A 59893-nucleotide genomic window follows, 5' to 3' on the forward strand; every position below is an offset into this window, starting at 1 on the left:
TGTAAAGAACAATTAAATGAACAGATAAAATAAATAAATAAATAAGTAAATAAATAAATAAATATGAAAATATAGCCATGTGGAGTTGCATAATACCAAATTCTGAAACATATCGGGTAGAACTGACTCAATATTAAGATATGGAAAATAGAAAAGAGAATATATATATATATATATATATATATATATATATATATATATATATATATATATATATATATATATATATATATATATAAAAGTTAAATGAATAATATATATAGTTGAAATCGATTTTTCTTCACAAGATTGCGTGTTGATAACTAACCCACTTCAGCGGACCCTGACTGACTGGGCGTTTCGGGAGTTCAAGTCCCTTTCGCCTTTGTTTGTGAATGATGCGAGGGAAAAAGTCACCACTTCTGATGATAAAATCTATAGCCTGCATGCAACTGTATCAGTCTGCAGACTTTTTTGAGAGGCTGTATGCACAAGTAATCCCAGTTGTGCATCATTAGACAAAGCTGCCACAAGAAGACACAGTATATGTACACACACCTCGTCGTGATATGTGATATGACTGAAAAATTTTAAAGTACGATGTTAAACCCCAAGCATGCATACATAAGTTAGACTAAGTAACCCATATAAAGGGAGATCACCCAATCTATCAACAATGGGGCTCTCAACACACGATTCCATATGTTCAAGTGTGCCGAGTACTTACCAATCTGCACGTGTAACCCAGCTGTTGACAGGAAACTCATTGAATCGAGGATTTGTTAATCTATATTTTGTTTTACTTTAAAATCAAGGAAATATAGGTATACAAAGTCAAAATAGTCGTACAGTATATAGGCTATAGGCCTACGCAGTTTTACAGCTGGTCATCGTTAAGATCTATAAGGAGAATTCCATGCAAAGTGCAGGGGAGTACACAGCTTGATAAAAGATAACACACATGCAAAAATACACATAATTAAAGATACTTAATGAATATGTGCTGTAATTAGACGTAATTGTGAATTGATAAACATTGCAAATTGCTAAATTCGTTTACAAAACGCTCATGATTTTAAGCATTAGATAATGAGGCGTGACATAGAGCGACTACAAATCATTGTGCACAAGAAAATATACTCCCGATAATTTAAGCTTATAAAATGATAAAGTAAGTACTAAAAATACTGTATGAATATGCAAACAAATGCGTCTAAGTTATCTCGTTTCAATTCATTTATAATCGGCAGCTTATGTATTATACAATGGGAACATATTTGTTGGATAAAAAGAGAAGAGGCATAATTTTATTTATTTATTTATTTATTTATTTGTTTATTTACTTCATTGGTGTTTTGCGCCATACTCAAGAAATTTCATTTGCACGACGGAGGTCAGAACTGTAGTGGGAGAAAACCTAAAAAGCAAGAAAAACCCTGAGAAAACCGACAACTATCAGCAGGTTGCCGGACGAAATATTATTTTAAGTACCAGTATAGATGTCAGTATATGCTATATCCACACTTGTGAATGATATATATTACAAACATCCTTGCTTTCATCAAGTATACCACGCGTATGGGCCGGTCCATATGTAACTATGGCAACATGTCTGAACCACATCTACTGAAGTGCAATGACTGGCTGATACGTGAATGCTATGAGGTGATGTAGGGCCTTTCATAAATGAGTAAATAAAGGAAAAATAAACCGAAAAAATCTGTTTTAACCATTTCTTACTTTAGTCCAAAATTATTTATTTGTCTTTTTAATAAGAAAAAAAACCCCAAAATCTGCTTTGGAACCAATGACCTGGAGAATGCAACGCTACAATGCACTCATCAAACCAGATAACGGATATAGCCGAATCAATACTTTCGTTAAGTTACTTACCTATAGTAAGAAACTTTTTCGATCTGCTCGCCGTATATACATATATATATATGTGACATTAGACTGTTCATGGATTTCTTTACAGAAAAAATAACTGGCCCGCCATGATGAGAAAACACAACTATCATTTAATTAATCAGGAAAAAAAAAGGTCACATGTGCGTGGGATACTTGATGAAAGCGAGGATGTTTGTAGCGTATATTCTTCACATATGTGGATATAGCATATATTTGCATCTATACTTGTACTTAAAATTATATTTCCGTTGGCAACCTGCGGATAGTCGTCGGTTTCCTGAGGGTTTTTTTTTTCGGTTTCTCCCGAGTATAATTCTTACCTCCATCGAATTATTTCAGATTAATATGCGATTCGCAATATCAATTTTTCATTTCTGTGTGAACTAAAACATTTATATAAGGCTTTGGGTTACCTCAGTGCAAGCGATGCTCATGAAGGATCGATTCGGTGGTAAGAGAAGCGAACTCGCGTGCCAGGCATATGTCACTGAGATGTGTAACCAGACCCCGCAACAAAGCGCAAAGAATAAAGCGAGTGTTTAGAATATACATCACCCACAGTGTCACGACCTTTAAATGGGCCGTAATTAAACATCAAGGCAGGCATAAATTAAAACTCTTTCTTGTTGCTTGGTTTATAAGCCACGTGCAAAAAGGAACTTGAATTTATTGAAACATTAAACTGCTTTTAATTGTACCGAATATCGCTGTGCGTTTCCCTCCAACAATGCAGCGCGCTATTATAATTGTATTAATTTTTCCCTTTAATGATCTTAGCGAGATACAGATCTTATCCTGGCCGCCATCTCTGTCCACAGCTCCCACCCGGGGCTCGGGCAAGCGGCCTGTCACACCGCCCCACCCTCACATAACCTGGGCTAATGAATCTAGACAAGCGTACACGACTTCGTTTCCTTGAAGAATCTCAGCCGCCTGCCTCGCCAATTCTTGGCTCTTTACGTGGCATTGTCTCGTTAACACATCTAGTTCTGTGATTGTAATGTACTAGAACATCATCCCAAGGGCATGGTCCGTGTACATTAGGCGCTACAGCAGACCTCCTCCCCCCCCCACCCCCCACCCCCCCACACACACCACCTCCCATCAATTCTCATGCACCCTTTAAGCAACAGAATCTTCCACCCACAAAATAGAATCCACCGAGGATACAAAACCAAAACTTTAGACAAAGGCATTAGCAGGGAAGTCAAGTTCAATTTTGTAAGCTCAACATGTTCCTTAATTAAGCATATTTCGTCAGCAATTTGATTTTTATTATTTCCGAAAATCTTCACCAAAAATCATTTCCAGGTTAACAAAGTGAGAAAAGGGTCCATTAGGGCCGATTCCTCTCATCAGTGATGTTTCGTAGTTTTGACTCAATTCTGTGATAGGCGTTTGGAACTTGACACAGTCACATTACAGAGTTTTATACATATAACAATTTCGGACTTGTGTTTGCAACGTTTCGACGTGCATTCTGTTACATCTTGACAACAATGTTATAATGCATAGTTACAGCGTAGACACTTTGAAAATCAATAAATTAGATGTTGTTATCCAGAACAAAAAATGTCTGTCATGATAACGCAGGTATCATTTTATGATTTTCTTCCTTTTATGCAAGTAGGACAGCTATCGATGCAAATAAAAGCAAACATCATTGACAAAGTTCAACAAAAACACCGACGTCAATGTGATAATTGGTATATGTGGTTTACATATGTTCACAAAGCTGTCCGGCCACTTATAGTATATTTGCAAACTTCAAGGTTTGATTGTAGATGAACGGCGGCCAGCATTATGGTGGGAGGAAATTGCTGTTAATTTACGTTTGGTGGCAATTTTTACTATACTAGATACAGAGCCCAAACATAAGCGTATCAAATCACGTTTCAAAACTTGATTTAACTGAGTCAAAGGTGCTAAACTTCGTTTATTTGATTGGTGTTTTACATCGTACTAAATAATATCTCACTTATACTACGGCGGCAAAAGTGATTCCGTGTAAACGGGCTCATGTACATCTGAATCATCAGTAGGCCCCTACTATAATACTTTTAAAATAATGCAAAAGTTTTCTTTCGGTATGATGTAAACCGCTAAGATACGTTTTGTCAAAGAATATTAATTTCTGTCCATAATGTAATGAAAGCAGAACAATTTTAAATTACTTATGATATTATTGCATATCCTATGACAAATGATGAGAAGTTTTGGTTAAAGTAAAATGCAATTAGCACAGCCAAGAAAGAGAACTATAACATCAATAACTGTAGATCTAGGATTATTGAGTATAAGGGCTGTCTGCCTTTTAGTGCCATACATACAATGCAGGTGATAATAAAACAGACCACAATCGTACGTGGGAATGTCTGCCAGAAACCTGAGGATCGTCGTGGGTTTCCCCCTGGCTTTGCCCGGTTTTCCCCCACCACAATGCTGGCCGCCGTCGTATAAGGGAAATATTCATGAATACGGCGTAAAACACCAATCAAATAAATAAATAAATAAAACAGACCAGCATTTATCACAATAAAAATTGTCAATTTTCTTCGAATGACTGGTGAGTACGGCGTAAAACACCAATCAAATAAATAAATCGAATGACTGAAAATTACGAAGTTCATTTTATAGGTTACATTAATGTTTCAAGTATAAATCGTGCAAAATGTTTTTTCGTGTCGGTGAATATACACAATGCAGACATGGCAATCTTCAACAGTAACGTAATACCCGTGTACAATTGACAGCGCGACATTCCAAATTTATTTATTTATTCTTTCATTGTAACCTAACGCCATAGGCCTACTCAAGAATCTTTCACTTTACACAATGACGGTCAGTTTTATCGGTTATTTGGCTTTTATAACACATATGAATAACATAGCGATCAGTTTTCGTCAAGGATTTAGGTTACTCTTTGTTGTTATTCTAACTATTGGTGAAATCTAATCTATTGTATACATTTAATTTTTATCTTCGTCGTACCTGTTATGCGTGCTCAAGGGCCTGCGAAAGGAAATAAATAAACAACAACAAATTTCCTTTCACACCCGTGACTATATGCTATGAAGAAGTTTATATCCCAGTCAGTCGCTTTTGGGAAGTCCAGTTATCCTTTGGCAAGGATATTTTTCTAAAGCGTGAAAAAACATCGAGTTTCTTTCTTTTTTTTTTCTTTTGGTGGTATGGTTCTTATCTGAAGTCGTGTCATTCCCAGCTAACAACAAAACCTAGACGTATCAATCCAAGGTTAATGTCTTCTCAGCAAAGCTTAACTAGATCCCCGTCGTGTAGACCGGTGTCATATAGTTTGCTTTTAGTTACCAAATACTAAGCCGAAATGCCAATGTCAAGCTTTACCATTACAGAAAATAAATCTATAGGTACAGTGGCCTTGGCTGACGCGGTCTTGACGACAAGAGAATCGTGAATCCCTTACGTGCACGGTGATGTTAATTCCAGGCTCAGTCAAACTGTTAAACCATAGAGTCATTAAAACTGATATATTGTTCGAGCGCTTTCTCGCCTTTAACTCAGGAGAACTATTAAACGGCTGAGCAGTCCTATAAACTGCATGCAACGATCACCAGGCGCGTTTGCATCGGTGTATTTAAAAGGTTTCCTCGCAGTCTGCGTCTTGTTCTGGGCCGTTTCCATTCTAGGTAACTTCTGTCTCCAGCTTAAGTTCAATGTCCCTAACCAGCCATCGGTAGAATATGACTCATTCATGGATTAACGGCTACCCGTTGTGATAATTACTTACTAAGTCTCCAACTGCGAAACTTAGCCTCGTGATCACGATTGCTCCTCCTTTGTGTTGGCTCCGTGGCTGCCAGCAGCTTTTCCAAGCGCTCGTTTATTCGGAGAAGCCAGCGCGTGGCGGGGTTGTTCTTTGACGAATTACAGATTGAATCCCTAAAAAGTATTAGAGCGAGAATTTATCGGTCAAATAAAACAAAAGTTTAGGAATAGACTTAGTTCACAAGAGAATCCTTTCATGATGAGTTGATACCAAGCAAGGACTAACTGTTCCTCTTCAAGACTCCACCGGACAAACCGTTGGTTTTATGACCGTCTGGGGACGAAGCGTCAGAGTGAAAACTAACAAGGCATCATAAAACTATGCGTATTTATTTAAGAATTAATCAGTCTTTTGTCTCCGAGTGATAAACGATTGCCTGAACTAATCAGCAGGCTGGATGGTTGATTTCCTGTTACCGGTACGAAGGAAGGACGGGGATTTGGTCGTAATAAAGCAAATGAATGATACGTCTAATGCTTTCTGACAGCAGGGGATCTCAGAGAAGCTACATCAATTCCATGCTTAAATGGTACATTGTCGCCAAAGCTTTTCTCGCTGCTGGTCGTGCCTGTGGACTATAACGATGTAGACAAGAGAAAATATATCTCTGACAGCTTGTAACAAGAGAGAGCTAAGATAGAGAAGCTGTCCAACCATTTTAAGTGAAAAGGTTCACTTTGGAAAGCAGTGCGGGAGACCGGAAGACGTTGTCCGGCGCGAGAGGCACTCTACCCGTCTCGAATAGATCACAGGCGAGCCCCAAAAGGTAAAAGAGAATATCAAAAACGCGATCCTGTCCACAGGGGGGAAATATCTCATTGACCGGCAAAATACAACACACTCCCTGCATGTCTCACATAGAGCCCAAGCACGAAAACTGATACAATAGCCACAGGCTGATAGGACGCTGGAAGAACGCAGCGGTCTCGACGGAATTAGGACTAGAAGGATGTAGTTGTAGGACGAAGCATACAACAACTCAGGTAAAGGTCTGCTTTCCACAGACAAATTATTTGCCCAAGGACGCTTTACATAGACGTTTCGAGCATCAGTTTCTAATCAAACTACAGAACTGGTTGACTTTCATGAAAACTTTCACGAAATGGGAGAGAAGCGTCTCGATAATCGCGGTGTTTTAGTGATTGCGTGTCGCCCCCTTGGGAACCCCGCCAATGTTTGATGACAGGTAATGATGGAGACGCGAAGACATCCTTCCTCTGCTAATGGGCGGATGTTCATCCGTGTATCGATGCTGTAGTTACCGCAGCTTAATTTAATGATATCTTGAGCGATTTACAATGATTCGACTCTCGCTAATAGCTTTTCTCGTCTTTTTTCTTCCGAGGGGTTCAATTGTGCCGACAAAAGGTGGTCGTGAGTTCTCTGTCAATGGAGATTGTTGCTGGGTATAGATGGTCTAGCAAAACGGCCATTACCACTGAACGCACGCCACACGACTCCGCTCAGTTTTCTCCCACTTAACTCTTGCTCAACTTACTTCACGCATTTACCAGATCCGACGTTTGTTCTTTTGTCTGCATATGACGACAAGAAACTAAGCCAAACTTTGTACTCGTGCATGTAGATCTGAGAATATAGGAAAGACAAGCGAACTTTGTAGATCCATTACAGTTAACCTGTACTTTATCCTTTATGTGACGTGTACATCCGGGCTCTGGACAGATGGTAATCTTCCACATAATCCTCATCGCCATCAGCGTACGTGATTCGACATCATCTTAACTCCTATTCTCATCCCATAGGCTGACGTCTGTAAAATGAGGGTAATCATGAAGAGGCAAATATTAAAGACAAAAAGATATAAACGTTGCCACTAAGAAATACCCAAATAATTCTCGGCGACAAAATGCTGATATTGCCGCCGGTGTGACCAAACGTGTACCTGCCTTCTTCTCCGCTATTAAGTAATTACACCTTGCGAACGAGTCAACCGCCCAATCTTGTACAAACTAATTTCTTTTCTGCTCGAGCAAAATGGCCATTTTCAGCTGTTTTTATCCGGTGTAATTGATTTCTGCCCTCGCGTGTGCAATTCTATTACAGCAATAACAGGATCGGAATTACCCGAAATGGCTATAAATTTGAGAGATCGCTACTTAGACAAATTTTCCTCCATTACGTTTTATAAGCTGGAGTCTATTTACCGTAATGCCAAATCGGACCCATGACCCTTACACGCCAAGCAAAGACCAGACGAGGCCAATTTTGATACATTTTGCTAAAAGCTACTCTCAAACTATCTGATGATTCTTTTCCTTTGTCGGCAAAGGCTGGAAGGTGCCCGGATGTAAGGATGTCCCTTTCCACCGGCCACTCCCGCCTAATCGGATGCATGCCGGGGGATAAATACCGGGGGAGAGATTGCCAGATATGACTATAATCAATGGCCTGGTTTGTTGTCGGGCTAAACACGGTGATTTTTCCGGTGTTAAACTACTCTCATTTCGCCCGTTTACATGTGTTTTGTCTGAGGAAAAATCCAGATAGGGTCAACACATTACCCCATCGTTTTGTACGGTCTCTTGTTTCTGTGGACGTCTTGGCTGAAAACAGGGAAAGTTGATGTTTAAATTACACCTGGTTTAAAGGTAAAATAACCATTGCAACTTCATTGGGAGAGTTTAGAAGTTTGACCTGTGATAGAGTCGCTATATCCAAGTATCCAAGTATAGGCCTAGAACTGAACGTAACCGTTTTGAGCTGCATATATTCTGCATGGGTTATCATCCCATAACCTACATAACATAACCTTACATTCTACATATCGTTTATTCTGGTGTTAAAAGTTTCTTAGAATGCACAAGATACACGAACTTGGACTCAATTTCTACTTCCCAATTTCTACACCTGAGCAATGAACCAACTTTCATTATTTTATGTAACCTTTTTCTACCGCCCATCCTGACTGTAACTTTTTCCTCATTAGAACTCTGTTCTTCGTCCATCTTTTCTTTTTATGTCATAAACACTTGCACTCACGTTTATACGTCTTATCCTAAAGTAACACTTTAATAAATGCCAGAGTTTTATATAACATCTGTTTATTTATTTATTTATTTATTTATTTATTTATTTATTTTGTATTTAATCACCCAATCACGGTAACTAGCAGTATATATCTTAAAGGGGCTCGGACAAGATATGCATACAGCAAGAAGAGTTTATTATATACGTCTTTCTTTAAGGAGAGATTTGGTTGGATTCGATCTCCCATGCAGCCAAATGTTAAATAGCTAACAGCTTAGAATGTGAATACCACGCATATTACGCAGGCATGGAGGCTTAAGATTCCTGTGTCCATCACACTAATTCTCCACGAACTCGCGGGATACTATGTAGGATCTCCAGACTCCCGCTACTTTAAGTAAACGGCCATATAATTATAGCGATTCCAGAGCTGATAACAGCTCGCTCAATGGATACAATAATGGGAGGCCATAAGAAAACCATTTGTGAGCACTATACTAGGGTTATTTACGTTCGCTTCTTTGAGGGACTAAGGAGCCATTTCCGTGTTGGACAGAGACTCTTAACCGAGCCGAACACATTTAAATGAGACCCGCCGTTAAAGTTTGAAAAACGACACAGGACACGGACGTACGGACGCGAGGTTAGAGTACATAATTTTTCGGCGTCACAAAAGCTCAGCCATCGATGCATCAAGTTTTATCTGCTCTTGACAAACTGGTCTAATTAATTCTAATGAACACTCTCATTTTATAAAATTACTTTGAAATATGTTTTGTTTCTGCCTCGACGCCTGATCGATTTACAGAGACGTCAAACACTGGATATTCAAGGAAATGTAATTTACACGGCACATGACCCTGTGCTGAGCGAGAATGTGATAGCTGTTAGGGATAGGAAAAAAAAACAGCCCAAGATACTTGTATTTCTGTTAATATAATACTTGAACGCATGCCGAAAAATATCCTAATTTACCATTCTGCAGAAGGTGTAACAGGGTGCAAACAAGATTTGTAGAATCCTAGGAAAACATATGCCATTACAGGAGAAGTAAATGGCCTGAGCATCATTTCAAGAATAAAAGTCGACAGTTTCCGCGAAAATCAAAAGTAGTTGTCGAATTATTGTTCATATTATCGCGGAAGATTTTCATGAATCTTCTATGGACATTTTTATTATAGAGTGCCTTTGATTTAATGTAATCATGCACGTGTCCACCGCGGATAAACGTGATGTTCTCCTAGAATCAGCTTAGGTTTGACTGCAAGTAATATTTCCTGGATTTCAATCGGGGTAAATCGGTCGGGGTTGATCACGATCAAATTATGTCGTGATGAATTGCAGAGGTCGCGGGTCGTCGTAGCTCAGGTACATGTACATAACTGGACTTTATGACAAACATTCCTACACTTGTAAATCACATATTTTCACCTGCAGAACGAGCTCAAAATATAAACACATCATATTGATGTCCCAGGAATTTCATGAAGAACCACGCAAACTGTCCCGGGAACAAGGTTCCGAAAATCACTGGCCACTGAAGGCGGGGAGAGGCGATATATCAAGGATTCCCTGTCCCAGTCTTGAATATACGAGTAACTGGTTTCGCGTTTGGAACGTAAATAAAGCCACGCGGTGGAGCTTTACCATCGGTCAAGCCGGATTTCGTTGCATGGACGGTGGCTTAGCATGTTTTTGGTTTGAAAATAGTTACTTGACCATATATGACGATATTGTAAACTCGAGTATCCGCCCAAATTTCCGTGCCATTATACTATTGTTACCATAGTTTTTATGATAGTCTAACGCAAGGATCTTGTTAGCTAAGGAGGAAGTATATATGCTTATATAACTCGACCATCGAAATACATGCTTAACACGCCGATAGAAGTACACGGTTTTCTAACCAATAAATGTGCATACTTGCCTATTACTCCTCCATGGAAGTGCATTCTTGACTTGCCCATTGTGTAGTATAGATGATTAACTCTCTCGTGGAAAAGCAAATGTTCAGTTCGCCAATAGATATGTTTATATCACTCACAGGAGTATTTGCTTATAACTGGCTCGTGGAAGTTCATGCTTAATTGTCCTATATGGAAGTACGTGGTCAACTTGCCCTGGTACTATATGTCTAATTTTCCCATGGAATAAAAAAGATATATAGGCCTAAATGGTCCACGAAAGCTTAGATCATCCGTATCGAATTACATGGTAAGCTGGCCCACGGAGTGGTTGAGAAAACCAATATGTTTAGGTTGGTCGTCGGTTTCCCCAGTTGTCTGCCGGGTTTCCTCCCACAACAATGCTGGTCGTCGTCGTATTCTTGAGTACGGCGTAAAATACCAATAAAATAAAAACGCCAGTGAATAGAGCAATCAATCAATCGGTGTTCCAGTTTATTGCATAGTACGGTAAACCGGACGGGACCTATAAGCCATCCAAACCCAAGCAAACTGCAATCAGTGGTAAACGAGATTTGAACATGTGGCTCCATTTATATGCTTTTCAGCGATAAATGATCTCGAGTCCCTCTCCTTGCTCACTCCGTCTAATAATGAAAAATAAATATTTGAATCTATGTGATTATACATTTTATTCACCTATACCGAAACATTTCGGCCTAATTTTTGGAGACGCTTATAGCTGCTGCATGTAGCTGCTTATTGTGACCCAGTTATGTTTGAAACGTATGATCAGTAAATTTTTAACCAACTTCTCATTAACGGTGTCAATTAATGTCAGACCTGGGCGGGTGTAATTGAATTACCTCTCCTGTCGATTTAGTAGTACGACGTTCCTATGTGACGCGTGACCAATCGTGAGCTGTCGGTGCCATGTGCCAAGTGTTACATAAAGGGGGCCGTTATTGGAATTGCTGGACTAGCAGGCTAAATGAGTGTTACAGGCTATGTGGGTGACACCACCATGTAACTACGTGGAGGAAATGTACGCTATGCATGACACCACATGTGAACTTGATATGAGCTTTATTCTCTTAATTAAGATGACCGAAACTCAAATATCGATCGGTGTTTAGAAAAGCATTTGTTTGTATTGATTTATCAGTCACACGTGTATAGCTTTTGTCTCATGTGTATAGCTCTTGTCTTCCACACATATACGGTCTCACTATATAAATAACAGGCTTCTCATATAGCTGTTCCGGTGTATATCGCATGGATATACCTAGGTCATCCAGGCTATAACTTTTTGTCTTTCATTCAAAGTAAACCTGCAACAACTGGCAAGGTAACACCAGCCATGATATACGATTTCCACGTATCTTCAAACTACACTAAAAAGATAATCTGTTAATTTTAACCGAAACTCTGTTGTCTGAGTGCATGATGCTAGAATGTATTCTGTTCTGGCAGCAGATTGTTCTACTAAATACAACACACATATTCTATTAATTCAACATAAAGATTCTGTTGGACTAACAGGATATTATGTTGAATATGGCAGAATACTTTGTTGTAATAACATAATACAATCTAGCATCACTCAGCCAACAGACTCTCTGTTAAAATTAACGGATTAACTTTGACCTCTGTACATAGCGGCCGAGTTGACAGTCAGATGGAGTTGACGCTATAGGCTTTGGGAGTTTTGGTGGCCGTTTGGTCACATTTTCCTACTTTGCGGTGCAGTAACTTTCATATAGCCGTTAAACCTATATGTATATATACATGTATATTTACATGTATATATATTCTTATGTGTGCGGCTTTCACGTACACATCCATATCTTCCAGCGTCAAGCAGTTCAACCCAGTTATAGTCTGACTAACTTGTTCAAAACCAGAAGCTCATTTCAACAACCATAAATTCTGCGAATGTCCATGACGTATTTATAAAAAGCTTATAAAATAGGATGGCTATATGTTACTGTATTTGTATGTTTAAAATAATAGCTTTGAAAGTATAGTTATGCACGCATATTTGAAGTCAAGATATGATTGATGCATGCATGAATGACGAGTAACGGTTAGGTTATATGAGCCTAGAAATGTAGCTTAGCGACAACCGTACATAAAACGGTTCGAATTTTTAGGCGTTGAAATAAACAAATGTATACTCAGTAGCGCATGATACTGTCAAACTTAAGATGTAAACGGTGACACATCCTTCAAAATGTAAAGTTACACTTTATCTCTCTAATTGATACCCCAAGGCTATGGTCTAAAGAATGGCGGAGGATATGCTGTGAAGAATTCCGGATCCTGATTCCGCCGTGGGTGATCCGATTCATCCAAATAATCCCCTTCAAAGCCCAGTCGCCAAGTTTTGATGACACTCTGTGTTTCGATAGAAATTCTAGATCCGAACAAAGGCTTTTAATTCAGACAAATGAGTGTGAAATCGAGTGTATTGTTCTGAGAAGTTGTCAACATTGCCAGAACAATGGCGTCGATGGGCGTAACCAAGGCGGCACGTGCGGAGCAGGAAACTTCTTGGACTTAAATTGGGCGCACTGTAGATAGAGACGTATGCCCCAAATCCGTGGATGCCTAGCTCGCTTGTTCTACCCCACGGGGTATGTACCCATTCCCCGTCCCCATCCACATGGTCCAGACCTAAATCTGCCCACACGTTTGTTCAACATGTGCGGCAATTAGTAAGATTTGGTTCATCGGAATTATGACCGGCATAATTAGCGATAATAATAGTGGTTTTGAAGTCGTGTTTGGCGGAAGAACTATACCTGTGCTGGACGAAATCCGTCCAGGGCACGCCCACATCCCCCCGGATGACACCGCGTAGTGATCAACCATCGATCTCATCACGTGTGCATGCTGCCCATGATCCACGACCAAAACTGGGGAGATTCCATGCCTCGTTAAATGACAAAAGTCTTAAAAGCGCAATACCTTAGTAAAGTAAAAGCAAATCGGCAATGTGGTTGATGATGAGAATTAATGAAGCTGTTAGCGGAACATTTCATCTGGTTTTTAGGCCACGTGACACCCTCTGGCGAGAGAAGACGATGATCCTCAGTTCTCACGACCAGCCATTGTCCGTAACCCGTCTAATCATCAAGTGTTTTTAATTTCATTGCCTTCCACAAAGAGGGGAGTTATTTGGAGATGATGTTGCCACGAGAAAATAAATAGTCTGAAAGTACAGAATTGGATGACTAAACTATGCCCGTAAGAATTTTTTTTCTCATCTGAACCCTGTATTTATGACAGCGTCTTCGTTTTTTCCGTCTACTGAAGAACCGTCTGTGGGTTATTCTAATATCTGATATCTAACCACAATAAACACATCAATTAAATCTGTCTCGATTTTTTCCCTGTGTCACAGTAGTAAGCTGGAATTAACGTAATAACATTTATACTCTCAAATTTATTATGTACATGTGTATGTGAATTGCTGTGTATGAAATCTGTTAATCTGGTAAACTAATTCACGCGCAGAACAAGGCGTAATATAAATTTATTTAAGATGTTGGTCTTCATAAAGATTATAGTAAGCACAGGGCTTTCTATAGAGCATATGTACTGGGCAGTGGATGACTGCGTCACGTGTATGTCCATTAATCGCTGCGATGTGCGGGTTCAAACCCGGCCTTGCATAGGGAATTTGTACATTTGCCCGTCCTCACTTTTTCATCCCTTGATGACAATAAACGGTCGACGACATTTCTGTTACCGGAGTAACTTTACGATTTCTTCCATCCATAAAAATGATTCCAACCGTGAAGACAACAATCAAAGACAAACATGTAATTAAAAGACGAAGTTTGTAGAAAGACATCCGGTCAGCTTACATAGCATTCTACATTTGTACATTAGATTGTTCAATTCACCGTGTATTCTTGATACACATATACCTTCTATATCGGATAGTTTTGTAATGTATTTAATTTTGTAAAAACAAACTTTCATGATAATGGTATTCTAATGTAATGCATGTACATGTATTGTTGAGAATCTTAAACCGTACGCCGTATGCAATGTAGCATGTCAATAGGGTTTCATTTCAAGCAATACCTTGTTACTGATTTGAGTCAAAATCTTACAATTTAAGACATAAACCATGTATTTACAATTACCCTTTGAATTAAACTTTCAACTTATAACAAGAAAGAACAAATATCTTCAAAATATGTATCCAATGCGGGATTCGTTATAGGTTTTGCAAATTAATTGCCTCGATGTTTCAAAAGGCAAGCATTTGCTTTGAATATGCCCGGCAATGAGATGTACGCTTTAGTTATCATTATGCTGAGAACATTGGTCCAGTTAAAAAACGTGTATGAATAACGTCTGAAGCAAGCTCCATCAGTGTATGTTCGTATGATTAGATTTATTCATGTTAAACATAAGGTATTAGTTCATTAGAAATTCTGAGAGTAAATTTTAAGTTGTTGATTACATATTTACATTTGCAGTTTCAGTGATTGAAAATTGAATACTTCATGTTCAAATTTATGGAAGGTAGGCTACAGGTCCCCTTGAAAAATGGCCGCCATTTTGAATTTTCAAGTGGCTGATGAATCTTTTCAAAACATAACTGCACAATTAGCATCCGTGTGTGACTGCTTGTATCATCACCTGAATGATTCTGGGAAATTGTGGACTTCATCTGCTGCACAAGATTTGTTCATTATGTGAAAAGCTTTGACGCATTTTTGAATCCACAAGACATCAAGTTAGACTCCTTTCGCTGGTATCTCGTATAACACTAAAGTCTGCTTGGCTGGTGAAATCATGGTTCACTGTTCTCACTAAGTTTGAACGCATAATTGACACTACTTATATAGAAGTTACATGTGTTGAAATTATTTTCCTGTGGTTTTACATGCAAATGTTGTTCGAGGTGACGAATACCTCAAAATGGTATTGATTTGGAAATAGATAGGCCCCTATTTGACTTGATAAGTTGATAAGTTATCTATTTGAAGACACAGATATGAAGAACGCGGTGGTAAGAGCAGATGTGTCGGTGTACACCGCCCCAGTGTTGGGTACACTAAGGGAGACAACTGTATCATTTACCTATTAAACTGTGATCGAGAAGGACGTTTTGCACCACATATGCAAAGTTGGATTTTCTGTTCATCTCTCACACCTACAATCATTAACCTCGGATTACAACAAATCGGTCATGATTTATTTTAGGGATGGTGTTAAAAATTGCAGCTTAGAGGCCATGCAATTACCCTGCTAATTAGGGGATCTTGTATAACATAACGCGCATCTACAGCGGACATATCCAGACAATGGCCGTGGGCGACAGGCGCCCAGGTGTGCAAGATGCTCAGTTTACAGATGTCCATCTATTTACGTACATGACAGCAGCGTTTGCTGTCGATATAACCGCCTATGCTCGTTTAACAAGTGCGCCATTAAGATAATGAGTTGACGTAAGTTGACACGAACTGTATATATCATTATAGGCCGATACGATGGTTTGAGGATGCGTAAATAACGAATGTAACTATATATCTCCGAAAGACACATAACCTGCGCGCATGTTAAGCAAACTTTTTGGATCATATATCTAATTCAGCTCAAAACAGTTGTCGCTTTGGTGGTTTGCATGGCAACGGTTGGATCAAGCATATACTAATTAAACTGTCTTATTTAATCCATAATTCTTCTCACGATCCACGTTTCACTTATAAATATATTAGACCCCTATACACACGATGTCACGTCATTAATTACATATGTAGTTGCAATGAAATCTGAACCTGGGTAGAGATTTTCTCTTCGTCTTTATGGCTTTTCCTTGCTTTTCAAAATTTTTTTCTCCTGGACGTTATCAATTAACCAAAGGGCTAAAAACTGAAAATGAAGGTGATATTTTTTCTTTGTTTTGTTTTTCTTTCACTTATACTGGTTCGTCAGGAATGGCATTCACTTAGCTCTATGAGACTATTCATATTTTACATAAAAATAGCCCCACAGAGCTAGTACTTACTATATATGGTTGCAGAACAACTATAATGCTTTCATTCTAGGATTACCTTGTTCGACTCTTTATCAGCCGATGCATCATTGGCTGTTTTAGCATATCCCTGTCAAGACATGTTAATCACTGTATACGGTTGACTTTTGCACACTATGCCTGTGGTCTTTGAAGGCCAGAGTTAACCGTAGCGTTTGAAAGAATTCTATTTTCACCGAAATATCACAGCCAAAATGACAAAAAGAAATGAACAGAATTAATTTCCCCAAAGCGTAAAATATATTATCTTGTACCAAAGCCAAGACATAGCCAGTTGTTTTCTTTGTACCAAGCTTTGTTGCCTATTCTTCAATCCATTTAGTGTTTTACACTTTGTCTGTCCTATGACAATCACATCGGCAGTCACCAGATTGTAGAGTCACGCCTAGCAGCTATGAATCAACAAGCTTGGACATCAAGCCTGTTGTTAGCATGTGAAAGTGGCTACGGAACTACATATCACACAATAACGAGTGTGTCCAACATTTGTCTAAGAATAGCTTCCTAATCCTGTCTTACGATTCGCGGCCCCCTCGCCCCTCCCCCCTCTCTCTCTCTCTCTTTTTGTCTCGACATCCCACAGGTAGTTAAGTCAGCCAACATACAAGAGTATGGCAATACTCATATTTGGTTTGGCACTTTGTTGTTTATTGTTTGCTAGGGGTCTTAACGTCGCTTTCAGTTTTAAACTCTAATCTCGTCACGGCACTTTAGTCATCTATATGTTGCTTACATTTTAGTAAATGCCAAAATGTCTATACGCGCAATATTTTTTATTGGATTGGTGTTTTACGCCATACTCGAGACTTTTTCACTTATATGAGGGCAGCCAGTATTACGGCGGGAGGAACCCGGGGAGAACCATGTTGCCAGCAGATCTTTCCACGGATGTATACGAAGCCATGCAGCTTGCGTTAACTTGGGATGAACTCATAGCGACCATATTGTTGAGAGGTTGGAAGGTTCCAAATATCTGTATTAGATGCTTCCCCTTACAAACTACAACATGCATACACGACAATGGAATTGTCCAAAATCTGCTTACTTTAAAATCTATGATAGGGTGATCCACCTCCGGACTGAGCTTGCAGGAGTGTCCCGCCCATATAGAAGTCGGCCCTCGTAGTTCCCATGTAAATATGTTATCAATAGCTTATTTACTTTGTACTTATTATTAGAAGTACTCGTAGAAATATTTCGCTACTGAGAAGGAATTAGCATCCATGCACAGAATATATGTACTGTACTCTTCAACAAGTTTCTCTTACTTTGTCTACCAATTAGAGTATCCTACATACCAGTATATGTAATGTTCTATTATCGTAACAAACAGTTCATGTCACTGCTAATATGAACTTCAACAAACGTACGTCTGAATAAGTCGTATATTTGAACAAGCCATTTAAAGCATGCTGTGAATACTGATAATGAAACATGTCCATAATCAACCATTTTAAGAAAATTTTAAAAAGAGTAAAATACATGTACAGCCAAAACCTGAAATGTACAAATCCAAGGAAAAATACCAAACTAAAAAAAATGACAAGTCGCTATCCATCTGGAGGACATAAGAGTGCATGTATTGTATAATAGATATTTTATAATATTTAATCTGATAATAAAACGATAATTCAGTTACAATTTTATATATTACAACAGAAGAACAAATATTCTATTTGCTCCAACATTTAAGCTACTCGACATTTTGTTTTAATGTAGGGTAGATCCGTATATAAATCGAAAATAAATGTTTCTTTAATACATAAATCAACGTTCACACCTTCATAAGCCTTAAATATGCTATTTGTAACATATTTTCTCAGTATTTATATGCATTGCGCCGCAGAATAATTTCGAGATGCATGATTTGGTGCAGCCCATGCATCTTGCAAACCTGTTACAAATGAAACGGGAATTCCTGCAAAACACTGGGTTTAAGATTATTCAGGATCCCCTGTGGATGTATAGAACAACTGCCCGCACTGTACTGTCAAACATTATGCTTACCTTTTTTCCATTACAGATGTACGAAATAAACAATAAAATCTCAAACTTTATTAATTAACTGTCTGAATGATCAACTGGTTGGTTGGTGTTTAATGCGGTACTCACGAGTATTTCATTCAAACGACGGCGGTTGGTTTCACTCGTGGTGGGAAACGCAGTACCAGCAATAAACCACCAAAACGACAAGTAACCGAGGAACTCTCCCACATCCAACGCCCTGAGCTTTACCCGCAAGGAGAGCTTAATAACGGTTGGCCACCGACGTGCAATCAAGGATGACCACCTAAGCGACCACTAGAATGCTTTTGACACTGGCTTCTTACCACCCAGGCTCGGAGAACTATAAAAGCCAGGAATCTCGAAGAATCCCTTCACAGACTGGCACTGAATGAACACTTCGTCCGTACAGGTAATTTTAAGACAAGCATCAGGTTGAACAGACACATGCATCAGTTATATGTTGCGGCATGAGTGGATGCTCAATTCATGTCCCTTGTCCTTAACAAAGTCCCCAAAGCTATTTCAATGATTTATTTATTTTATTTCATTGGTGTTTTGCACCGTGCTCAAGAATGTTTCACTTACACGACGTCAGCCAGCATTATGGTAGGAAGAAACCAGACAGAGCCCGGAAAACCCAAGACCATCCACAGGTTGCCGGCAGACCATCCATAAGCTGCCGACAGACCTTCCCACTTTCAGGAAGCCATCATGAGCTGGACTTCAACTCACAGCGACCCCATTGCGGAGAGGCTCCTGGGTCACTGTGCCGCGCTGTCACACTAACCACCCTCAGTCAGGCCCAAGCAATTTCAATGAATATTTATCTATAAATGTAAAACTGAGTATCAGGGACAAAATATACTACTCAGCAGTATACTCCAAAATGGCTCCAAGCATTCATGGGTATACATATATACAATTATACCTAACACCTATAAAATTACAATTAATTATTGTCCTGTTGTACCATGATTAACTCACAATGCCTCCACAAAAGTGCATTCTAAAACATAATTTTTCTACACTACTATTCAAATGTAGTGTTATGAGTTTTAGCATTAATAAAAAAAACATATCAACGATTAAACAATATGCAATGCCAACAAACCTACAAAATCTTCCAGATCCAAGGCATGACAAGTTTAAGCAAATGTATTTATTATGAAATAAGGAACATTACTCTAGATCTGAGCTACCGAGATTTCATCAGAACTCGATCGAAACAAACGCCACCAAATGGTTATCCACACAGATATAAAACCACAGGGTTTGATACACAGTTACAATAGCCTTTGTTCTCAATCGGTTGAAAATTATAGTTCATGTCCTCTAAATGCAGAAATTTCTTATATAAACCATATGAATTTGTTTTCACTTGTGTGAAAATAAATGCCCAGCCTTCCCAATTCCTCTTCATTTTTCACAGATCCACAGACTGTTTATTTGGGTATTTTCCGGAGCTCATGAGTGAGCCAGACTGCACAAGTAAGCAGGATGAGGGAGCCAGACTGATGGGTGGCGGCCAAGGAGGTGGGGACAAATGTCAGCAGGGTTGTGATACCCAGCAGAACCTGATGTCAAGACAGAAATATACATGTCATCTACTCCAGGGTTAGGCTTTTCTTTGGGTGGAAAACAATATACGTTAAGATTTTCCTTTCCTTTGGGTGGAAATATATTTTATTATTTATTTAATTGGAGTTTTAGGCTGTACTCAAGAATATTTCACTTGTACGATGGCTACCAGTAATATGGCGAGAGGAAACCGGGGAGAGCCCGGGCGAAACCCACAAGTCAAAAATTGGGGTGGGGAGATGGTGATGGGTGGGGGCACTTGACTTTGTGACATATGTGACTCAAGGGCCAGAAAATTTCCACCTAAATGCATTAGTATCCAGCTAGAGCCTGGCCAATGAATAAATGACTGATTAATATGAATGGGTTACCTGGATATATGCCATGCCACACAGACAGTTCACGGCAAGACGGGCACGAGGCGGGAGGTGGACTTTCCTAGAGGACACCCACAGAGCTGTGATCAGACCCACTGTGGCATGAGCCTGAAGTAAAGTCACAGGAAAACTTACATAACATGTACATAAGATGAAAATACTGTCAACCTAACTTTGTATAAAGCAACTGTTCACAAGTATCTGTTATTGTTTTGGGTCTTGTCCTGGTCACTGATCCTCTGATGGTAAGCTGCTGATCCACCGATGGTGAGCCACTGGTGTACGAAAGTAATATGTCTACATTCTCGGCTGATGAGTATAAATGAATAATGGCAGAAAGCTAGAAATCTGTTACAAAATACTCTGTATGGATTGATAAAGTAAACTTCACTTTTCTCAACTGACTCATGTTTTACCAAATGATACAATTCTCAGTTGACTCCGGTTTTAGTAAATGGTACACTTCTCTACGGACTCAACACTTTAACAAATAGCGTATTTCTTTGCTGACTCAGATTTTGTAAGTGGTTAAATTTTCTCACCAGCCATCTGTGATCGAACTGAACAGCTGTGCTATTTTCAAAAAAGTTCTTCCATTTTGGTGATAAAGCCAGCAAATCATCTGGGATCCACTTGTCGGACATTTTGGGGTATGTGTTGTAAACAAGTCCAGCATCCAGGCCTGCCACAAATGCACCTATATAACACGCAGTGAGATATCTTTATTGATAGAGATGATTATCTTCAAGCTTTCTAATTTTCTCCTTTTGACAACAAAAATACCACAGTATATGTAAGTAGTTAGTGAACCTTACATCCTTGATGATCAAAGTCCATTTGGCTACAGGACATGACATTTAACACATTTGCCTACAGGGCATGACATTTAAAACATTTGCCTACATGACATGACATTTAATACATTTACTTACATGACACGACATTTAACACATCTGCCTACATGACATGACATTTAATACATTTACTTACATGACATGATATTTAATACATTAGCCTATGTGACATGACGTTTAATATCAATACAGTGAGGAACCTGTTTGGTACAGGATTGACTTGGCTGTCAACATACATATAATACGGTAAGATTATTTGTTTTATTATCATTCATATTAATGCTCACGTCCATCACATCATCAGTGTCTTGTTCATCCACCAATAACCTTGGCATCATACAAAACCATACATCCATAATGGAATTCCCAATTAACTGCTGAACCTCCATTGTTGACAATTCAGTGTTTTGACAAAGTTTTACATATTATCTTCATGAGGCATGCAGAAAACAAATACAATAAATACACTTTAAAGACTTCAAATTTCCAGGCTTTTTCAAGGTTATCGTGAATAATTATTATACACTTTTACAAACTTGAAGTCATGCAGAATGACCTCAAATAGTTGAACTTTCAGTTAACTGTCGTTAAAATCTAACCAAGAGTAAATTAACCAATTTCAAAGATGTTGATAGTTTAGCATTCTGCTAAGCCACAGTCAGTGAATCAGTGACAGATACCTGAGACAGCTGTGATGAAGACCAAAGCTTTGGAGCCATGAGCCATGCCACGCACCTTCCTCAGGCCTTTCGTAAACTCCAACTATGCAGGGATAAAACATACAAACATTTAACACCAGTAACAACAATAGAGATATCAATGAACTTCATATATGATGAATCGGGAGTCATAATTTACTGGCAAATTAAACACTTCCAAAAACTGAGAACAGGTAAATAATTCATCTCGGCACTAACAAAAACAACAAACTATTTGTCTCGTAACATCCTTAGACATAACAGGGTGCATTTTATTACACACTGAACTTAGCAATGTAGCACTGTCTTTATATAACGCTTGAAAAGAAAAGTACTTCTATCGTGCTCTTAAACATCATATGCACCTATATATGTGAACATATACTACCTGTAATTACAAAAAATATTGAAACAGGTATTTATTCTGACATATTCTGAAATTTTTACACATAATTCAAGAAGGGCATATGTATATATTAAAAGACAAGACAGCACCTGGCTAAAACATATTTCAATCGAAAGCAGGATACTCAAGCTTTCTAAAAAGTATCGTACATTACTATTTTAATGAGATTTCGCTGAATAACATAGAACAAAATGACAATACTGCACAAATGGCTGGTGTGAGTTGAGGCAGCCATCTTGAGAATTTTTATCCAATCAAACACACTGGTATCAGATTACTAAGCTGTGATGTAGCCTTTACCCATGCACTCTATGAAGTGACATATGATAACACAAAACTACTATAAAACATCACTCTGAGATCATTTACAACAATTTAGTTATGTGTAGCCGAAAATGTTGTGTCTCTACCATTTACGGACCACCAAAGAGGTAAACTCAGTTGATTTACAAGACATAATATTCAACCTCAGTTATACAAATTATGTCAGACATTAGTGTACCATCTTGGCCCAAACTGCATTCATCTCCCCAAATACATTTTTTGTCATTCATTTTAGCGATTACTCAGCATCTAAATAGCAAATATCAGAGTCAGTGCAAAATTCATTAGGGATGCTAAAGGTTTTTAGGGCGGATGAGAAGACAGCCTCTCACCAGACAATTCTTAACATCAATTAAAACTTATATAATATTATACGTTATAATTTCTTTTCTCTGAATTTATTACAACTGAAGAATTTAAATTTTGCTCCTTAATCTTTCGCGCATACAAGGGAAGTTTTTTCTCTCCTATTTTATAAAATACAGTAAAATTATTGAAACACCACGTGCAAGCCATGGTGTTTTCTCTGATGTCCGCTATAACTAGGTCAGCACTGCTTTCATCTGAGAAGCCACCGCTACAAAACTGAAGAATAAAATCCAGCAACAGTCAAATGCTTAGATCAGCCCCAGTGGCCATGGTGTTTAGATTTATTTTCATTTGTTTCAGAACTTAGCATAAATTTAGTTGTACAACAATCCTATTGTAATTTAGCAAACATTTAATAGGGTTTAGAATTACCGGTACCAGAGCAACCCCTCCACAGGCTACATTCTAAACCAGGAATACCCTGATTTCTTGTAAATGATATAGTAGGTCTACTGTATCAACAGTTCAAGCAATGGAAGAAATATTCTTCCAATATGACCAATTTCTGAGGAAACTATATTTATCACCTTGCTCTTTATAATGGAGAGGTGCTGAGGCTGTGTCAAGACAAAGTATCATTAAACTTTTACTGGGTTGAAAAAAATCCAAAAAAGCATTTATTACAGGTTTAAGATACTTTTAATGGTAGTATTTCAATGGACATAAACGCCTGTCAGGTGCTGTCTTTAACTTTCAATTTCATCAGACTTCTTCCTTAATTGTAATGCAAAGCAAGACAAATTTTTTATGGGCAAAAAGACATACCTTGTTAGGTGGTAGCAGATGTGTGAGACCTGACCAGACGAACAATGTGTAGAGCAGGAAGGCAGAGCCCAGGTGGGCAGCCAGGCGATACTGACTCACCCTGGGGACATCATTAGGCCCAGGCTTCTCCTGCAGCCCACTTTTCACCATGTACCAGCCCAGAAAACCCTGGAGATGAAAAGTTTATTTCTTTACCTGATTGTCATTTAATACCATGCTGACAATTTTTTCAATCACCCTGCAGCAGTTACTTTTTAGGTGCAGGCAAGTCAAGTGCCCAGTAACTCAGTGGCCTTTCCAAATGTAATTGACAACTTTTCACACACATTCAAATACACAGCATGCGATACTTCAACAAGCTGGATGTGTTCATTTAACAATCATCCAATCATCAATGAAAGTGTTGTCAACCACTTGTTGCCAAAGATTTCTAGAAAAAAAAAAAGATTCCCTGTTCATCCTCGGTATGAGGCCAAGGCTAATCCAACCCCTCATGTGTCCAACCACTTGTTCACGGCCCATGGTGCGGAGAGAGCCATGAATATATGTTTTGTATTAATACAAAGTTTAAATATTAACTGCTGCCTTTTTTGTTGTTGTTGACTGAATGGGTTTTACTGCTGCTCTCAAAATTAATTCAGGTCATAGATTTGGGTGGATGAAGCCACACATATCCCAGAAGAAATCAATGCCATTTGCCAGGCAATTGATAAACCTCCTGACTTACGACTGAAACCAAAAAAGTCTGAGCTGAATGTGAACATGCAACCTCCTTAGTTAAGGCTACAATACTGGCTGTGGTGAAAACACGGCTTTAGCTGGATGAATCAGCAAGGTCCATGAACGGTAAGATGTGGCTGTAAAATATTCCAATCATGAATGGTAAGATGTAAAGATGTGGATGTAAAATATTCAGATCACGAACAGTAAGATGTAAAGATGTGGCTGTAAAATATAAAGATTATGAACGGTAAAATGTAAAGATGTGGCTGTAAAATATTCAGATCACGAATGGTAAGATGTAAAGATGTGAATGTAAAATATTCAGATCACGAACAGTAAGATGTAAAGATGTGTATGTAAAATATTCCAATCATGAATGGAAAGATGTAAAGATGTGGCTGTAAAATATTCAGATCACGAATGGTAAGATGTAAAGATGTGAATGTAAAATATTCAGATCACGAACGGTAAGATGTAAAGATGTGGATGTAAAATATTCCAATCATGAATGGAAAGATGTAAAGATGTGGCTGTAAAATATTCAGATCAAGATCAGTAAGATGTAAAGATGTGGATGTAAAATATTCAGATAACGAACGGTAAGATGTAAAGATGTGGATGTAAAATATTCAGATCACGAACGGTAAAATGTAAAGATGTGGCTGTAAAATATTCCAATCATGAATGGTAAGATGTAAAGATGTGGCTGTAAAACATTCAGATCACGAACGGTAAGTTGTAAAGATGTGGCTGTAAAATATTCCAATCATGAATGGTAAGATGTAAAGATGTGGCCGTAAAATATACAGATCACGATCAGTAAGATGTAAAGTTGTGGATGTAAAATATTCAGATCACGATCAGTAAAATGTAAAGATGTGGCTGTAAAATATTCAGATCATGATCGGTAAGATGTAAAGATGATGCTGTAAAATATTCCAATCATGAATGGTAAGATGTAAAGATGTGGCTGTAAAATATTCCAATCATGAATGGTAAAATGTAAAGATGTGGCTGTAAAATATTCAGATTACAATGTTACATGTCAAGGTAGGATCAAATACATTTTCAGAGGCAAATATGTCAGAAAATGTTACTTTTGCGCTGAAACTTACATTTCTTCACTAGGCTAACATCCTACCTCCCACACACTCCTGAAAACACGTTAAGATTAACACAATTCTGAAAATCAGGCAACATTTGAAACTTGGTCATGAGGGATAAATTTTTGCATTGACTGCATGCATTCTATAATCCTGTACTTGCTCTGCTCAACACTACACCACAGTGATATGTATAAAGATGTAAACCTTACCTGAAACCCCAATAATCCAGCCATAATTCCTAACCTGGCCTTCATAGCCTTAGCAATCCATCCCTTCTTGAGGAAGTATGCTGCTGGCAGTAAGAACGCTACCCCCACCATCCTACCCCACATCCTGTGGGCATACTCCATATAGTAGATGAACTTGAAATCAGACAGGGTTATTTCCTTTTCCTTGGCGTTGCTGGAGGGGAAATATTAGAATCAGGTACAGGGTTTGAAATTAACTACAAAACATCATTGATCAATTGTATCAGCATGTTATGAGATCAACTTGTCCCACCTTGATTTTAGGGATCATGATTAAACTTAATTCCTTTTCATCCAAGAATATAACATCTATAGTACAAGCCATATTTCTATGGCGATTCTTCATAAATGCTGGTATTACCAATTGGTAACTTAATTAAATATTAGTAAATTACCGGACAGTCAGATCAGTGCTTGTTCAACTCTACTGGCCTAACCAATTACCTGCCAGTTGCACAATTTTGTTTTACTGACCTCACGAAAAAAAAAAACCATTTTGATTTGTTAAAAAGCCTTTATGGAAATAATTTTAAGACCTAACTGTTGTAACGGACTACATGCAAACACTGATCACTGAAAACAACAACCATTGATAGATTATGTTTTGCTTTCAGGTATGAGATAAGGTGTCAGTAGGTGTCAAGACTTCAATATTCTTGCTTGTTTACTTCAGTTTTAGCTTCACAATGCTTTCATCCAACATATTTAATCAGATCATAATGGTGTCTCCTTGTAGTATGTCAGTCCTAATGACAACTCAGTTAGATAGTGCTGCCTCACTGCAGGTAAGGGGCCTCTATGACCTAGTGGTTAGCTTGTTAGTGCAGCCCAATGACCCTGGAGCCTCACACCAATGGAGCTGCCATGAGTTCAAGTCCAGCCCAAGATCGCTTCCTTCCAGTTTAACGTGGGCACATAAAACCTCAATCCAATAAATAAATAAATAAATAAATACTGCAGGTACACAATGCTAAAGTCACACTGAGTAACAATGTCCTGATACTGGGCGTGCACACATACTATGTGCCAAGAAAGAAAACTACTAATGTTATCAGTTTTACTCCTGAAAGACTCACCTGTCTTCAATTCAGTATAAATACTCCACTTACAATTTGTACTCTGGGAACTGTTTATATCTCTCAAATTCCTCCTCCCACTCTTGCTGTGACTGAGGAGGCCTCATATCTTTGAGGAGGCGCCAGTCCACCATAGAAAGCCCCGACTCTGTTAATCTAATAACATACAGCATTTTCATACATTTCTGATACAGATCGGTTTTCATTAAAGTTCAAAGTTTGTCAGCTCACACTATTACAGTGTACATAAAATAAAAATATTGTTTGCCTCAAACAAAAGGTAAGATATAACAGTGTCCAGATATACATTTAAATTGTTTTTAACATTTCCCACCACAAAATGTCATAAATGCAATTATTTTCTAAGGTGGGTTTATAATAGATAATATTTTGCAACAGCTTTTCACAGTATTCTGAAAGCTTAAAAATACATTAACACATCAATACTAATCTTAATCCTAAAGTAGTTTATCAGAGATGATTTCATAGATAATAATGTCTTTCAAAATGTTCCACTGTCAAGTAGGGAGAATTTGCATGAAAAATGTTATGTGATGCCATGTCACTTACATGTGGTCTCCAAAAGGTCATCATATGTTATCCTACTGTAGCTACTTTTTCACACAGCACAACAAAAAATAAACGTAATGAAAACATTGCCCAGTACATTAAATAGCTCTGACTTTGTCACATGGTCTATGTTCACTTTAAACAGTCTACTTATTACATTCATTAAGGAATATTAGAATGTCTAACATAGTTTTTAGCAACAGCTTTAACAGTTTTTAACAGATCTGGGTTTAACTCAATAAATAAGAGAGCAGAAGAGATACCATGAAGGTGGAAGGGAGACAACTCCTGCCAACAACTATAAAAATTCTTCACAAATCACTACTAATCTCAGCATTTCAAAGAGTCTCTTTACTTAATAGCTTTTGTATAGAATTTTACAGCGTTATTCTCAATTAAGGTAGGTCATTAGAAATAAAATTTTTCTAGCATTATGCCTTAACTGAGCTGACTAACAAAAGAGAGTTAAGAGTTATCAATAATAATTTAAAAAAAAAACACTGAACACATTATATCAATAGATAAGGGCTAATGATCTATACTACACCAGTAAACACAACTTGACATGTGACTGTCAGGCAAAACCACCTCCCCAAAGTTTTCAGTTCTTTTTTTCTTTTCTTTCTTTTTTTGTGGATTTCCCCATTTTTTTGCCTGCTCATTTCCTCCGGTACCTTGTGACACCTCCCAGAATAACTGCTCCAAACACCATCCCTGCACAGCCGATCAGCCAGCGACCCACCATTTTCTGAGCATGAACTGGAATGTCCGGGAAAAATGTTCCGAAACTTCCAAGATTCGTGGTCCTTCTAACAGGTGCTTGGAGCTTGGGGGAGATCTGTGACACACACAGGTTATCGAAATGTCATTGTTATTTTCTTTTTCTACACTAATCAAAAATCTCTACATGAAAGACCACAACCAATTATTGCAACACAGAGAAATTTTCTAACAGCTACGCTAATGTTCCACAAAATGTATGTGACAGTTACTTCACCAGCTTTAAAACTGTTCAGATTCTCTATGTAGTCCCATCATCTCATACATCTTTTTGAGGGTTTTACATTCGTCCTGGAATGCTCATAAATCCAGCACCAGAAATTTAATGTCTTTGTTTCTATAGCACTTTCTATTCAGTCAATGTAAAGACATTCCTGTGTCAGATCTAAGAGGCTATTGTCATTAGTTACCTCACAAGAAAATGATAAAGTTCAGCAATGACTAACACAGAGATAAGCTATTATTCTTACATTGTAGAAATTACAAACCTGTCTAACTCCATGTTTTGATACCAATACTGCAAGATTTGTTTGCCTTTGAAAATTACTGGTTATCCCCCTTTGTAAGGCTGGTCCATTCTGGAATGTGTGGATGAAAGACTGCCTGTATACAGTTCCACAGGATTTACACTGCAAGCATATACATAAAAAATAACTTAATAAAAATTTCTTAACTCTTGACTCTCAACTCTCAAGCTTAAAGACAAAGTTCAATTCTAATAAATTTATTTATTTGTTTATTTATTTTAAATTACAGTATTATGAATGAATCAATTATGGTATATTTTAAATTATGTCTTAACTTTTCACCCTGCAGAATACAGAATATTTCACTTTGATTTCTCAAAATAGTGCTGTTCATCCAACTATCCATGGTGGAAAACTTATAAATATCACATCACCTCATATTCTTATCATTATAGATTATGTATGGCAAAGTGTAAAGCACTGAACTAAAAGGACAAGACGCCTGGACCAGCCTTAATTGCAGTAACAAATAACTCATGATGATTTTTACGTATTGAAGGGTAAGCGCTTACTACGTTAGGAAAACACCAGAACTCATGTGCAGAAAACCACCCAAACTTATATATCAATATTTCTGACTACATTTTTTAAATGCTACATGATGTAAATCAAATCTTGTTGGTTGTGTAGATGTACCAACGTACGTGCTAAACAGCATGTTTCAGGCTGTTTTGGGGGTTTTACGTAAACGTTGTTTGTCAGCATGACATAAGATTCAATTTAACGATCTTAGTCCGTTATGCAAGAATTCTAGACATTGACAGTGACTCCAACGTTACCTGTGATAAAAGCGAAGGCTTTGCAATAGGATTCGTAAAACATGGTGCAACAGAAAGCCGGGAAAACAGTCGGGCAAAGCCGGAGGTCGACATGGCCAAGCTACACGCGTGTTGACAGCTTTCGGTAGGGATTCCCCTGTTGCTAGTGCGCAGGCGCATAGGAACGAAAACGAGGACGGGATTCCCACTTCCTTTCCATCTGTAAACATCCACGCGCAGCTGTTGTCGCTTCTCATACATGTAGTTTAGTTTACCCTTTTTATATATGGAGGTCTGTGTGGATTCAGTCGCTTCTGCAAGAAATGCCGAAAAAGGAGGTAGAGGAGCTCTACTGAATATCCATAATCCCTTGCCAGTTAATTGTCGAACAGAAAGAAGGCTTGGCGGAAAAACTTCATACCGGTTGTCCTTTGTCACAGTACGCGATTTCCTGAGTTAGAGAGAAACCTTAATCTTGTTGGAATAATAAGGATAAACATTTAGCGCTATTTAAACGCTCATTAAGTCATCCTGCCAAGGACTGATGCGTTTCTGGAGGTTTCTCAGTACTTCAAAGGAGAATTATCCCTGTCGAGTTCAAAAGGCTGTTAACGTTCTCCTTGGTGGGTACCGGTATAGATGTCATTTGAGAAAGTGGATTAAGTAACAGTATTATCGTTAATAGGGATTACACTTTCTGAATATAGCACAGATTCTAGTGCTGAAACTTGGCTGAGACTACTGCAGGTTTCGAACCAGCGACCTCAGAGTCAGGCACCAAATCGCCAGCAATGTCAACCGTCTAGACCACTCGACAACAGGCCTTCCACAAAATAGAAGGTATTTGACCGGTAGACTTTACAACGAACATGCATTACCCATCTGATGATCACAAATGACACACTCCCTTAGGTGTATATAAATTTCAGCACTAAAATCTGTGCTATATTCAGAAAGTGTAATCCCTATTAACGATAATACTGTTACTTAATCCACTTTCTAAAATGACATCTTTACCTGTCTGAAATGTAAACTCGCAGTGGTCCCAGCCAAACTTCAGCACTAGAATTTGTGCTATATTCAGAAAGTGTAATCCCTATTAACGATAATACTGTTACTTAATCCACTTTCTAAAATGACATCTTTACCTGTCTGAAATGTAAACTCGCAGTGGTCCCAGCCAAACTTCAGCACTAGAATTTGTGCTATATTCAGAAAGTGTAATCCTTGTTAACGATAATACTGGTCTTTTTGGTGTATATGAGTAGTACTTGACGCCCTATTGTTCTCATGAAAATATAATGTCTACATTCTTGTTGCTCTGTAACAGGTGCAGCTCGACTAGAACTCTGTGCCAGTTTAGTGGAAGGAGGAACAACACCATCATGTGGTAATGTCATTTATTCTTTCTTTATTCTTTAGTCTTTCATGCAGCGATAAAATTTTAATTGCTACATTACCTCTTCAGCCACAGATTTGTACAGGGTCATCGTTAGCCATTATAAACATAAATTAAACTTTGAAACATGACTTAAAAGAAAAGACAGCACTAGAGCAAATCTAAATATGCATCAATAAAGTATCCCAAATTAAGTTTAAAAAGAATAACTTGTTATATTACATAATGCAAGATATTGCAATTCAAATTAAGCAAAATCATGCATATTGGGGAAATCAAATCGACAGCCATGTTACCAGTTATAAACAACCAGTCATGACTTACTTCTATAATCCGATAACGCACCTTTTTCCGCTATCGTCACGCGGGCACTGTTCTGCCCTATAAGCCGTATGAGCATGGGGTATGAGTGAGGCTGTATCATGTTTTCAGTTTCAGTTTCTCTATTCATGGCGTATTCATGCATGGCTGGAATTGCAGATTAAAGGTTGATATATAGAGCTACTAAACAGCAAAATGACTGTGGCTGTTTAGGTCTGTTTTCAGCCCTCTTCCAAAACAACTATAAGGTTATATAATTTGTTGTCTTTTCTTTAAAAGAGTTTTTTGTTTGCCATAAGTGAAAATTTGGACGTGGAGACAAATGCACCATAAAAGGAATTGCAGAAATGAGGCCATAATCTGTCCAGGATAGTTTGATGTCGTGAAGCTGACTGAGGCCATGCAAGTGTGATATGCGTGAGTCAGGGGTAGTACAGATATGTAACTCAGATTACAGGCTGCAGTGCGCAACACTTATAATGTGTCGTAGTCGCGAAAGAAACATATTTTTTGCGCGATTTCTTCAAATAAAGGCGATGCCCACATCCACAACTGTCACTGGTGAGGTGTACATTCAATTTGAATACTTACCGCACAGAGAAATCTCAAGGATAAACTCGCATTTTCGCATTATCTCCTCTTTTTTTGTCCACACTCCTTTTTTATTCAAGACTCTTCTGGATAGCTCTGACAGTTAAAAAAAGAGCTCATTTTGCAAATGCAAAATATTATGTTGTTATTATTAAATGTGTTAAGTCCTATATTGTGGGCCTCGTTTATGTTATCTTAACTCAAAGGTTATATATAATTTGCTTTCTTGATCATTAATGTGAAAGGGTTAGCTTGCAACGGGTGTGGAGAATTTAATAATGGACTGTAGTAACAGGAATAGGCCACTGTGTACATGTAAATGGGATACTGGACGGGATTTATAATAGTGGTAGTCCCGACCAGGGAGTTACTGTTTTGTTATTGGATGATGACCTAGAGTTTGATAGAACAACGATGTTCTCTTTTTTAACCAGGTATGCTTCAGGTAATGAAACGCTCGGTGGCCTTACCTGTGTTTGTGATGATCCGCCCGAGGGGTGGGGATTTCCTCTACAGCCCAGACGAGTTTGATGTAATGAAGCAAGATATTACTTCCCTCAAACAAGCGGGTGCGGATGGGATGGTTTTTGGGATTTTAACACCGTGAGTAGAACAATTAGATACAGTAATTTCTGATTTGTTTTCCAAGTAATCAGTAAATGTCACAGTTATTTTCTTGCTGTATGAGATACGGACTTTCACGAAGCAGGGTTAAACACGTCTTCTCAGCTGATTTTCTTCTGACATCTACTAGTGTTGCCTGTGTTGTCAAGATTCAAATGTAAATTCAGAGGTGGGTAAAGTGGCCTCATTAAACCCTATATAAATCCGTATCACAGATCCAGAATCATAGTGCTCAGTAATACCTGGTGATGGTTAGCAGATATTGTCGTATATCTGAGATATGTTTTTTATGTTCAATAAAATATTAAAATTCTTAGAACCCTTCAACCACATTTTATCTGAGACTATAACCGTTCCAGTCTACGTGAGCATGGAGGTCATATGCTCTGTGTGGTCATAGAACTTACAATTTTGACAGGCTTGCTATGGCACTGCCGTATTTGTTTGTCTAATTGTGGTTTAACACCGATCGTTTTCATCATTATTTCGGCCTTATCATAACGGTCGGACAGTCTCATCATGACGGTCGGACAGTCTCATCATGTTTGTCGGACAGTCTCATCATGACAGTCGGACAGTCTCATCATGACGGTCGGACAGTCTCCTTGTAGCAGGCTGAACCCTATGCAGACATATATATAGTGCTGCCGACAAGTATCGGTGACCTGTTTCTCCAATGCGGAGTGCGAGGTAGTGTCAGCATTACCTCTAATATCTTAATATAAGCTTGAATGTCTTAACACCCTTGTAGCAATACATGAAAATTTGTGTAATTTTTTTCACAGGGAGGGCAAAGTGGATATAACGAGGTGCAAGGAACTCGTAGGTTGGTTGCATTGACTCAGTCGTCCATTTCGGTTGTGAGCAGGGGTTCGATTCCTGCTCTTGCAGATTCGACTGTGGCTCCTACCCGAAGGATTGTGAGAAACTTAGAGTGAAGGATGACGTATGACTTCTTTTATCAGTTAAGCGAATGTAAATCGTGTAATTGTAATATTCTTCTAACACAATATTCAAACTGGTAATCGATTCTTTTGATCGGAAGTGTTCGTCGTAGCTTTTCAAAGTTGCCATGTATCTTCTGGTTTTTAATTTTCTTTGTGTACCGCAATTTGGTTGAAGTTAGTTTAGTGTATTCCCTTGCCGTTTATCCTGCGGAGTGGTTATTGGAAAATACCAATATGATACTGGTCGCGTGTCACATTGACGGCTATTGCCAGGTAGCTGTCTTTTTAACCTCAGAGGCCTTTCAAGCTTCCTTTCGTATCGTGCGCTAAACTGATGTTATGTGGTTATTTTCAGAGCTTTCTCGTCCGTTGCCAATTACGTTTCACAGGGGTACGTAGGCCATCTCTTGCATCAACGTTCATGTGGTTTATCGCTTAATTGATGCTTGAAGCCGCATGTAATCAGAGATATATTTCGCCTTAAAATTATGGTATTATGGTTGTAGGATACCAGGAACCTTTCCCGCCTTAGGCAATTCGGGCCGAAGCTGCGTGGTCACTTGTTCATTCCGTATTCTGTGTAGCGTAGTTCTCATACGTTGCAGGAAAGCAGTGGTCAATTCAGCATGGGCCCGAGTCGCCACTTCGCGAGGAGAGACCATTCCAGTTGTGAGTCAAAAGTAAAGCCAGTCGAGCAGACTTAACATTGCTTTCTTACCCTAGTTAAACAAGGGTGGAATTTCAAATTTTGTCATTTGAAGGTAATTAGCAATCCGACATATAGGATATTATGGAAGACTAAACGTGCAGTTCATTTCACAAATGATAATATTGTTCGAAGCATATATACGGTATCAAAGTGCATGTACAACTGTTTAAACAATAACATCATGAGATTATGAGTGTAGTACAGGACGTAAAAAAGTTCTTCTGGTATACTGGATAACTGAAAATTGTGAACGAATGTTTTCTGCACAGACATAATCAGTTTTGTTTTGTATCCAATGGTACAGCAATTGACATGACCGAGGACATCGCCGAAGCTCTGGAGAGTATCATTGCCACGGGATGTGAGCGAATACTCACGAGTGGTGGAGAAGGCACATCTGTAGACGGTACCACGGTTATTAAACAACTCGTATCTCAGGTATGTGAACAACACTTGTAGTGAAACCAGTAGGTGGACTTGAACTCACAGAGACCGCGTTGATGAGACGTTGCGCAACGTTGGCACGCTAATTAATGAATTGAATTTTGCGATATTATTGTGCTTATATAAAAAACAACATTCACAGCTGATTGGTAAAGTTATAAGAGAATAGTTGTATAAAGTTGTCATTGTTCCAATTCTTGTGTTTTTCTTTCATCCGGATTTTTTTTGTTTGCACAGGCCAAAGGTAGGATTCTTGTAGTTCCTGGCGAGTAGGCCTATGGTGTTGTAAGAAATAATTTATGAACCTTTTCTCAACAAGCCTAATGGTCTGAGTACTTTGAGTTCAGGCCTCTTTGATGCAGAGGAGCTGACATGTGCCTTTTTTATTCACTTTTGCTATGACGATTTTGAGAAAATGTCGAGATATTTCACGTATAAAGGGAAACAACCATTGGAAGCAAGTTCTGGGAAAGTGTAATGGATACCTTCTCCTGTTGGTGTTTAACGCCGTACTCACTCACTTCATGACTTCGTAATTTTCCTCGGAAATGGCGTCGACATATGGCGCTGTAGCCTATAGACAACGTACGTCGTTTACGAAAAGTTACGAGATACTGAAAGTAGCGACAGCATATGAGTGAAGGGAGTACGAGAGCAGGGAGTAAATGCTGTGTTTTCGTTGCGTACCTCACAAACCACTCCTCATAGCAAACAGCTATGTATAGCGGCTGCATTCGAACCTGCAACCACATTTGATTGTGTAAGTTGTGTAAGTGAAGCATTTGTCAGTACCATGCTGCACGGCATGAATACCAACCCAGCAAACAAAGTCAATTAAAACAATATTATCTACGTCCAACCTACACTGATGTCATTTTAACTTCAAATTTTTAAATCTCAGGTGGCGGAATCACTCCTGAAAACTTAGGAAGAATTCTGGACGAAACTGGAGCTGGAGAGTTTCACGGTACTGCCAGAGGGAAGGTGGAATCAAAAATGAAATTTCGTAAGAGTGGCGTTACCATGGGATCTGCTGGAGACGGGACGTCCGAGTTTGCCTGGAAAGAATCTTCGGCTGATATTGTAAGATTAATGATAACAGTGGCAAAGGAGCATGGGATATGCACTGGAAGTAAACCTAGATAACAGAATTCTGTGATATAGATTACTACATTTTTTGAGTAGAATTATGACGTTTTCTTTTATTCCATTGAACTGTCACTTTTGTAGCTTTAGATTGTATATTGGTGTGATGACATTGGGTTTTCACATTTAAACAATAACGAAAATACATATGGCCAAGCATTGTCCGTACCTACTCTGTGCGAGTTGTCGCTCGGCGGTCCTTATTGTTATGTGCGAATATTCCAAGAAATTAGGACGTGTTCAATTTCATAAGATGCGCAGCCTTCGAATAAAATGCAGTAATAGTTAACATGTTACGATTTATTTATTTATTTGATTGTTCTTTTACGCCGCACTCAAGAATATTTAACTCATACGATGGCGGCCAGCATTAAGGTGGGAGGAAACCGGGCAGAGCCCGGGGAAATCCCACGACCATCCGCAGGTTGCTGGAAAACCTTCCCACGTAGGGACGGAGAGGAAGACTTGAACTCACAGCGACCGCATTGGTGATAGGCTCCTAAGTCATCACGCTGCGCTAGCGCGATAACCAACTGAGCCACAAAGGCCCCCTGTTACGATTGACTTTTGCAAGTCAGTATGCAACAAAGCGTACCGTCTAAACTTGCTTTTGTGATCGTATGTGACAAGCATGTATTTGAGCTCATTTTCATATATCATAAACTTCATTGTATCGTTGTGGAAGCTCGTGGGCATCCCCCGGGCCTTGTCCGATTTCCTCCCACCTTAATGCTGGCCGCTGTCATATGAATGAAATATTCTTGACTATGGGGTAAAACACCAATCAAATAAATAAGTAACTCATTATATAGTATACAAACAGTTCATTTTCTTTTCCTAAATGAAGATTTACTCATCCCATTGAAAACATCATATTTGTTTTATTTCACAAGAATGAAATAAATTCGAAATAAATAAAATATGATATAAGAAGGTGAGGAGTTGTTAAGTCATATGTGACTTGTGACATGAGGGAATTCTAACATAGACTAACATCAACAAACATATTTTACTGAGTCACCAGTGAGTCATTCATAATATATACAACCTATATGGCTTATATAAATGTTTTATTACAAATCTCAAAATTATGTTGTAGTATATGGGTGCAACGTTTTGAAAGATACATCATGTGACATGGAAGTCGTTTTCAAATGGAAAAAATGGAATGAGCTATATTGTCCTCCAGCTTCTTTAAGAATAAACCGATATTTAAATCAGAGGTCTTTTGATGTAAAAGAAATAGTAACGTCGTGGTCTGAAATACAAGACTTTACGTAACAAAGCAACGGACGAAAACCCGGCGAATATACGGTAATTAGTATGACCACATTGGTGGGAAAAGTGCAAAAGTACATTTAGTGTATTCTTAGTAAAATTATCGTCTTCAGCAACTTTCCAGTGGTCAAAACTCCATTACCCGGATGTTTGATGTCATCACTTTCAATTCACCTCTCACTGGCTAAGGCTTCTGCGCATGACTGACAGCAGTCTCGTCGGAACTCGGGATTTTCGTGACAATTGAAAGACGAAAAGAATGTGATATAACTTCTACAAGTGTATTTTCCGAGTTCTGATCGCCATATGACAGATCTGTCTCCATACTCACACCCTGAAATAGAATTTACATAGAAAACGTGTAATATTTTGGACAACTGAGGATTTGAACTGATGTTGTATGAAATATAAATAACGTATATAGGCAAACCGTGCAGGTAGCCCTCATGATATAACATCATGCTTACCAATAGCTGAAGTGACCCCAGATTGATAGTTAAAAGGTAATGTTGAAGAAATTTCTTTTGTTCACAGTAAGGTGCAAGTGTAAGATTTATAGATGCAGTGTTAATAAAGGAATGGTCGAAAAAATAATACAACTTGAAGGCATTCCTGAAGTGGAAACTCCCCCCAGAGCTAACTGTACAAATTCTCCACTACCCACCAGGGGACAAAACTCTGTAGTTATATCTCGCTATAGTGAATCGTGTAAAAATTCCTGGAACTGGATCCGGATACGGATACAGGACAAAACCAAATTGTTAGTAATGGGTCTGTACCAAGAGTTTCAGTAAAATTTGCGCATAATTTCGTTACATTTGGCATACGTGACGATTCGTTTAGATATATTTTATTTATTTGATTGGTGTTTTTTCATGTAGTCAAGAATATTTCACTTATACAACAGCGGCCAGTCTTATGGTGGGAGGAAACCGGGAGCATTCCAACATCCACGACCATCCGCTGTTGATGGCAGAGTCGTTCAGAAAAAAAAACTTGGATGCAGATCAGTTTCGGTTCACCGCCAAAAGGAAGTATAGATGGATTTGTGGTTATGTCAAACAGGGTGCAACCTTCATCGAAATCTGTGCATACTTTTTTCCGTTAAGTTGCTGACCGAAATTCTGTTATAAATATTATGCAAATAAGTAAACGTACAAATTCAGATATTATTTGAAATGGTGAACTCTGAGAGCCTGTACTTTATAATATATCTATTTTTGTCGCGTGCACTATCATTTGGCTTGTCGGATTCATTGCACTCTTGCCCGATAGTCTTAATTATTCGCTGTATGGAAGTTAGTACATATACATTGTCAGGAAAATCCTCTAGCTGACAGTTGTGGTACATAACACCAGATTAAGACATTCGCTGATGAAATAGATGCTAAAGTCCATATATGCATACAATAACCAATATATGTATACAATAAGTGAACAAATGTAATCAGTACACCATTCAATCAAATAAACAACCGAGCCAGAATGCCAACTAATCAAGTATAATTTCTAATAACTAACCCAGTGTAAAACTGAGTCAGTATACGAACCTATATGCGCGGGGCGTCTCCAGCGCCTGCAGGTGCCACAGCAGATGTCTCTGTTCCTGGTGTCGTAGCAATGATGAGGTTTGATGTTGGCGCAGGTAAACTGATCGGAATCTCTGCAAACTGATATCAGAACAATCCGGGAGAAATGTATATACAAATAGAAATGCTGTTTTTTTTTGTTGTTGTTGTTTTTTGTTACATGGTAGAAATCTAGAAATAATGGTGCTTACTTGGAAGGGCGCTCCACAAATTGAAATAAAGACCATTAGTCTAAAATATATTAAAATAGACTCTTAAGTGTTTTCCAACAGACATAAACATAAGAACCATTAGTGAGAAAGATGCAGCCCAAAGACATACTTTCTTCGTTCCACTTTTCGCCAGGATATTTCTGAAATACCGCCAATGTGGCGTTAAGCTCCAAACATTCAATCATTTATTTCAGCAATCAGTTGTTCTATGCGACGCGAAAAACGTCATCAAGTGAGGCGAATATTAAAAATTACTTTGTTCAACGACATTTATGGCTGGGTTACTCAGAACTTGTTTGTAGTTACTTTACAAACTTACATAACGGGAGAAGCCTTTTTGGGGGTTTCTTAGCTGTGACAAAATGGGTATTGTGGGAAATGCGATAGGGTGATCCATGGTGGCATGGTGATGAGGTCATATCGCGCAATTGGGTGCACAACGCCGCTCTGTATAAACATCTTTAATTTCTACGGTAAGCGTTATTATCTTTAGTCATATAATTAGTCATAATTAACTTCTGGGATGAGCTAATTAGTTCCTGTGCTTCATAAGCGGTTATATGTTGATTACTATGTAGACATTAAAGTCACCATTATCCGTGCCGATGGGAATTGTGAAATGTGAGGTTTAATCAAGGGCATAGTAGGACTGTATGGGTGCACGCCCGCGTTACTACATGTACGTGGCGATATTTCGCTATGACCATGTCGAATCTGTGGAAAGCTGGATGCTCTTGACTCATAATGGTATCCTACTTTGACTACACGTATAAAGTACTTTTACTTTTCGTAAAAATGATTTTTACTGCCCCTGAAATATAATAATGACACCAAAAGTTCAAAGAACTATTCAAAGTTAAAGACTACGTAAAAATCAAGTGAAAGTGTTGATAATGTATTTTAAGAAGAAAGATGGTCATTTTCACACAGAGAAAGAATTTAGTAGGTGGTAGGTTTTTGTTTTTTTTGTTCGGAAATACTTTTGTAACGCTCTAGTTTCTGTCAAAAATGTAAGCATTGCACGAGAACTGGAATTTTCAACTTTTTTGAGCGCTGTAAAACCAATTTATTTTATCATTTTGAACATTTTGTCATGTAAAATGAAGCATACTGTAAACAAACACAATGCTTTTAGGACCAATCAACAAGTAACCACACAAAGGTCGTTATGGCCGTAATAAAATATCATGCTTCATTATGTAATTATAATTACTCGATTTAAACATGTTTAAAATTAAATATCTTGATGTTATGACTGGGCATCATTAAGTAAAGGTCTGTCTTTTACATAGTATACTTATGTAAAATCAGAAAAAGAGAAATTAAACTTCCAAGCCTCACATACAGAATGGATTCTGGGTGTTCACGCTGCAGACGAAAGCCAGGGTCAAAAGAGCGCAGAAAGTCACCAAGTTTACTGTATAAGGCGCCATGGCTGCAAAAGAAAAAAGTGTCTTTGGTTGCAAAGCGTTTTTTTTTTTTTTAGGTTTAAAAATGCGTGAGTTTTCTGTGGCGTGATAAATATTATCTTTATTGCGCATTCTTTAATGATTTTATGCATTTCATCTTGCAGGCGTACTGCATTACCTTGGTTTGCCAGGGAAAATAGAATCATCCTACACTAAGCAAGAGATCAGAGTTCAAACCCGTTAGAAACCAGCGCACCTCGCCAGATACATATACCTGACAAACCAACGCACATATACCTGACAAACCAACGCAGCCCACCAGATACGTGACAAACCAACGCACCTCGCCATGTACCTGGCAAACAACCACATCTCGCCATATACTTGACAAATAACACACCTCGCCATATACCTGACAAACCACCACATCTCGCCATATACTTGACAAACCACCACACCTCGCCATATACCTGACAAATAACCACACCTCGGCATATACCGACAAATAACCACACCTCACCATATACCCGACAAACCACCACACCCTGCCATATACCCGACAAACCACCACATCTCACCATATACCCAACAAACCACCACATCTCGTTATATACCTGACAAATAACCACACCTCACCAGGTACCTGACAAACAACCACATCTCGCCATATACTTGACAAATAACACACCTCGCCATATACCTGACAAACCACCACATCTCGCCATATACTTGACAAACCACCACACCTCGCCATATACCTGACAAATAACCACACCTCGGCATATACCGACAAATAACCACACCTCACCATATACCCGACAAACCACCACACCCTGCCATATACCCGACAAACCACCACATCTCACCATATACCCAACAAACCACCACATCTCGTTATATACCTGACAAATAACCACACCTCACCAGGTACCTGACAAACAACCACATCTCGCCATATACTTGACAAATAACACACCTCGCCATATACCTGACAAACCACCACATCTCGCCATATACTTGACAAACCACCACACCTCGCCATATACCTGACAAATAACCACACCTCGGCATATACCCGACAAACCACCACACCCTGCCATATACCCGACAAACCACCACATCTCACCATATACCCAACAAACCACCACATCTCGTTATATACCTGACAAATAACCACACCTCACCAGGTACCTGACAAACCACCACACCCTGCCATATACCCGACAAACCACCACATCTCACCATATACCCAACAAACCACCACATCTCGTTATATACCTGAGAAATAACCACACCTCACCATATACCCGACAAACCACCACACCCTGCCATATACCCGACAAACCACCACATCTCACCATATACCCAACAAACCACCACATCTCGTTACATACCTGACAAATAACCACACCTCACCAGGTACCTGACAAACCAACACACTTAGCCATATACCTGACAATCACCACACCTAACCATATACCTGACAAACCACCACACCTCACCAGATACCTGACAAATAACCACACCTCGCCAGGTACCTGACAAACCAACACATCTCGTCAGATACCTGACAAACCAACACACCTCGTCAGATACTTGGCAAGTGCCTAGCCACATACCTGAAGAAAAAAAACCCACAGTCTCTCGCCATATTAACTGACAAAACGCACTTCCCCAGATACAAGAGAAACCAACGTACACCGCCATACCCCTGACAAAATAACCTACCCTACCATACACCTGACTAGCCAATGCACCTCGCCATATACCTGACAAATCACCAGACCTCGCCATATACCTGTCAAACCACCACACATGGCCAAATATCTGCCAAACCAGCACACCTCGCCAAATACCTGACAAGCCCACGCACCGCGCCATATATACCTCACAAACCAACGCATCTCGTCAGACAGCTGACAAACACCAAAGCACATCACCAGATACCTGACAAACCAATTAACAAATTACCGTCAGTTATCACCAAATACCTGAGAAACCAGTGCATGTTGCTACATACATGGCAAAGCAGCGCACCATTTTTCTTAACACGGCAACCATTATGTTAACATGTAGCAAACCTGTGGTCTATGCATTTGCAACTACATGCGCGAAGACAGACAAAACTCAGTGAGCCTGAGTATACCTTAAAAAGTAAATGTCCACTACCAAATGCAGAATTCTGTATTTTAATTACACAAATAAATAACATAGTGCCATATAACAAATGAAATAATCGGTGGTCGATGTTATACGCGCAAACAACATACTAACGTGATTTGTAAAACATAAATCACATAAAACTCTAGACATGTTTTGTACCCGCAATACGTCTGGTTGGCTCCCAGAGGTTTAGGTGGATTAACTAAATGCAAACCATTTCTTAGTCGCAGAGCTTTTGGCTTTCCTTCTTAAGAATCAAACTGTTATTAATAAACAAATAATAGAAAGAAAACCAGTTGCTCTAAGCTAGGGTTTTCTAACAAATGTTCAGTAAGCTAGTCTATGACATTGTTTTAATGTGATATATTAAATCCGAGACAACACAGCATTTTGAGTATTTCTAGACCAATGACGTCAAATATATTGCAATAAACATCACTGCATTTTTTGTACCTAATTCTCCTTAAGCCATGGTGCTAGGGGACGTGTAAATTGCCACTATTTTTGCTTTTGCGTGAAGTTAGAATAAAACCCTGACTGAGGTAAATTGACAAGAGGCCGTATTTCACGGGTTACGTGCGACCATTTGCGCGCTATCACACTGTCGTCCCTGCTCTGGTTTTGCTCTCTGTGCTGTACGTCTATTATTTTATTTTATATTATATTTTAGTATATTTATATTCAACCAACGTTACAACATATATAAAAACTAAAGTTACGTCTCAATCAGAAATTGTAATGTTTGCCAAAATGTTCACAAGGTCTACATGTAGTTATGTTATTTAACATGTATCTCGTTATTTGGCACTTACTTGCTATAGTTCTGGAAACCCCAATGTTGACTTCTATTTCGTAAAACTTTCGCCAGTTGCCCTATCCCTTTGCCTAAATCGCTGCAAAGTAAGGTTTTCTGGGTATAATATACAGCGTACGACGAGGTTTGAGGATAACACAATGAAGTTGACTCTTCAACTAGCTCAACACGACTACTGAGATCAAATTACTGTGTCAGTATAAGTTGTCCCTCCCTGCCACACTACCCGGTCGGATGTTGGTGGTCACAGATAGAGATCCCTCTTATAATCAGACGTGGCTTTAATCCCTGGAGTTAATGGTAAAACAACTAAAGAGCACAGTGAGTTAATTAGGGTGACATGCCATGTCCGGTGTGTATCCGTTAGCAAAAGTTAATAATAAAAATATACATGTGACATTTGAGATTGTCATCACCTTACAAGTCAGATAATCCGGGGTTTTTACTATAGCCATGCATTATATAGTCATCTGCTCTATACTAATGACTCATGATGACATGTTTATAATGTAAGGCAAAAGAAGTGTGGTTAGAGATATTTAGTATGAATCAATAGCAGTATTTGTTTGTGGGTTACAACTACAGGTTCATGGCTTGTCATGAGCCGCAGTATTTAGTGACATGCTGTTAATATATTTGGAGACTTATCATGACTTGATTAAAACTCATTTTTTTAAGTATCAAATATTTTTTGCATCATGTTTGTCCATGTTTGCGTCTAGAATTCTAGCATCAAATAGCCAACTGGACAAATCCCTCCATTTTGACAGATCATGTCAAAATCATAACAGCCTCGTATGCTGGTCGTATGCAACTATATTTATGCCCACAAGGTCTGCAGTACTTTATATTTGTATATGGTTTAAGGTAAAAGTAATTATTTATTGATTTAAAAGCCTCCCGACTTTGTTTACTAAAAGTACGATGTCTTATTATTGCTTCATTATACATGCTAAGTATAAAAAAGGGAACAATCTTTTCTCAGTATTGTGGGGTTCTCACGTTCTAAACACCATATGAAGACAACGGCAACATGTTCCTATGTAGTACCATTATAGTGCTGTCTAGCAACAGCCAATATCAAAACGAATGACAGCTGATTCACATATAGTAAATTCATTCCCGAGGTCTATCTCTGGGATCTGTCTAATTCTGCTTTAGCCATTGTGTTAGGTAATTCTTTAAATTACTATATTTTGAGATTTGATCTGAGGTAAACAGAGAAATGATCCGATTTCACGACTTCTTTGTGACTTTATGGCCAACGGTCAAAGTGTCGTCACTGCTCTGGTTTCAGTATCTTTTGTGCTATATATACATCGTGTCTAAGCGCGTGAAAACTTGCATGGCGTCCCGGTTTATCCCAAATATAGGCCGCGAACCTCATCCGAGTCCGATGAACCCAGATAAGTGAAATATGATCTTAAATTGTCTTCCCTGTGCTACATAGTGCGTGACGTTACACGAAACATCCATTTCCAGGCCGCCATTTTAGCTTTCTTGAGGACTGAAGAACTAGCTGGCCAACCATGTTCCTTCGCAAAATCCTCGTCCCTTGTTTCCTGGGTTGCTTGTTGAGTTTGCAAGTCATCGATGGTCAACACGGTAATGTAGCCTAAAGTATTCTGTAAACCAGAACCAGTGCGAAGATAACTTTCTTGTAACAGTTCTTAGTTGAAATGAAAAGGCCAGGAAGCTGATGGAGCTCTGCTTACAAAAGCATGTCTTCAGCTCTTCTCATTACTTCAAACACTTTTTTCACATATAACATTAGCTTTGAGCTTACATGTATATGTGCATTTGTTGACAAGAATAGGTGAACATAATTCTGCATTTCGAGCCTTACTGACAATTGTCTCTAGATGCATATAAAAGCTGAGAATAACGTAAGAGTGAATCAGAATTATATATGGATACAAAGAAGACATGTACACCCTGTTGACCTTTCCCAATGTCATGTATTTATATATGTATTAAATTTATAAATATTGTTGATTGTTAACTCATAGTTCTCTCAACGTGAGCCATATGTCACACTACAGCTAAAAAGTTTTGTTATTTGCTCCTTATGATTATTTGTTTTATACATAGTGTTTTGCATCACTACTTGAACGGAAAAAATTTAGTTTAACTGGACGAGAGTTTTACTATTAATACACCCATGTCTGCTTATTTGAAGAATAGAGAAAACCACATTTATATTTGAGATGAAAAAAAATTCAAACTTTTAGTTTCACCAGCGACGTTGTAATCCAAAAATCACAAAAGACAGTTCTAGGTGATCTCAGGTCTTTAGGAGATCGAAGCGTTCAGCTGTACGGCAATATGGTTTGCTGCTGTCGATTTGTTATATTCAAAACGTGCAGTAGTTCTACAAGTCAGTTCATTTATGCAAGTGTGCTGTTTTAGGAAGCGTCCCTGTCCGATCTGCTCCAGTGTTTCCAGAAGGCTATCCTGCGGTAAGTCCGATACCAATATGTCAACCTCCTTCGCCGAATGAGTGATCGACGAGTTAAAGCAATAAGGCACGCGTAAACTAACAGCTCTCTTTTAAGTGGAGAATTCTTGAATATCCCCCAAACATCCCTCAGATAAATACGGGTAATAAATGTATTGGTCACCCTTATCGATGTCTATAACCGGTTAATTTTGTTACATTTCTTGTCTCCTTTTATATAACTTTTTAAAACACACCTTCCAGTGTTGTAAAGTTGAAGTATATGATATATGTTAGTATTTAAAAATACACTCACACTTATGTAACAGCCGGTAGACAACGCCGACAACTCTTGGTCGTTCTTTCCATAACATTTGGTCTTTCATTTTAGTACCAAATTGTTTTGATTTTCGCCCTTCTTTACGAGAAATATTAGAGATGACAGTCGCCTAAATTCTTCCTTGTGGCTTACGAATGGTGTGCAAATTTTAATTTAGGTACAAAATATATATATATGCTGTATATTTTACGTCACAGTGCTGGCAAAGAAGCGAATACACTGTATAGACTTGTGTGTTTTGTATTAAGATCGTTAGTGATTGCCAACACCATGAAACGTATATCATGTCCATAATCTAAGGCCAGTTGTCGTTTAAAATGCACGCAGATCTTCATGAGTAACAGTTTTACTATATGGAGATACTTTCTCCAGCCAGATTCCCAGGCCACCAGTGTGATTTCAAACGGTCGGATCTCTGCACATCTGGAATATGTGGACCGAGGAGAAGGAACCCACAGAGGGGACATAACTCGTGCAGGTACAAATCCTCAGCATGACAGGCGAGGGTACGGAGAGTCCGACACTGGAGGAGCGTCACGGACATACAGCACGTCGAGGAGGGAATCCAGCTCATCGACCTCGGGAGTGGATTATTCACAGACTGGGGCTGACAACATAGGCCGGACCCAACCTGTTACATCGTCCAGAGACAGAGCGAGCGCGGAGCGCACTTACGACTCGTCGTCGACCGGAATGAGCTCGAGCACATCAAGAAGAACGAATCCCGGGACGTCAACAAGAACAAGCGTGGGTCGCACTTATGACTCGACGTCATCCAGGACAAGCTCGACAACGTCAACCAGAACAAATCCCGTGCGAACGTATGACTCGACCTCAACGCGTACAAACCCCGTGCGTACCTATGACTCGACGTCGACCAGAACAAGCTCGGGCACATCAACCATAAGGAACCCCGGGACGTCAAGACCGGTATTGAGCAGGTACGACACGACGCCAATCAGAACACACTCGAGACGCACTTATGACCCCCTTGGAAGAACGGGTTTGGCTGAACCGTACGGTACCCCTGGTAGCCGTACGTACATCCAGAGCGGGACGCAACGGTTGCCCTATGATCCATATGCTGCCAGAAGGGTGACTCATGCCAGACAGCCGTACGTTGCAAATGCGAGACAGCCTGTGACTCAACCAGACCGGCGCGGATATTACCAGGTAAGCTAATATGATTAATGTTGTTACTGGATTAAGCAGGGTGGATTGAGGTTTGGGGGGCAGCAGGATGAAACACTACCCTTTGTGTGGTCATTATGAGTGCCTTTTTCTGTTTAAAATTCGTCGAAATGCATCAAAACTAACTGTGGGAAGATCGTGACAAGGCCTTAATGCGTTGGTTTGATTCCAACACATGTGCCATACATCAAAACGGATTCGAGCTTGGACAGTCTTGTCACCAATACACTTCATAATGGGAATGAGGTAAACTGTACCTTTTCCCGAATTATGCTGATCAAGCTACGGATAAATTGGAATTCTTAATCATTAAGTAAGTACATGCATGTAGCAACTTCTACGCCAATACTAGTAAGCACAAGTAAGTAAAAAAAAGCAGCGAGATAATTTGCAAGTTTGACTTCACTGGTCTAGAATTACTCAAAATACTGCCATTTCATCACATTATATAAACATCTGTATGAAAGCTTCGCAAAGGAACCAAGCCTCGATGGTCTACCAAAAAAGTTTATTCAGGATTAGACTTATAAATCACTTCTTTTTAAAGCCACCTTCGTTGATTTTCATGGTTGTTTCTGTGCTTATAATGGATGAGTGCATGAGTGTATGATTTCATGATGGACTTGAGCTATAATGCAATAATTCAGCTACATCTTTGTGACATCAGGAATCAAGTCTTCAAAGTAAAATAGAAATTAACAGGAAAGTTAAATAGAGCAAGGTAAAACCTTCTTAATAACAAACCATTTTTAAAATCGCAAAAATGTTAGAAATGTTTATTAGAAACTTTTTCTACAACTCTTATTCGGCTTTGAATTAAAAATTATTTTCGCAGCCTCGAAACTATAGCTGATGCCGCTACAGTCTTATCTGACGATGTGCGGCAGTTTATTTCAGGCGCCTGCCGCCATAAAGCTTAATGTCGTTGACATAGAAAATTCCGTAAACGTATGTAGATCATAAACAGCTGTGAAATAAGTTAATCAACAATTAAAATCAGATTTGTGATGGAATAACAGTATTACCAGGGATTCTATGTCTAATAGCATGAAGTAGAGTGTGTTGAACCTTTGGTTAATATCCGAACAGATTACATCACAGAAAAGAAAGTGTTTGATGCCGTATCATTTATTCCACAACATTAGCGGCTAAAGGAAGATGTCATCTGGATAAATTAGTCTCAACACGGCATCTTAACAATCTGCATAAGTTAATGTTTGGGTAAAGTGATACACGCAACACTAACGTCATTACAGAATACACTGTCTGGGTATAAAAATTTGTGAATGAAGCCCACCAGTTTAAAATGACACGCCTTAGGCTTGTAAGGAATCCTAACCCAAAAGTGAGGGATTAAACCTGTGATTTAAAATCTGTGACATTTTAGATCTATACACGCAACTGCTGCCTGTCTGTATTACTATGGCAATACAATCTCGCTCATCACTGAATATTACCCTCAGTTATATTTATTTATTCATTTGATTGGCGTTGTACACCATACTCAAGAATATTTCTCTCATACATCGGCGGCCAACGTTATGGTGGAGAAAACATTACAGAGCCACAAACCCATGATCATCCAAAGGTTGATTGCAGACCTTCCACGTACGACCTTAGGGGTAGCCAGCCTGTCCTCACGTTATAAGAAAATCGTATACAAATTTGTTTCAACGTCTCTATAAACAAACTTAAAAAGCTCCTCCCTTGATCGAGTGCCCTGTTGGCTTTTCAGCAATGCCCTTCCGACGATTTCCGCATCCTGATTGAAGGCGTTGAGTGTCACGTAGCCATTGATTCTGTTGGCTCTCACGTGTGCTATGATGATCGGGTGATGAGAGATCGACGATGCTGTGAGCGGTGTCTACAGATCAAAGACTCCAGAAAACCAGGTGATAGAAAAATAGGGCGCTCAGCATCCTATATCCGGGCATCCTATACAGTATGGTTGTCACGTAGTAATCTGAGTAACTTCGGGACAGCAACAATGCCCGGAAATAAGCTGTTAAAGACAATACTAACATGAAGTATATTTCAGATGACAGACCGTTAAGGACCGTCCCGAAAAATAGTTCGATTTATGTTGCGAGAATTTTTCTAACCGAGTAAAACCCCTTTAAAACATTGGATCAACGGTGGTATGTTGGAACCCAATAGATATATCAATGACATTATATCGGTAGTTTTTGCCTGAATTAGTTAGCTCCAAGGTCCATTGATTGAATGTATTCTTAGCTTTACATGCACAAGCATTTTGAGTGCAAAAGTTTTGTGGTTTGTGTGCGATGATTGGCAAAAACCGAATGTGACATCACTGATTGCACTTTGGTCAGAAATGCTACATTAAAATTCAGTGTTTCAATTGCATTTTACCTGGTTGAAAGAAGTTCTGAAACAATAAATAGTCCTATTTCCTTTGATCGTGATTAATGGCCTTTCATTTGACATTCCTTGCGTCTTTCCAACATTACTAGAAACTGTTGACTGCTTATCTTTGCGTGACTTAAAAAGACCAGTTTCGCAGGAAAGTGTAAGAATTAATGCATGCGTAGTAAAAAAAAAGCCGGTAACATTTAAAATCTACGTCAAAATTTCTTGTGACGTCGACTGAAATCATCATATTTTCCACAGCATGTAATAAATGCTACAAGAAGAGATACATGTATGTACACGCCACATGCGGGACCTTTTAGTATATTACTATCAAATTGAGAATTCAGAATTGAAATTATCGATTTTGTTGTAAAGCGGGTGTCATAAGAGACCTTGTTCATCCCTGTGTAGATATAGCTCCAAATATGATGTACCGAGAGGACTGTCTGTTGTCTCATTTAAGTGAAACGAAAGTGGATAGATTTCTTTTACCACCTTGGCCATATTCTATTTGTTTTATGCAATAGTTCATCGATATACTACATTGTAAATGAAAAGTATGGAACTCTTAAAAGTTTACGTTACAAGAATTCTTGTATATAGTGGTATACATATGCAAACAAGTATAGTCCTGAAGTGCGCAAATCTCTCTCAGTGGAATACCTATGCATATGCAGTAGAGCAAACAGGTATAGAAAAGCAGGCTGACTACCTATAATGTTGTCTCGTGTAACGTTTCCAATTGTAGCTGTTATTTGGCAAGGTGAACCTGATACATTTTAGTTCAGAATTCAACATTTTGTTCAGATTAGTGCTAAAGGTTTACAAAGGTTTCGTAAAGTTGCATAATGTGCCTTTAATGTTTTAATAAATAATGTATCAGCGATGTACGGTGTGAACACGTGTAGTTACCGTGCAACAGCTCATGTATTTAAAATATACCACTGTTAAATGCGGCCAAACGTTGTCCATTGTGTACTGAGTGAGGTTGCGTCCTGCTGGGACTTTTTTTAACTAAACAACAATGCCAACCTTATCATAGTAATATTAAATCAAATTCAAAGTTCTTGAATGTTGATTTATGAAGTTTGACAATGCTGCCGTGTGCAGTACCACAAGTCTCTAGCATTACACAACGCTATTAAATGCTGCTTTTCGTTTCCTATAGGTTGTGAGTACGGAGATAGATCCCGTCAGTGCTCAAGTCTCAATCCGTCTCAGTGTTACATCCGGTCTAACAGAAACATTTGCTGTCAGACGTGTGAACGGCTAAGAAACCCATCACAACAAAGTAAGTACTTAAACCTCGCGCACGGTCAGTGTTAAGCAGGTTAGTAATGTATTATGCGTGGCAACAAAGTGTGGGCTAATATTTAGTTTAAAATGATATCAGTCGTCTTGAACAAAAAGTCCCTCTTTACTCCTTATACCTCTTTGATGACTTCTAATAATGTAAGTATGTCGATATAAATATAACACAAACCTGGCTAATACATTTTAGATATGTTAGTATGCATAATCGTTAAGCAGGTAGATAGGAAATCATCTACTACGATGGATTAATGTATAGATCTCTTTGAAAATGTGTATGGTTCACTATTTTTTAACACGAGCAAATGTCATTCGATATAACTCACATTTCTCCCCAGACTGTGAATATGGAGACTTGTCCCCGACTTGCGCACAAATGCCGCGCCGGATGTGCTCACTGCTCGAGAACCAGCGGATATGCTGTCAAACCTGTGAGCGCCTGCGCGACCCATTGCGGCCGGGTACGTACGTCTTGATTCGTGCAGTAGAAATTCGTATGATAAACTGATTAACCGATGTGCATGTTAGTAATCCAGTCACATATGGTTGTATATTTTCGACGATGCTTTCCGCTCTTATCTTGTCGGATGAGTAAAACTATCTTCAGTGTTTATTCTGTAAGACGGATCGGAAGCTAGAGACCATGTCATTTCCTTAGTAACAAACGGCGTGGGTGAAGAAACGGCCCCCCTCGTTATTGCATAGGAAAATGCCTATTTTTGAATCGCTGTCAGCGATCTTGTATCCATTGCATTTGTATAATTTTCAGTTTTCCAGATAGTCTGAGTATTTCTGCAGAGCTTTCGTGACGTTATTTGTACACCTTATTGGTCGATAGCTAAGTAGCAAAAAATGACCTTTTCCCCAATGCTTTAACACAGGGGGCCATGTTAATTTAGACGCGAAAGATTGGTCTTGTGACCCCCAACTTCCAACCCAACAGGCGAAGAATAGCTTTGCCTGTGTAGGCCTACCGGTTCATTGACGCATTGTCTAAACCTCAGAGCAAACTTTTGACTTGTTTTTGGTTTATTATTTATTGTGCTAAGATAAACCTTTTCCTTTTCCCCCAGAATGCCCATACGGCGACCGTTCCAATCAGTGTGGAATCATATCGGGTGGAGCTTGTTATAACGTGCGCGTGAGGGACACGTGCTGCGCTACCTGTAGCCGTTTAGACGTCGGCACTCCCGGTAAGAGTAGTCTCCCTTTATATGGTATTCCACCAATTTTCACCTTAAAATTAGTCCGTTTAATTTATCTTCGACAAACGTATTCTGCTATGTAATTGATTAAACTATACCGTGACCTCAGTGAATCATAGCTATATTTTTCTCCTAATATTTGTTATACCCAGTTTATTAAATTGTAAGCTACGTGTTGCATTTCCAGGAGGTTGTATTTTTATCTTTTATCTTTTTGCCACACTCTATCAGGCTCCGAGCGTTATAGCTATCGTATTACACCATACTTTAATATTTATCGCTTACAACAAATTTTCTTCATGTATGTTTTACAGGTTGTCAATATGGTGACCATAATTCTGTATGGACGAGTCCGGCTGGAGAGCTCGATTGTGAAACGTACACGCGGATATACGGTCTCGGCGCATGCGCAGATCCCAATTTCTCCTCGCGATGTTGTCACTCATGTAGAGGTTACGTTTCTAGAAATCCACAGTCCTAAGTGCACTTATACTGGTACTTCTAAAGCAAACATTTCCCTGGAGGAGCGGCTTATCTTAATTCTTATGGAAAGTTAATTACTGAAGTTCTTAAGTTACAGATGGAAACAGTTTAATTGCTATCACGTAGTTAAGCAGTTACATGTGCCGATACATGTGAAAAGAGGTCATTTGTGATTTAAAAGTTTGTCAAATAATACAGCGAAATAAAGGAGTGGATACGAAATCGTATGAAACTGGTTTTTCTTTTCTTTTTTTTTGAAAATATGTTTTTGTTCGAAATGGTTCTCAGTTTTGATCGCAGGGCGCTAATTGTCTTCATTGTCACAGACGAAACCATAAGCATTTTTGACAATGGGGTCTCGTGTACGAATCCACGTCTAGTTTGATCTTGTAATCCATAAGCAGGTTTTGCCAGGTTTTAGTCAAAGTGCAGTCATTTTATTGACCAGCAATAAACATAAATGTACATATCGGGTGGGTATTAAAAAAAACGGGCCGTACTTTGACACTCAATATCTCCGAAACCCTCTTACGTCAGCTTCTAAAAATTTGCACGCTCAAAAGCCATTTTTTCCTAACTGCACTGACCAAATTTCAATTTCATTCTTTAAGATTTCTGTTCATGGAACCAAAATCAAAACAGAGTCAAAAACGCATGTTCCGGACATTTCAAAATGATGTTTGGGGCATCCGTGGCTCAGTCGGTTAGCGCGCTAGCGCAGCGTAATGACCCAGGAGCCTCTCACCAATGCGGTCGCTGTGAGTTCCAAGTCCAGCTCATGCTGGCTTCCTCTCCGGCCGTAAGTGGGAAGGTCTGCCAGCAACCTGCGGATGGTCGTGGGTTTCCCCCGGGCTGTGCCTGGTTTCCACCCACCATAATGCTGGCCGCCGTCGTATAAATATTCTTGAGCACGGCGTAAAACACCAATCAAAAAAAAAAAAAAAAAAAATCAAAATGATGTTCTAGCTTGTTTGCTTGAAAAGGTGATCAATTCCTTGTCCGCCGCAGAGAAAGCCATCTTGATTCAGCAAAACTTGTGCCTATCTGGCAGAAGGGTTTCTCTGACACTAGAGTCAGACAATTTTTCCAGACGACACTTGATTGGCGCGTGTCACAAATGTGCAACGCGCGCTCTACTCATGACACCTGACAGGTGATGCAATGTGGGTTACCGGAACGTGCGTTTTTGAGGCCATGTTTTCATTTTAACCCTGTGTACAGTCTTCTCAAGCTATGACCTTGAAAATTGGGCAATATATTAACAAAATCATGCCATATGAATGTCTTAATTGTGAAAGCGTTTGAACATAGGATAAAGGAGCAATGTAGCATCAAAATACGCCCCTTTTTTTATGCCCACCCAATATACTAATTATAGGTGAAATATTCACTATAACCCATGCAGGCCTACAACAAAAACGTAGGCAATGCATGGAAACCGTATAACGACGTGTATATGCAGAGGTGAAAATAAACAATGCAGACATCCTCTGTAAAGAACCCCACTAGCTTTTGCATCTTTGATATATTAAAACCAATAATCAAAACCAGACAAACACCTAACTCGAAACTGTTATATAGTTGTATTCATAAATGAGATTTATTTATAAGGTGAATGTAGCCTTTATATCATTTATGTAATGTACATCGGATTAAGCGTTTGATGTTTTCACGGTACATGAAAGACAAAAGCTATGAATTATTCACCTGTATTTACCCACCGGAAGTGAAGTATATATAGTTGTTATTTTATCTAGGACTGCTATCGTATAAGTGAAATCTTTGGCGCAAACTTACAGCCCATTCATTTCCACGGCAGACATGGGCTTTATCTCTGCCTTTGACTTTTACATGTATCTTCAAAAAGACGAGTGCAGAAGGAAACAAACATTTAAACATTCAAATTAAGAGAGACATTGACTAAAGCGGCGATGGCAGTATGATAACTGGCAAATGGTCACACGTATCTGGTGAAGTGCGGCCTCTTGTCAATTTACCTCAGTTGAAGTTTTACTCAGTCTATTCATGTACAGTTTAAAAGTCTAATCATGTACGGTTTTAACATCAGGGTTTGTTATACATTCTGTAATTGGATATTATATTGTTAAGGAATACCTTTACCAAGGCCAAAATAAAATATATTCTGGAGTCATATAGATGTATGTGTATCACAGACACCAAGCCTGTCAGTCATTCAGTACCCGCTGTGCACCTGTACAGAACCAGCATAAACGTCAATGATTTAAGCAGTTAATAAGTTACACGTTATCCTATATAAATTGTCGGTTTTTTTCTTTTTTGCGTTTTGACTGCAATTGCTTTTATTAGCACGCATCAGTGAACGTAAGTTTCTATATCTTTTTTTCTCCGCCTTGCTCAGTCAGTCATTTGCGTACTTAGTAACACACATCAGTTTAACAACCTCCGGTAGAATATGGCGCCGATAAAGCTTTCCTTAAAACTTATCTGTATAGAAAAGAAATTACGTGGCAGTTCATCTAGAAAGCCATTCCTTTATACAAGCTTATTTTCTTAAATTCCAGTTGATGTGGGCAACATTTGAAGAGCTTTCCTAGAAGTCATTTTTATTTCGAGTGTGGTCTCAATTTGTCATTCTGTAAGCCTCTGGGTAACATCCACATTTCGTCAGGGTCTGTGGATAGCCCATCTGGGTCAGATTTCAAAAGCTTTGCTGCTGTATGCTAGACGGATTCCATGCATTTGTACAGTCGGCATATTATGCTGTATGGGTTGTCAGGTAATTGATTCCGGGGATCAAATTGAGTTTAGTGGGGTTAGCAATCACTCTAAAGCATGGGGTCTACAAGACGCTAGAACGATTGCACGGAGTCCCAAGGGATCCATAAAGGAGCAGGTCCACTTAAGGCGCTTACCATTCCCACATGAAGAATGGAGTTGGTTATTGAAGCGCAGCCTGTAAGGTCGACACCGTTAACACCTTGTCCAACAGCCCAGCCAAATATTTCCTTATGCCCTGTCGTTTAGAGTGAGTATTTTCCCGAATTGCGTAATTCGGGAATGGAAAACTACTCCCAAACTGCTGATGACGTCACAACGACGACAAATCAGATCGTCTTCAAAGCTTCATGAATTGTCTGAATCAAGCACTCACTCGTGATCACGAACTTAGGGCAGGGCGCTGAAGTATGATTTTATCAAACTTGCACATACTGTATGTCTGTCATTTGCTAATTCATTTACAGGGATTAAGCGGTCAGAATTGGTCAGCAGTCTATAACACTCCGGTCACAATTTAATCTGGATCAAATCTAAACAGGTTTAAATCATAGCCAGTTAACACGTCTGTGATCAAACCGGTGTTAGACCATGTCAGTAATTTAGCCTTTAACACGGTCACATTTATAAGCCAGTTCAGTACTAGCAACATCATCTTGGAAATGCATGTTAGAGGCACTTGATCCAGCTACCCTTCACACGGCACAAATATACCGCCTCAAGCCCTGAAACTAACAAAGTAAACGTAAAGCCACATAAAACCACATGTCCCCAATTCACGTTCCCAAGGGCGACGTCAACCTGGCTCAAAGTCACATTGGCTTTTAAAGCAACTTAACTTACAGTGTGAACTGGGTAATAGTAACAGACAAATTACTTAATTAATTAAATAGATAAAAAACACACTAACACATAAAATTTGTAACATGTTTAATACTTACAAATCAATAGATATTTCACAGAAAGACAACTCACCCAATCTTGGTATCAGTCAGTACAAGGTCAAGTCACCACAAAGTTTGACATACGTTATTGTAATGTCAGCGTGGTAATGTCATTCATTACAATGTGAGGTTGATATCACTGATTGTATCGTTATCTTGACATAAGTAATTGCAAACGTTTGATATCAGTGGTTACACAAAATCAACTTGACATTATGGATTACAGATTATAATATCAGCTATAAAATCAGATAGCACGGTACTTGACATCTGTGATTACAGTTTACAGCTTGATATATACAGCTTCAGCTTGGCGTCAATCATTACACTTTTAGGTTAATGTCAATAATTGCATCGTCAGCTTTAAATAAAACCCTGAAGTAAAGTGACAAGAGGCCGTATTTTACCGGTTACGTGTGACCATCTGCCAGCTATCACACTGTCGTCGCTTTTCTGGTTTTACTGTAAACTGTACGTGTTTAATTATAGTGATCAGTGATTAGAGCATTAACTTGACCTCAGTGACTGAAAGGTTAGAATGACTGACACCAATTGCATAGTTGGTAGAGCGTCCGCTTCGAGAGCGTCAGGGTCAATCCTGGGTCGGTTCACACCCTAGACTAAAAGCGGAAGTTGTGACTTCCACGCTTGGTGTTCAGCATTGAGGGGAAGTGCAACTACTGGTTGACCCGTATAATGGCTCAGGTGGAGCGACTTACTTGCCTTCTGTAAGTCGTCTTTGTTCTAGCAGCACTAGATGAAAGAGCGGTGGAAATCCGTCCTGCAACAGGGAGGCACATTACATGCACTCTAAAGCACTCACTGAAACGTTAGACTGAAATTGGTGATTGTAAAGTCAACTTTATAATCTTATGGCCTTACCCATTTGGTGGGATTTGTACATAAACTGAAACTCCGTGATCAGAGCCTTATCTTGAAGATGACAGATCACAGTTTTATCGTGAAAGTCTTATCCTGATGGTGGAAGATCTGATTTCACTCAGTCGCCTAGAACATACATTATGTCTTTCCAACATCATAAAAAACTGCTGACAGCTTCTCTATGTATGATTCCCTATTTTCGTACTTTATATACTTACTTAGTTCTTTAGTGGTTTGTGTTATACGTCGTCTTTGGGAAATGGCTTTACGATTATTGACCTGGAACGTCCTTATTGGTTGACGACTGGCATGCGCATGTTTCTTTGGACGCATAGATTATCCTGAAAGTTCCAGATCAGGGCTCAGTTTCGCAAAGCAGTGTATGACAATTTTTTTTATCGTACATTTGTCGTGCGATATTTTATACGTCAGTGTTAACGTACCACTGTCCTATATGTGCGATATCCTACAAGTATATCTTTATGAAAGTGGCACCAGAGCCTTATCCTTAAGGTGACAGATCAGTGCCTTATTGCGAAGGTGGCAGATCTATGCCTTATCCTAGTGTATGATACATCAATGACATTAAAGCATTAACAACGTGTATTTTAAGGATGCTTGGAAAGTGTTTTACAAACCCGATGTATACATTACCTTGCTAGATTAAACTGAAAACTTACATATACTTTTGTACGCGTATATGATAATATATATATATTTTTGGCTTACACTCGCATATCCTTGGTTTATTTATTTAATTAGTGGTTTACGCCCTACCCAAGAATATTTTACCACTTATATCACGGCTGACATCATTACGATGGGAGGAAACCATCCACAACTTGGGGGGAAACAGTTGAACATTGAGACTGTGGGACTAATTTAGATTCATATGTGATCATCGCTTTTGCTTTTAAATGAGTGAATAATTTGGGTTTATGTTTACTTTGCCCTTGAGAGAGGGAGTTGATTATATACATGTACCTAACGATGTGTACGTGTAAGGACGTTATATCCTGGCCCACGTGAAAATATGTACAAGGAAATACAAGGATAAGGCAGAAATAAGAACAGAAAAGCGAATAAAAAAATGATAATCAATCAGACTACTTGTGAATATTTGGAGAAAGCTAAACAAAGCTTGAAGAATAAATCAATCATTCTTATCTCCCCTTGTTCTAGTGTCACTTCACGGCGGCACTCGGATTTATATGGCTAAATCAATTCCTTGTCTTTATATTGCTGGGCTTTATTATCTGCTTAATCAACAGAAATGACATAAAGCCCCTGGTTTAGAGTGTGCAGAATGACAATCCCACTGGAATTTGGAACGCTGGCATGCTTCCATTCAAGTAAACGTTTCTAAGTCCTGCTTTATTGATCACATCGTTTCCAATTACTACCTTGGGACGGTTGTATATGTCCCTCTGACCAAAGGTCACTTCGTAACACAGTATCCTTATTTGGTGTCGTACTTCACCGATCCCTCAACATCCGTATTTGAGAGCCATTCTGCCTTTTTATTACCACCAGCGAGTCCGTTGCCAATCTTCACACAGCGCCGATTACGCCGCCGACCATTAACCTTGCGTGTTGCAATAATGAGAAATACCGCGGCAAGTCAAGCAAGTCCATCGCAGTGTGAAGGATATAAATGAATAATAAGTCTAAGGTAAAGTCACCGTGTTCCCAAAACCTGATTGAGTACTTTATCTTTAAGTTGGATTAGTGATCTATTCTAATGCAGGTGTAGATGTGTATACGTCCATCAAAGTAGAATCCTTTGGGTATGAACGTGCAAGCGCGCATGTGCAAGAGTAAGCGTATAAGATTTGAGCTGACAGTGGGACCTTTAGTGTAAACATTACCTTAGATTTTACAATTTCCTTCCCGTTCCAGAGTAGAAAACTGTTTACGATCAAACCTGATGGTAGGCCTATTTGTCGAACTATTTCCAGGTCCGTGATTTCTACTGACATGCTAACCAGGCGTGAGAAATGGCAGTCACTCCCAACGGACTCTTCTTGCTTGTAAGAAATCACTCTTTTAATCATACCTGATTTCTTCAGTTTTTCTGGTCCGTCTCCGGGGAGTGTTTCTCCAGATCGGGTGACGAATTTAGGAGTGCGCATATCTAACCCAATGGGATAGTGAACTTTTGTTAATAGCCGACCTCTGCACGCTTGAAGAAATTAAATGTTCCGAATAAATCTTTTACCGACTTCTTTGCTAAATCAAACAGGCTGGCCCAGTGCAATCCCAGGCAGTTTACATTTAACTGCTGACGTCTGAAAAGCTTTCAATGTATAGATCAAAAAGTCTATACTGGCCCTTGGCGGTATATTATTACACATATTTATTATTCAACTATTTAATAGATTAGTATTATACATCATATCCAAAATATAACTACCGGTATATTTAAAAAAAAAAACTACAGCACAGAGAGCAAGCCAGAGCAGTGACAACAATGTGATAATTAGCAAATGACCACACGTATTAACGGTTAA

The 59893-nt window shown here is 38.9% G+C and overlaps 3 protein-coding genes and 1 long non-coding RNA gene across 5 annotated transcripts; 2 read left to right on the forward strand and 2 right to left on the reverse strand.

Annotated features, from left to right (window-relative positions):
* Positions 1–19127: 19127 nt before the first annotated feature.
* On the reverse strand, positions 19128–29959 carry LOC135466385 (heme A synthase COX15-like). 2 transcript variants are annotated; one of them, XM_064743830.1, is made up of 10 exons: positions 29836–29959; positions 29018–29158; positions 28424–28587; positions 27213–27335; positions 26065–26257; positions 24027–24194; positions 22145–22226; positions 21153–21307; positions 20605–20718; positions 19128–20229 (listed from the first exon to the last, which is right to left on the reverse strand). In XM_064743830.1, exons 1-10 carry the CDS (start codon positions 29926–29928, stop codon positions 20098–20100), a joined length of 1365 nt encoding a protein of 454 aa, XP_064599900.1. In that variant the 5' UTR covers positions 29929–29959; the 3' UTR covers positions 19128–20097. The 2 variants fall into 2 exon arrangements, with proteins under 2 accessions (XP_064599900.1, XP_064599901.1); XM_064743831.1 differs by lacking the exon at positions 29836–29959 and adding an exon at positions 29569–29664.
* An 82-nt stretch (positions 29960–30041) lies between these two features.
* Positions 30042–36928, forward strand: LOC135466578 (copper homeostasis protein cutC homolog). Its single transcript, XM_064744135.1, has 8 exons — positions 30042–30152; positions 31145–31204; positions 32560–32728; positions 33535–33575; positions 34052–34087; positions 34710–34843; positions 35087–35114; positions 35751–36928. Exons 1-8 carry the CDS (start codon positions 30101–30103, stop codon positions 35993–35995), a joined length of 765 nt encoding a protein of 254 aa, XP_064600205.1. The 5' UTR covers positions 30042–30100; the 3' UTR covers positions 35996–36928.
* Positions 36912–43682, reverse strand: LOC135466579 (uncharacterized). The gene is made up of 4 exons (XR_010444139.1): positions 43459–43682; positions 40420–40509; positions 38824–38943; positions 36912–37607 (listed from the first exon to the last, which is right to left on the reverse strand). It is a non-coding gene; the product is annotated as an uncharacterized LOC135466579 (long non-coding RNA).
* Positions 43683–44945: 1263 nt separating this feature from the next.
* Positions 44946–53020, forward strand: LOC135468791 (uncharacterized). The gene is made up of 8 exons (XM_064747214.1): positions 44946–45065; positions 45870–45919; positions 46610–47410; positions 49164–49320; positions 50970–51092; positions 51451–51573; positions 52186–52305; positions 52632–53020. The coding sequence occupies exons 1-8, from the start codon at positions 44990–44992 to the stop codon at positions 52796–52798; spliced, it is 1617 nt and encodes a 538-aa protein (XP_064603284.1). The 5' UTR covers positions 44946–44989; the 3' UTR covers positions 52799–53020.
* Positions 53021–59893: the final 6873 nt, after the last annotated feature.

The sequence above is a fragment of the Liolophura sinensis genome, chromosome 6, assembly GCF_032854445.1.
Source record: "Liolophura sinensis isolate JHLJ2023 chromosome 6, CUHK_Ljap_v2, whole genome shotgun sequence".
In the NCBI taxonomy this organism is placed as follows: Eukaryota; Metazoa; Mollusca; class Polyplacophora; order Chitonida; family Chitonidae; genus Liolophura; species Liolophura sinensis.

What these genes read in the sequence shown, in the direction of transcription:
- LOC135466578 (XM_064744135.1), top strand. Translation starts at nt 30,101, where the DNA reads ATGGAGGTCTGTGTGGATTCAGTCGCTTCTGCAAGAAATGCCGAAAAA. An exon ending in AGGAACAACACCATCATGTG is followed by an intron (nt 31,205 to 32,559) that starts GTAATGTCATTT and finishes TTTTTTAACCAG; the next exon opens with GTATGCTTCAGGTAATGAAA. An exon ending in GAGGTGCAAGGAACTCGTAG is followed by an intron (nt 33,576 to 34,051) that starts GTTGGTTGCATT and finishes GGTTATTTTCAG; the next exon opens with AGCTTTCTCGTCCGTTGCCA.
- LOC135466385 (XM_064743830.1), bottom strand. Translation starts at nt 29,928, where the DNA reads ATGTCGACCTCCGGCTTTGCCCGACTGTTTTCCCGGCTTTCTGTTGCA. An exon ending in CAAAACATGGAGTTAGACAG is followed by an intron (nt 28,588 to 29,017) that starts GTTTGTAATTTC and finishes TGTGTGTCACAG; the next exon opens with ATCTCCCCCAAGCTCCAAGC. An exon ending in CAGTTCCCAGAGTACAAATT is followed by an intron (nt 26,258 to 27,212) that starts GTAAGTGGAGTA and finishes TTTCCCCTCCAG; the next exon opens with CAACGCCAAGGAAAAGGAAA.
- LOC135468791 (XM_064747214.1), top strand. Translation starts at nt 44,990, where the DNA reads ATGTTCCTTCGCAAAATCCTCGTCCCTTGTTTCCTGGGTTGCTTGTTG. An exon ending in TTCCAGAAGGCTATCCTGCG is followed by an intron (nt 45,920 to 46,609) that starts GTAAGTCCGATA and finishes TACTTTCTCCAG; the next exon opens with CCAGATTCCCAGGCCACCAG. An exon ending in ACCGGCGCGGATATTACCAG is followed by an intron (nt 47,411 to 49,163) that starts GTAAGCTAATAT and finishes TTGGCTTTTCAG; the next exon opens with CAATGCCCTTCCGACGATTT.